This window comes from Takifugu rubripes, chromosome 12, assembly GCF_901000725.2.
Source record: "Takifugu rubripes chromosome 12, fTakRub1.2, whole genome shotgun sequence".
NCBI classification, from domain to species: domain Eukaryota; kingdom Metazoa; phylum Chordata; class Actinopteri; order Tetraodontiformes; family Tetraodontidae; genus Takifugu; species Takifugu rubripes.
Window position 1 is genome coordinate 5524633 of NC_042296.1, and position 60948 is coordinate 5585580.

At 47.6% G+C, this 60948-nt stretch overlaps 2 protein-coding genes across 9 annotated transcripts in view; both read right to left on the reverse strand.

Annotated features, from left to right (window-relative positions):
• The window catches only part of LOC101075161 (triple functional domain protein), a 39592-nt gene extending 8392 nt beyond the window's left edge, over positions 1–31200 (reverse strand). For 2 of the 4 annotated variants that reach the window (XM_029844706.1, XM_029844705.1), the window contains exons 1-41: positions 30873–31200; positions 23703–23753; positions 18240–18314; positions 17202–17316; positions 15861–16053; positions 14457–14561; positions 14190–14386; positions 13843–14095; positions 13033–13155; positions 12462–12653; positions 11338–11469; positions 10812–11042; positions 10003–10125; positions 9430–9621; positions 9083–9252; positions 8261–8435; positions 7988–8183; positions 7407–7573; positions 7183–7302; positions 6903–7094; positions 6675–6824; positions 6477–6591; positions 6135–6250; positions 5891–6013; positions 5598–5792; positions 5407–5522; positions 5230–5296; positions 5030–5139; positions 4886–4955; positions 4718–4807; positions 4538–4630; positions 4338–4449; positions 4065–4255; positions 3885–3986; positions 2982–3011; positions 2541–2683; positions 2350–2449; positions 2031–2274; positions 1838–1945; positions 1565–1758; positions 1321–1491 (exon numbers count right to left, since the gene is read on the reverse strand). In XM_029844706.1, the coding sequence (XP_029700566.1) occupies positions 1321–1491; positions 1565–1758; positions 1838–1945; positions 2031–2274; positions 2350–2449; positions 2541–2683; positions 2982–3011; positions 3885–3986; positions 4065–4255; positions 4338–4449; positions 4538–4630; positions 4718–4807; positions 4886–4955; positions 5030–5139; positions 5230–5296; positions 5407–5522; positions 5598–5792; positions 5891–6013; positions 6135–6250; positions 6477–6591; positions 6675–6824; positions 6903–7094; positions 7183–7302; positions 7407–7573; positions 7988–8183; positions 8261–8435; positions 9083–9252; positions 9430–9621; positions 10003–10125; positions 10812–11042; positions 11338–11469; positions 12462–12653; positions 13033–13155; positions 13843–14095; positions 14190–14386; positions 14457–14561; positions 15861–16053; positions 17202–17316; positions 18240–18314; positions 23703–23753; positions 30873–30945 (5715 nt within the window). In that variant the 5' untranslated portion in view covers positions 30946–31200. The remainder of the gene's footprint in view (positions 1–1320; positions 1492–1564; positions 1759–1837; positions 1946–2030; positions 2275–2349; positions 2450–2540; positions 2684–2981; positions 3012–3884; positions 3987–4064; positions 4256–4337; positions 4450–4537; positions 4631–4717; positions 4808–4885; positions 4956–5029; positions 5140–5229; positions 5297–5406; positions 5523–5597; positions 5793–5890; positions 6014–6134; positions 6251–6476; positions 6592–6674; positions 6825–6902; positions 7095–7182; positions 7303–7406; positions 7574–7987; positions 8184–8260; positions 8436–9082; positions 9253–9429; positions 9622–10002; positions 10126–10811; positions 11043–11337; positions 11470–12461; positions 12654–13032; positions 13156–13842; positions 14096–14189; positions 14387–14456; positions 14562–15860; positions 16054–17201; positions 17317–18239; positions 18315–23702; positions 23754–30872) is intronic. The other 2 variants (XM_029844707.1, XM_011609025.2) reach the window with 1 other exon arrangement.
• A 2575-nt stretch (positions 31201–33775) lies between these two features.
• On the reverse strand, positions 33776–58884 carry adcy2b (adenylate cyclase 2b (brain)). 5 transcript variants are annotated; one of them, XM_029845389.1, is made up of 26 exons: positions 58296–58880; positions 57883–58177; positions 52661–52858; positions 50220–50381; positions 49339–49488; positions 47784–47932; positions 46835–46946; positions 45583–45710; positions 44965–45123; positions 44254–44386; positions 42041–42217; positions 41927–41967; positions 41758–41838; positions 41364–41433; positions 41086–41183; positions 40359–40443; positions 39476–39616; positions 39257–39409; positions 38605–38789; positions 38004–38088; positions 36599–36757; positions 36059–36205; positions 35684–35791; positions 35377–35491; positions 35168–35292; positions 34946–35098 (listed from the first exon to the last, which is right to left on the reverse strand). In XM_029845389.1, the coding sequence occupies exons 2-26, from the start codon at positions 58138–58140 to the stop codon at positions 34946–34948; spliced, it is 3372 nt and encodes a 1123-aa protein (XP_029701249.1). In that variant the 5' UTR covers positions 58141–58177; positions 58296–58880. The 5 variants fall into 5 exon arrangements, with proteins under 5 accessions (XP_003969059.2, XP_029701249.1, XP_029701250.1 ...); XM_029845390.1 differs by having other exon boundaries at positions 57883–58182; XM_003969010.3 differs by having other exon boundaries at positions 33776–35098; positions 57883–58876.
• Between the last annotated feature and the right edge of the window lie 2064 nt (positions 58885–60948).

The window sequence follows — 60948 nt, forward strand, 5'->3', positions numbered from 1 at the left end:
CTGGGTGAGGCTGCGTGCCCTTCTGGCCTCGCCAGCATTTAGAGATGCCAATTACTCGCATGGGTAATGAGGTTAACGCACAGAGGGTAGAAGGGAGATGAGGACGAGTGGGCAGGGCACGTGAGAGGGGGTGGGGATAGGGGTGGAGGTTTGGAAATTTCACCAAGGTTAGGGGGGGGGTCATATTTAGATAATCCAGCAGGGAGCGAAGAGAGAACTTTGACCCATCTTTTTTTTTGTTTTGTTTTTTTAACACTGTTTTCCCACTGATGATTAGTGAGCTGGAGGAAAAAAACTCAAATACCAACAGACAGCAGAAATTCTTGTAAATGGTTCTTGAATCGTGTGGGAAAACGGTACAAATTGAGCTTTGGCTAGTGCTCAGCGATTTGCTGCGCGACTCTGGAGCTCTAAAAATGAGCGAAGCTCCGTAAAGTCGAACGATAGAAGTTCAGGAGAGAAGAGAGAGGGAAGGAATATTACAAAACAGAAAATAAAGAAGCCGCTAGCTTTAGGTGCGTTTCATCATAAGCTGTTGTAGAAATCAAAGGGAAAAGGCTTTAGAGAGCTGCATTTAACGCTGAGAAGGGAAATTGAGGCTTGAAGAACTGACTGAGGTAAGAGACGGAGGGGGAGAGCGGGGCATTTCATATGGAAAGGTATGGAAACTGAGACAAAGCAAAGACAGGACATAAATCAAGGTAATGCTACAGCATGGCAAACAGCAAACGATACAACCAGGAAACAAAAGAGAAACAGAAATTAGTGTCAGAGGAGTCTCCGCTTGGGTCAGCAGGGAGACGCGAGTCTCTTAGTTCCACTGCTTTAGAAGAGAATATGATGCAAGATGCCAAGATAAAGAAATATGCAGAAGAAAACTGAGGAAATCACTCAAAACTGTCAGGAAATGCACTTTTTACCACAAAGGTCGGGGACTGAAATGAGCAAAACAATCTATAAGAACTAAAAATCATGAGGGAAAATGAAAATATAATACTTATTTAAATTGTTCTGTTGTGTCTCAGTAAATATACTTGTTCACTGGAGCCTTATGCGTCCTTGGTCTGTGACCAAAGGATTTCACTCTGAGATATGAAGGAAGCACTGAACATGCTACCTAATTCACACTATAATTGCAACATTTGTCTTTTCTCCTTTGATGAATGTCCAGAAAAACAGAACATTTTCTATCCAGATAATATTTAGGAGTAAATAAATAGACAAGTTTTATATTGATTTTTCCAGCTGCACTTTGGTAACTTTCTTGGACTGTGACGCCTCCTGCAGCCAACAACCACCACCTCCACCCCTCCTCCTCACCTTGTCATCCTGTGACTCTGGCTGCAGGAGGCTGTGCTGCTGGATGGCCATAGGCGGAGGCAGAGGCACAGAGTCTGCGCCCTCCTCGCCCTCCTCCTCTCCACAGCTCTGCATGCCCGACGAACTGGACTTCGACAGAGTGCCACTGGACAGGCCCTCGTTTCGGACCCTCTGCAATGCAAAGGTGGAGAGTAAAAGATTAACGGCAGAACTCTTGACCGACAGTGGAAAATGTTGCACCCACCTCCTCAACCGTCTCATCCTGAGGCGTAGCGGCGCTGTCGTCCGAGTCTTTTTGGGACACCATGGTCATCTCCCCGCTCTTCCTCACCTCTCGGTTCTTTTTGTGCTTGGGGGCGAGTTTCTTCACGTGGCCGTCCGCCTTGCCGCTGCTTAGCCGACGCACCGGGCTGGTGAGCCACTTCCGTAAAGTGTTACCTATGACAGAAGTAAGAGGCGGAGGTTATAACAAGAGACTGAACAACTCTAACTTTGAGATGGACGTGGGTGGTTTTACCTGGTCGCTTAGGCCCTGGAGAAGTGTGGGAGCTGAGACCGTGACCTGGCTGCAGGGTGGCCGATGACCCTGGCATGATGGAGTCATTGCTGCACACTGACAAGGTGTCTGCCAAAGAAGGTTATGAACATCACCATAACGGCGGCTGTAAAGAAGAAGAAAACCCCCCCAAATCATCAGTTTTCGGCCGTACCTTTGTGGTTGAAGATGCCCTCCATCTCCATGGAGGACCTGGAGTGGGCAATGCAGAGCATGGCACAGGGAACCAGACCCTCCAGGGCAGGTGACCGGTCTGTGGTCCTCACAAGGCACCAGTCCGGCCTCTCGTGGCATCGCTCCAGGACCTCCACTGTCTGGCCGCGCCGCACCGTCAGCTCGTTGCTGTTGCTGGCCATGAAGTCGTGTATCACGACAGTCAGCTCGCAGCCACCGGAGAGCTGAAGAAGAAAAAGATATCTTTGGTCATGGAGAGCTGAGAGGAACAGACGTCTTTAAACATGCGTGTGTACCACCTTGTCGCTGTCCAGTGTGTTCTGTGAAGTCCGGGATGCCAGAGAAATGGTGTCTGGTTGGCTGCTCCCTTCGCCCTGACTGTCCAGGTCCTCTCTATCACTAAATGGAGGATATAGATGCAAACCCGGATCAGAACAAATCCTTTTGACCCTTTTTTCTTTAGATGTTCCCTTCATCGGTACATGCTCACCCTCTGCCTTTGTGGTGCTTGGATGTGGTTGGTTTGGGAATGTGAATGGGCTCTTTGAGTGCCCCCCTCAGGTGGATGGTGCGCTCCTGGATCACCTCTCGGATGTGCTTGATCCAGTCCTGCTTGTTCTCGATGCTCGACGCCTGTTATCGGTCAGTATTGGAGGTTACAATGCAGCAAGAGAGAAACACTTAATATTTTTTTTACTTCACACAAGTCTGAGTTAATTCTCCAATTTTCTTTTTTTGAGGGGGGGTGAAATCTCATTATGGACCTTGAATAATCAGTAATTAATTGTATTCTTCTCCCAAATTGTGTATTTGCCTGCCTACTACATTTTTATGATAAATAGTTAAAATTACAAGTTGAAGCTGTTGTAAGCGTGTGTGTTCAGACTGATGAGATGTGACTGAGGGCTGTGTTCTGTGAGTTGGTACTCACCATGGCTCCGTGTTTGGATCCCTGACTTAGCTTTGAGTTTAAAATATAAGATAGAGAATTTCACTGTTTGATCTCAGAAGCTGTACAGGATTTTCTGTGGTTTGTTTTGAAGCCACATAATGGTTTGACACGAACATACAACACTGATATTGTGCCTCAATGACAAACTGCAGCCAATTCATTTGTGTAGCACGCCGTCATGATGTTGTGTGTGCGTGCAGACACGTATTTAGTAATGAAACACACTTGGTTTGCGATGTACAGAGCACATAAATGTTCCTCAGCAGTTAGTTTGTCCACATGTATTATACAGAGAGCATTTGTTTTTGGCTTCATGCTGTTCCAACAACTGACATTTCAGGTAATCCGGTGTGTTAAATCCGGGGGCTGAAGGTAATTAAATAAACGGTTACAAAATCGTCAGAAGTTTTCTGGTAGAGAAGCTGACTTCTCGTCACTTTGAATCAGGCCGGGCGAGTGTGGGCGTGATAGGGTTGAATCAGTGTCAGCGGCGTTGGTGGAAGCATTTCAGCCCACAGAGAGAAACAGAATTCAACAACCAACAGAAAACACAGCCCCAGATATGCAGAAGCCCCTGTGTTTGCTACCAGAGGCAGCCACAGACAGACAGAGCAGAAATCCAAGAGGGCAGCCGAGGCCCCCTGAAAGCTGCTCATGCACTCAAGCAAAATGACAAGGACAAGGATGGGTGAAGAGAGTGCGACCGATTTCACATTTCCTGCTTAATCACGTGTGTTAGGCGACATCCAACATGCACATTTAGACTCTACAGATCAATGCTTCAATTTCTCAAGTGTTTCATCATTCTGCATGGGAAATATAACATCGGTCGCGCCCTAGACGAGATGAGATGACAGGAGATGCAGATGGTAGGTTTTTCACCTTGAGGACAATCTTGTTGTCCGATGTGGGCGTGCGTCCCACCCACAGAGCAAACTTACAGGGGTCGCCCTCAACGTGCTCTGTCACGCCCAACTCTGACGTCTGAGAACAAGGAAGGAAAATGTCAGGATATGCTGAGACGGGTTCTCGGCTGAGGTATTCTTGGTTCCGAGCACTTACGAAGAGTTTGCTCTTGTAGATATATTTGCTCCTGCCGTTGGAGTCTTTCACCTCCTTGCTGAATATGAGAGACATCTCAAAAAGGAAGAGGTGGCGCTCTCGGCCCTTGCGGATGAGAGTCTTCGGGTCCCAAACCTGAAACGACTCTTGAAGGATGAGCTCACCCTGGGACTCGATGTTTTCATCAAAACCTGGCGAAAAACACAAGAGTCAGCAGTGATACTCAAAGGTATATGGCAGATTTTTAACCGATCAGTGGATAGTGCTCATCACCTTCCAGCATTGAGAGATGCATGGCATCATTGGCTCTCTTGGGAACACTGAGCATCACCTCCAGGCCATCCTTGATTTCCCCTTTCCCTTCTTCGCAGCAGGTCAGCAGCTCCTGAAACAGACAAACCCACAGAAACTGTGAGGAGAAAGACGACCTGAGCCTGGACAACACAGTGGCAAGAGCTGGTTTGGGATTTCACCTTAAGCAGGAGCTGATATTTGGTGATTCTCTGCACGGGTTTGATCAAATAGGAGGAGATGGAGTTGGCCAGCCGGTGCCTCTGTTGGATCTCCTGCACGTGGAAAGATCAGGCTTGTGATCAGATGTTGACCAACGAGGATTGCACAGTTTGATTTTAGTGTTCATGGACAATACTCACGTCAAAGTAGTTGCCAGCATGCTCCAGAATGAGCTGGGTGGAATCTGGTTTGTTCTTACAGTAGTTCACATACATCTGGAATTTATCCGCCTAGACAAATAGAGACAGATGGTCAAAGACGGTGAAAAAGAGATGCCAGATGCCCACTACAGTCCAAATCCAACATACCCATGTGACAAAACAATGTCCAACATCTTCTGGCAGCTGCTCATATTTTTCCAACTCTTTCAGGAAGATGCTACAGAGAGAAACATCAGGTCAGGATCAGGTTCTCCATCACCAGGTTCTACATTATTCCTGACAGCTTCTTACTTGTGGTGGAATTCGTAGAGGTCCTGCATGTTTCCGAAGATGATGTGCTCCTTGTTGATGACCCCTGGTGGGATCTCCTCAACGCCGCTGGTCATCTCCCACAGATACGTCTGCACAGAGAGAAGTTGGCAAACCAAGGACTCATTAATGGGGGCTCTTTTCTTCCCTTTTTATCAAGTCACAACAACTCCCACACTTACATCCATGCACTCCCTCAGGTCTCGCACGTACGCCTTCTCTGTTTGAATCAGCTCTGCCATGATGAATCTGGAGACGCACACGGAACACAGGAAAATCAGACACACATCTATTGATTCTATACATCCTGGAACTACTCAAATTTTAGAATTTTGAGTGACACGGAAGTGAAAGCATACTCTTTTCTGCGTGCCGACTTGCGCTTCTCTTCATTTAATTCATGAGCGGCGTCCCGTAGCTTGACCTCGGACCCTGGAACTGTGGCAGGGATGATGTCCAGCTGGAGGTCTTTACTCTGCAACAGGAAAGTTTAAAACATTGACAAAGTGACCGAAAGCAAAGTGTATCCATCGTTTGGTTGGGCACTCACGGCCTTATTAGAGTCTGAGGAGATCCCCAAAGCCTTCTCCAGGCTGCAGCGGTACTTGTCCATGCGCAGCGAGAAGTCTCTGTAGCGTTTGTCTACCGCCGTCACCCACTTTTTGATCTCTCCGGCGTGACTGTGGCCTTTCTCGCAGAAGCCATCAGCAAGCTGGATTAGGAGCTTTACACGCTCTTTAGTTTGCTGAAGGAGAGAAGACAGTTGGATGCATGCAAACAGTACATTCATGTGTGTGTGTGTGTGTGTGTGTGTGTGTGTGTGTGTGTGTGTCAGAAACCAACCTTGGCTGTGATGTGGAAGTCCTCGTGCTCCTTGAGCAGCTCTTGGGTGTGGTGAATGCTGGAACCAGTGGAAGTGTGTGTGGACAGATAAAACTCCCCAGTGTCATGAATCCACTCCAGAGCCTGAAAACACACCAAAAAAGACAGGGAATCATAACATGTGACAACAGTGTTTGTGTTATTGTACATTCTACATAGTGAAGACCAGAATAAGCGTTTCAGGAAAGAAAGCTGGTGAATCTACCTGTTTGGCACTCCGTTCAAACACCACATACTGCTGACACTGGTCCAGGCGGCGTTTCCTCAACGTCCAGAAGTGGAGAACACGATTTTCTCTCTGGAGCAGCTCATTGAGGATGTCTAAATAAAACAAAAGGATATAAAGAAAGCGAAACTTCACCACATATATTGTTTATTTCTAACTCATTCTGGTGACGTATTTTAGCAGTGATCAACCAAACACATCTGGTCTAAATCGTACACTCCTTCTACAAGCTCTCACAATCTGTTCGACCAGCTGATATCTTGCATGCTAGTTTTAGTCGTTGTGGTTTGGTTACTATTTAATTTATATTTAGACACTCACTTTTAACCTGTTGTTCTGGTGCTTTGACGTGGCTCAGCATTCCAGGCATGTTGACGCTGTTCCTGTGCATGTACTTGAGGAAGACGTCAGCATTTCTCCTGGCCAGAGTGCACGCCTGAAGGGAATACACACAGGTCAGGAAGACCCAGAAAGTTTCCATGTTTTTGTCTTGACCATGTCGACATTATGATTATATACCTTTAGGAAGGCTTCCTTCTGCTCCAGGTGTTTACTGATCATGGGGGACACGTGGTCTGTTTCACAGTTGGGTCCCAGTTTGTCAGCTCCACCGCACCAGTCCTCTTCTCTTTTATACTCCTGTTCCAGGCTCTCCAGCACACTGCAGACCTGTGAGCATGGACACACTCATCACCTGTGCTGAGCTTTATAAAGACGCAACAGAGTCAACGCTACGGTTTCTTTTACCTGCTCGGAGGTCTTGTAGAAGGCCACTGATGCGTTGACTAGCTTGAGCCGGTCCTCCATTTTCAGCATGAGCTGCTGCCAGTGAGAGGCCACGTTTTCTGCACACTCTCTGATGAGGTCCATGTCGTAGTGGTTGGCCTGCAACAGAGCCTCTGCCTTCTGCTGGACCTGCAGGGCACTCTGGTGGGTTTTCTGCCAAGAGGTGAGCCGAATGACAACAATGGACAGTGAGTAAAATGCAAATTTAAAGTCCTGGCAGGTAAAGGGAACTAAAAGTCACCTCAATGGCATGTTGGAACTGCTCGTGTTCTCTCTGCAGCTGTTCGGCTTCCTGTAAGGAGCTGGCTGTTATTAAACCAGCGTTTAGCATCGATTCACCATTACGAATCCAACCCAGAACCTAGGAAAGTCAAAATTACACAAAATGAATGATTGCAAAAAGACAAATTACAGCTTCATTCCATTGCCTGCAGGTGGCGCCTTTTCTAAAACTGTGTAACTCACCTGCTTGACTTCTGCCTGCAGGTGTCTCAGCTGGACGCACTGCTCCAGGTGCCTGCGGTGCTGCTCGGCTGCCAGGTCCAGTTCTTGCTGCTTCTCATGGAGAAACTCCAGCAAGTCCTGCACCCTTGTTGCCATGTCAACATCCCGGTCACACAGCAGCTCTACGCCTGGAGGCAAAACACACATTAGCTTCAGATAAACATGTCAGGCTGCGTGAACAGCTGATGCAGTTCAGTCTGCTAAGGCTAGAAAATCATTTTAAAATCTTCTTTTTAAAATCACATCTGTGGAGATTTTCATGTTTCATTGCAAAATGATGCAACTGCTCTACGTGCAGTTATGAGAGCACCTATTAGCGTGTGAGATCACAGGTGAGTTATTATGGTAAGTGAGTGGGTGCCTCTTATTTCAAACACTGACCGTTCTGACCCGCGACACCTACACAGCATCAATCATCAGCCAAAACAGACAGAAATCTGCCCAGCAACAGTAAACATGAACTGCAAACTTTTTAAAATGCATCAAATTGGCGCTAGTGTCAACATTAGGAAATGACAAATCAGACAAGCAAGTAAACTCACCTGAGGCTTGGACTTCATTGACATACTGCAGCAGCTCCTGTCCCTGGTGGATCACGTCGAAGGTGAGGTTATTCATGGTCAGGGCCTTATCGGCGTGGTGTTGCAGCCTCTGCTCTGCCAACGTCAGGTCCTCCGTGTCAAATTCGTTCATCTGTCCGGTCAGCTCCTCATTCCAAGACTCCAGGTCAGAGATGATCTGAGCCAGGAAGACGGAAGATTTCAGACTTTGATTTTTGCAATCCCGCACAAAGTCTAGAACACATGCAGACTCACATCGATAGCATCCCTCTCAAAGATACGGAGCTGCAGGAACAGCTCGAGTTTGATCTTCCTCTCCTGGAAAAGTTCTTCCATCTGAGCCTGGGCCTCGTCCAGCTGCTGCAGGACACTCTCGATGTGGTTGATGGAACTGTTATGGGGGGTCTTGTTGCTGGAGATGGCCGAGTCCCTGAAACACACGCTCAGAACTTTCACCCAAAGACAAGCAAACCTAAAAGCCACAATCATCTGAAGCATCAGGGCCATCGCTAAAAATTGGGCCTCTTTGGAGGCTGAAATAAAGTTCTACTTCTTCAATTACAGTCACGGCCATCTGCAGCTCCACCTCTCTCACACATTTGCTAAAGGTGAGTTCCAGCTTTCTCTCAGGGTGGGGGAGAGCTCTTTAAATGTCTGAATAATTGTGTTGCAGACTTATGTAAGAATTCACTGCGGAGTAAAAGGACCAGAGAGAAAAGGATGGAGAGAACAAAGGAGGTGGAGGAAGATGAACCAGAACATTCTCTGTATGAAAATAAAGTCAGAGAATGATGATCAGCTGCATCCATCGCCAAGATCCTTCCTCATAATGCATTTTCTTTAGCCATTTTACAATGATATACAAATGTTTTTAAATTATTTTGCTAAGATTTTAACTTCTTTAACAGGAACAGGTGACATTAGTTTACCAGCTCTCGTGGTATCGTCAAGCTGCAGCTTACAGGAAGTGGAAAATTGAGGTCACCTAGGTTTATTTTAGTTTACTTTCCTTATCACATGTAATAATCTTAACAGGTCTCTCTTGTTTCAACAATGGTTATTTCTGTAGGTCCCTACCTGAGCTGCTGGATGAGATCCTCGCCCTCCTTGATCACATTGACGGTGACCTGCAGGGTGGTCTGCTGCTGCTGGCCGAAGCGCTTGATGAGGTCCTGCACGGCTTCCACCGACTCAGCGTAGACATCATCCAGCAGCTCCTTCTGCAGCTCCTCCAGCCATGTCCACAGCTACATCAGGACAATTCAGACATACAAGGGTGTTTATTACAAGAATGAAAGCAGATTAATGATGATGACAGTGCATAAAAAATACACACAAATTAAAGCATGTCCTTGATTCCTCCAGTAACTTTCCATCCTGCTAATCTCTAAACCACCACTGTCATCCTCAGTCACCGCGCCTACCTCTTTCACATGTGTGTGGAAGGCGACAGACATGTCCAGCAGGACTTTGCGCTGCTCCACACGACGAACAAAATCTTGGATTCTGTCTTCAAGCTGGTGGGCGGCCTGGTAGATCTCCTCTGGGTCGCACTCTCCCGTTTGAGCCAGCTGCTCAGCCGCCTCCAGCAGCTTGTCTGCATTGGTGTAAGTGTTCTGCGCGAGTAGAAAGAAGGGTCAAACCAGGAAGAATTCTGAACAAGAGCGGAAAATGACAGACGATAAACTCAAGGCTTTGACACTGATAAGAAGCAGCGATAATGCACTGAGATGACTGGTTAGTGAGCAATGAAAGAGGAAGCAAGATAGGGTGGAGGAGAAAGCTCTAAACATGGCCCAAACATGAAAAATCAAAGGTCAATTAGCGTTAGCAGCAACAAAGATTGATAAACAAGCTTAATTATGTTAGATAAAGTTAGCTGCCGTTTTTCTTTCCTAAAAGGTCAAAGTGACCAAAGAAAATGACTTGGATAAATAACAGAGGACAATAAAAATTATTGCACTCATTCGCCTACTATACTAGTAACAAAAGGCTACCTGTGCCACTTCCTCAAAATCTTCGTGGCGTTTCTGTAGTGCACGGGCTCGGTGGAGAGACTTCCCCACACCTGTGTGTTTGCTCAGAAAAGCCTCGCCGTGGTTTTCAATCCAGTCCAGCACCTGAGAACAGAGACCGCAAATCCTCAGTCAGGCAGACGTTAGGGGCTCAGCCTGCCACAAGGGGGCACTGTGAGGTGGCTGATGGGCCGTGTACTCGGAAGGCCACAACCGAAAATTCAATGGAAGAAATTCAATGGAAAATGAGGAATATTATTGGAAGCCTTGCACCGAGCATTTCCCTTTCACAGTCTGTGCCCTCATGCTCTGTGTCCTTCGAGGACTTAATGGCTGAGCCTCATCTGCACAGCCAATGACCCACTTCGGTTGCCATGGCAACAGTTGCCATGCCAACCCATTCAGCAGCATTCATTTTATTTGGAGAGCGGTATACCGGTATTAAATGCCTTATTTTAAACCTTCATTCTGATTAAAAAAAACAAACAAACAAACAAGAAAACACACACACTTAAAACGTTTCTTTCCACTGGAAGACGTGATGAGCGTAGATGTGAGGCCTCAGCATCTAGCCCAAAACCATTTTGATAGGAAACATGGCTGCTGTTGGGATCAAACCCCACTATTAAGAGCGCATTTATTCTAACCAGTGAGGTACCCTGTTATTTTTAAATTACAGTCCAACCATCTCACTTAAAACTGAAAAAAGGTTGTTTTTTTTAAACATGAAATTTGTTATGAAGGCGAATAAACCTGCACAAAAACAGACACACAGGTTTTGGTCTCGATACCTGTTGAACATCTTGCTGAAAGACACAGAGCTGAAGGCGCTGGTGCAGGCGCACTTTCCGGTGCTGCCAGATGTTTTCCAGCTGTCTCTGGTGATGCAGCACCTCGTGGATGATATCCAGGACGTGGTGCACCGCCTTGGAGTAATTCGCCGATGCCGTCAGTGACTCTGCGCTGCCTGGGGTCAAAGGTCGCTGCAATTTGTCCAAGAGCGCTTTACCATCTTGGCTCACCTGGAAAACAAATAAGCATTCGTCATTTTAAAAATGTAAATCTCACTTTACCGCGAAGGGGGATGGGCTTGATTTGCATTTCAGTCAGAAGATGAAATAAAATCTGCCTACAAATAATGCAGAGGAAACAGAAGTGGGAGGTGAGTTTATGAGCTCAACGATGCAAACAGTGACGCCTCAAATGCATCCAGGCTTTATGCTACGTTAAATTAAAACAATCCATCTACTGGTCCTATGATGCTCATTTTATTTCTGCTTTCAGATTACAATATATGAAGTCAAGGCGTGGCGTTACCTCAGAGTAGGTCGCCGTGATGTGCTCATACAAGCCCTGGTGGTGATGGATGCCATCCTCAAGGTCCTGTAGCTCCGAGGGCAGATCCACCTCGCCGCATGCTTTACACCACGAGTCCACGTTGCTCATGTACTGCAGGGGAGAGTCATGTACTGACATTTACATGGCGCACAACGAGGATATAAGACTTTTTCACGAGACACAGCACGAGGCAGCGCTGCTACAGTGCATCCATGTGTGCCCTACAGATGTCACATGCTAGTCAGAGGGCACAACTGCTCCAGGAGCACCTGCTTAAAAATGCAAAGCTTTTTCTGTTGTTATGAGCCCTTGAATCCTTTTGGATTCTTATCTACAGCTGAGCCTGCAGTTAATTGGCCTGTAGTGACTTCCAGAATCCAATTGTTCCTCCATTTGGGATCAGAATAATCCAGCTAACCTCTCAGGGGGGAAAATTTCTAATGCTATTTCAGCTAACAAACATAAATGTCAAAGTTCCAGGTTTCCCAGCCGGGAATCTCCTTGTGTTGTTACGGGCTATAAATCATTCCACAGTGGCTACACTAACGAGCCCAGACAGAAAGAAGGGCAGATCATAAATACTTTACTTTCTGCATTGTTCATGTAAATCTATGGTAATGTGATGCGTATTTTAGGCTTTATGGGTTTAACGAAGTCTAATGAGCATTTATCGACTCAGAATTTGTGTTCATTTGTTGTTTGCTTCCATTTAAAATGAAAAGGTCGACACTTCAGCTGCTTTCAAAAGAACACTGAGGCAAAACTTACAGTAGCGTTACGTAATGTGTTCAATAAGCATTGCCAAGATGCACATTTACCATTATTAACAATTCAGATTCATCAGTCTGGCCAACTTTAAATGGAAGGTATTGCTGAAAAAACGCATAAATTAGAGATATTCCTTTTTGATCAAGTTTAAAAAGCCAACAGCATAAAAAGAGGCTTTTGAAATAATAACAGGCATAAAACTGATGGATATATTTTTCACTATCATGGGACAATTTTATAATTCAAACAAATAATCAGTTCTAAAATTACTCAGCAGAAACCAACAGTTATTAGTATGTTCCTAAAGGTCTGTCCTTAATAATTTCTCCTCTCACCTGGTCGCATTTCTGATGAAAACTGGCAGACATCTCCAACAGGGTGCTGCGCTCGTCCAACGCTGCAGCAAAGGCTTTCCACTCCTTCTCCAGCTGGCCTGAGATCTGCTTGATCTGCTGGGAGGCGTAGTGCCCCGACTCCAGCAGCCGGTTGCCCACCGACATGATGCGGTTGATGTTCACGTACACGTTCTGCAGGGCGAGAACAGAATAAGTGTGTGGATAAAGTAGGCACCAAATGAGATGAAGGGAGTTGATGAAACTGGAGGAGAATTAAGAGTTGAGGAATAAGAGACGATATCGATATGTAGCATGACTCCTCTGGATGCTGTTGACCACATTATCACCCTCTCTATAGTTTCATAATGGTTACATAAGGCCATCTGAGAATGAATAAAATGATCCAATACCTGCTTACAGCCCTGCAAAGATGCACAACATGCCCAAGTAATCTTCAAACCACTCCAACGTTATGCTAGCAGTTGACACTAACTGCAGAAGCTATAGGAAGATACACCAACGATACTCCGAGTGGGTGGAAGAGCTTTCCCCCCTCCGCTGAGAGCCTTACCATGCAGTTCATGGCAAAGTGGTTATGCTGGGTTTGCAGCTCCATGGCGTGGGGGTGGTTGTTGCCAATTTCTGTGTAGCCTGCCAGGAACAAACCCTTGTTGTGCATGATCCAGTCAAACATCTGAAGCACAGGGAATGACAGAACAGCCACCGTCAGCCAGCCCGCACACAAAAACAAGCTCTGGGTTCATTGTTAACACTGAAAGAGGAGTCAGTCGCTGGGGGTAGACCTGAATGTGTCAGTGCAGCAGTGTGTGGGGGGGGGGCAGCTGTCATGGTTTCAGGACACAATACAGAAGAGCGGACTGCCTCGGTTCAAGAGTGTCCTCTCAGGCTCTAGGAGAGAACAACTTGTGGCCTATGGTGTCCTAGCAACAAGCTCCGACCACTGCAGCATTTCCAAGACTGCAGCTCTCGCTCTCTGCTGCAACTGTTGTTTAATTTGATTCACTCATACTTGGAAAGAGTCCCTACCTGTCTCTTTCTATCTGTCAGTGAGGCCGTCAACACCTGAGCTGTCAGGTTGGCCTCCTGCCTCCATGAGCTGTTCTCCATTTCCTATTTGCTAGTGAAGAGTAAGGCCATTTAGATTCAGCTACGACTTAGTTGCGAAATAAAGTTTAAGCTGTTGTTTAGAGCCAGGAATCCATGAGCTGGAGGCAACATCAATCAATTGCATTGTGTGAGTGTAATTACGTTTTTATTTGTATTGGCAGTTTTGGACCCTGCGGCGATCATTAACAGTGGATATGGATTCCCGTTATGTCACCTTTCCCGCCATCAACACCAAATGCATTCGGCCACAGACCTTTTCAGCGTCCTGTTCAAACAAGCGGAGCTGGAAGCACTGGTCCAGCTGTAGCTTGCGGACATGCCAGGCCTGGTGGAGGTGCTGCCGTGTGGAGTGCAGCTTGTCCAGCAGCTGGGTGATCCGTGGCACCAGGCCCTGGGTGTCTGCGTTACACATCCCCCCGCTGCTGCTGCTGCTGCCACTGCCGCCGCTGCTGCCTCCGCCATTGCGGTTGGAAAAGGACTCGTTGCTTTGTATCCGTTGTAGCAACCTGAAGGTGTAACAAACGGAACACATGGTCCTCAGATTCCGTCATTTTTGTTGTGAACATCTGTTTGCCTTGGGAGTGCCCTGTGTCTGCTCACCTCTGTCCCTCGGTATCCAGTTCCTCAATTGGGGCTTTTATGACCTTCTTCTTCAGTGTGGCGTGTTCTTCAATCATCCGCCTGGCTCCATCTAGATCCTGTGGAAAGTCCTTCCTAGAGACAGTTTCCTGCATCTCCTCTAGTCGGGTCAACATCTGTGTGGCGTGACCGGAAAACTCCTCAAATGCCACGCGTACCTTTATTTAAAAAAAAAAAAGAGATGGTGATGACCACTTTGTTTAACGTCAACAGAAGTGGGGGTCTTACCTCTATCCACTCTTCATGGTTGTAGTCTAGGCTGCCGTCAAAGTCTGCCGTCAGCTGGGAGGGGTCGACGACCTTTGTCAGGCCCTCTAGTGACACCATGGTGGTCTACAAAGCAAAAGTGGAGCAAAAGCAGTGGAAAGAAAAAGAGGGATTGAACAGGCTTTAGAGGGATTTGGATTAAATTCCGTCAATTAAGTGCGAAATACTTTTAATCTCTACTCGCCTTTGACTTCACTTGTTAGAGCAAATCCTTATATTTGACGGTACGAATGTGATTTTTAGCACAAGACATTTAATTAATCGCTTAATACATCAGTAACTCGATGTAAGCTCATTTTATCCTATTCAAAAGTGTCCCTTTAGCTTGGCTGTAGAAATTCCACTACTCATTTCCACACTAAAAATCCCCCAGAATTACAGTAGCCTTACACACACGCGCATGCACACACATTTCTTTTTCATTCCTTGAGAAGTGCTTATTACAATATCATTTTCAAATACACAGCAAGGAAAAGCCTCCTTTTTGTTTTAGTGCATGTGTGTTTCTGCTGAGCCACCCCCACGCAACACCCCCACACACATGGCCTAAGATGGATGAGGACAGAACGATAGCAAGATTCTGTGTGGGAAAAAAAAAAAGAGGCAGAAACACCATCGACCTCCGTTAGAAATGCAATAGAGCTGGTAAACTTAAGGACAAACGGTGGGTAGGTGGTGATTAATGTCCTCCACGCACCCACAGGAAAACTTGCGCATAACAGAAATGGATACATCTGTGCATTATAGACCCCATAGCATCTCCGATCATTGCACATGTGACCCGCCAGCACGTCACTGCAAAAACTTGACCCGAGGCACCGGTCTATTCTACTTCCCAACCAATCGATATGCTGTTATCAGAAGACAGTGCACTCGCACACAGCTAATCATTGGAAACAAACCGCATAGAACATGAACAATACGGCATGTTTAAAGTTTTATTATTGAGGATTGACGCTGAATAGCATTGCTCAAAAGCTGCAGGGTCAGCAGATGATGCTTCTCCCCTGCTGGTCGACAGTTAGCTGGTGGTCTGAGCACCGCGAGCAGAGCAGGATAATGAAACATGCCTGCGACAAGCAGCTCCTTAGTACATGTTCGGTGACGATAAATTCAATGATTGCATCTCCCCCCCAACATTTCATACCCACGCTGCATCAAAATGGAATTTAGAAAAAGCCTGTTTTATCTGTGCTCTCCAAATCTGTTACAACACACAGCGGCTAGGTCTCAGTAAGAAGAGCATTACATAATAATGTTAGTGTGGTGGTAACAAGTATGCAGGACGGCAGCCTCAGATCAAAATTGCATTTACTTCTCATCCTAAAAACGCTCAATTCATTGTATAGATTTGGTGTTTCCTACCTCAAATTCAAACTTGGAGCTGCCGAAGTTGGTCCTCTGCTTCTGCCAAAAGTTGTCAGGTTTAATAATGAGGGCGACGTGGATACAGGATGGAAACGACTCCTGCAGGATCTTCAAAAGAGGTTTGATGCTGTCCCACTTGGAGCCGCGCATATCCACGATGACGGTGAAGCCATGTTTACACACCTCCTCGCTGGGATGGATGGGGGTCAGCGTGAGTAGGACGAATTAAAAGATGAGGGGAGGGAGGGCGAGAGAGGAGAGCGGGTATAATTGGGAGAGAAAGAGGGAGACGGCAGGCGTGGGAAAGGATGAGAGGGATGGAGAGAAGAGAAAGAGCACACACGATGGTTCAAAAGAGGAAAGGAAAATGACGCATTTTCTATACTGTGAGAAATCTGTGCGGCCAGCACACGCACCCACCCCCGCAAACCAACACCCACACAGAAACCTGCGACGAATGAGTCAGAAACGAATGCATAATTACACAAACACAATTCAGGACATTTGTGTATCAGCAACCTTATCAGCCACGGATGCTCGCTCGGCTCCCACACACATGAAATCTACCTCCGTTCATTTAGATTTAAATTTAGAAAACATGCTGCCTTTCCCTTTTTTCCCCCTAACTGCTGTGAATAACAGCGCAGCATCTGTTTAAAAAAAAAAAATCCCTCTGGAACAGCCTGTCAAAATAGAACATCTCAGCTAGAACATGTCTAACTTACCAGAGGATACAGAGAAGCAAAGCAACAAAAAGTTGTGAAAATGTGACATTTTTAACTCGATCTTATCAGCGTTGACCTGGATGGAGGCGAGCAAAGATGGAGGGAATGAATCAGCAGAAGTAAGATGGACAGAAAGACAGATGTTTTACCTTCCAGACGGGGAGCTGCTCGTCCACACGGCTGCTGCTGCACTGCCTCGGCTACTGCGACAATTTGTTTTGCTTTCACACACAGGCGCTCACACCTCCTCACACATGCGCTCTCCGTATCTGCCAGTTTTAATCCTCCCCCCTTCTGTCCGCTGATCCCTCCCTCCCTCCTTTCATCATCTGTTGTCTGCTATACATCCCTCTCTTAGATCAGGCTTTCCCCTCTCTGCCTCAGCGTCTCCTCACGTCTCTCGAATTGATTTTTTAAGGCAGCGGCGAACTAACCGCTCCTGAATTATTCCGCGTCACGTGTGCGTCTCGACTCCCTCACGTGTCTCCTCGCCGAGTCCGCTGCTCACTCTGGCTGTTTGTTTTCAAGAGCTGATTCTCCCCTCTCGTTGGGGATAACGCTAAGCAAAGATGCACGGCACAGAAAAACAGAGCAAAGGTGATGAAAGTGCAACCTGGGGATGCCAGCCAGGTAGGCGATCAGCCTCCTCAGGTCGTCCGATCGTATTCTGTCATGGTTGCTGCGTGATGGGAACGTTAACACCGGACCGCCGCGTCGGTCTCTGCCACCTGAGGCAACACACAACAGTCACATTAGCACGGGTAATTTCATACATGGTTTACTGTAACATCAATAGTATTCTGCTTTCAGAGAGAGTGGCTCTGGTCACGTGGGAGCGCGACGCTGCTCGCAGCTGACAAGTGAGCGAGCGGGTTGCGCTTTGCCTGTAGGATCGACCCGGGCTGCTCAAACGCTCACGTGGCAGGCAGACAAACATCAGTGGGGACGAACATGGCCGACTTACTAAGGGAGCAGATTGGGATAATAGGCTTAGCTCATTTAGCCTGGTTTTTGCCAGCGGTCCCTCCTCGACCCCCACCCTCATTTCAAAGCCAATTACGCCACAAGTGAGCTCTGCGGGACGCAGGAGCCGAGAGTAAGGCAACCTCCGGGCAACGACTCACTGTGTCACTGTGTTCTGACTCATCCTCCTCAGTGTGTTTCAGCCTGCGACCCCTGGTCGCATGACTAGAGACAAGGCGGGCTAACACGCGCTCGACACATAAACATAAACACATAAAGGAACAAGGAAACTGTTGGCGAGAAATCAGTCCCGTTTGAGTTATGTGTCCTAAACAAACAGGCCAACAAGTCTACTGCAGAGCTTTGAAAACAGCATCACAGGTTAGATCATCTCAGTGGGCAGTTTTTTTTTGTTTTTTTTTTACATAGGGAGCTCCACGTGTTCTGCAAGAGAACTTCACTCAACAGCTGTTGTCGGTAGCAACTAACCAATAGGTGTCCGTCTATGTGTGTGTTAATGAATGTGTGTGTGAAGAAAGGACAAAGGTTAAGTGTAGGGGCCTCGGTCTAAGGCAGAGAACAGAGAGAGAGAGAGCACCATAGTGGGCAATTAACCTCCTGAGAGAGGCCATCTGGGGGTATGACCTCAATTTAACACAGTACTAGAGCAGGATAAACACAAACTTACCTGACAAAAAGGCAACTTTTTCTTTTAGGATGGGAAGCACTTCCATCGCTCTCATCTCCTCATTTCTCCTGAAACCTGGAGTAAGAGAGAAGAATGGAAGATTGAGTGAGGGAGGACTGTGTAGGGGAAAAGAAGCAGGTGTGGACCACAAAGAGCCAAAGCTTTTTACACACAGAAGCTCCTTCAGCAGATAACAGACTCCCCGATGTGTTTTCTAACCCCTTTTCCTGGAATAAATATGCTAATTACGTAGTTATCACAGCAGTTGGCACGTAAACCCTGCAGCGGTGATTCGAACTATAAATGAACAGCCTATAACTATGGAGCTGAACCTGGGGGGGTGATGGAGCCTCTCAGATCACTCTGTAAGAAGTGACTGAATGGCTGTCAGGGATAATATATGGAACTTCTATACATAGACAGTCGAGTGATCGAACGCACACCTCCACACACACACACACGGATTCCAGAATAGATTTTGTCCTCTTGGCAGCTCAGAGGTGTGGACGATGACAGATGACACAGAAGAGTCATTTCATCGCATATGAGGATCATTCTGTTTCCTGCTAGTCCCTCTTCTTGACATTCCCATTATTCAGTTCTTCGGTGGCTAACCACAGCTAGAACCCTTTGATTCTTAATTCATTATTATTAGCCATCAGAAGCGTTCCTGGTGGACGGGGTGGACATTTAAAAACTCTATAAATGGTGCTCAGGGACATCTTAAGTGACAATGTTTTCATGAGTACGGTAATCACAAACGACAACAAAAACTGCATATTCTTGCAGTTTGGATGATGGAATCAAGCAGAAACCTTCCGATTTGCCCGGTCTCTCCGGCAACAGTCAGAGACCTGCTCGGCATCTAAAGCAAACGCCAACGGATGCGCTAACGCCATCAATATGAACAAAGCCGACTCTGGCAGTGGTGTTTTTACACAGCATCACAGGCAGCATCGATTCGACTCCGGTTTGTGTCTCTGTCAGATGATCTCCCGACCAGTAACCTGATCTCCACAACCCTTGGAGGAGCTGAAACTGGTTGGGTGCGTTCTGCAGCTTAGAGCAACAAAAGACAAAGTGAAAAAGGTACAAAGGGATAAAACCTCTCATCCAATTCATTTATATCACAATTAATACGTTATGCGGTATATTTGATTCCACGTTTAGATTCATATAGCCTAAGATTCTCAATACAAGCCCTTAAAGATGCTGAATGTTCATCCTTACAACTGTAGAGATAATTTTAGATCTGGTGAAATAATTAGACCCAAATGTATCATTAGCCTGGATTACGTAATGAATGAAAGAGAAACTGAATGCGCTCTCTCTCTGTTAAGCTTTCTATTATTATGATGTCATCTGCACACACACATGCTTGCCCCTGCAGTGTCGACGCACTACTCTCAGCACGTAGTCATATTTGTGCTAATGCTAATTAGATAGTAATTCGGTTTCTGCCTCGGAGGATACCGATGAAAACAGGGATGGTGGCAGTTTTTAGTCTTCCTTTCCTGCTCTCGTTTGAACCCAGTCAACTAGGTTCTTCAGGCACGCTCCAGTAGAGACAGAGCTAAAGAAAGTTAAAGACGATGTCACCTTATTCTTTAAACATAGTAAATGCCTCAATTTAGACTGTAGCAAATTTTGAATTGTAAATATATGCATTTTTGGTGGTAGAATTATTGCAATAGCCTCTCATACTGATGTAAATGGCTAATGGAGCAAATCAAGCAGGAGCTTGCTTGGGTGGATTCATCTTCTGAGGGTGTCGAGCATGAAAACACCCGGGGTGAATGTGAGAGAGCACCAACAGTGGGGATGTTGTTGCTCGTGTGAATCCACTACTGTACGCTCCAAACCAACGGTCGCTACAGCAGGGTCCTAAACCTGTCGGCCTTTTGCCTTCTGTACAAACTGACATGTAAAAGGACTAAACAGTTCTTTGCTTCCCAGACAAGAAAAATCAAGCAAATGGGAGACAGTCTCCTCTTCACAAAACCAACAGTAGCATTAAATACCCGGGAGGATGCTCCCTGGAGATGGAGAACACTGCTAAATGTAGACCTCCAGGTCACAAAACAACAGACCACGATGATTTAAAAAAAAATAATTAAAAAACAGTTACGGGAGGGACGAGGGGACGGTGAACGTCGTGGCATAGGCGTGATTTCCTCCCCACATCAGTGTCGTACCTGTCAGCCTGATGAGGGCAGAGCCCGTCTGGGCATACTGCCACTTGTGACTGCTGGCCCAGCATGTCATTTCAACGCTTCTTCCACAGATTCTGACAAAACAAAATCCCCAAACTCCTGCAGATTTGGCTTTGTTTGCCGGCGGTGACTCAGAGAACGCCGCTACAGTCAGCTAATGATAGAGCGACGGGCCGATGTGCTGAAGTCGGAGCAGCTGACGCTAATCCTAAAATTCATGGGGAGAGACGTTCCGATACAGCACGCAACGGAAAAGAGGTTCGCCTACGGGAAAAGCTGGCACTAATATTTCCAGAAGAAACCCAAACACCAGCGCGGTGTGTTTCGGTGCTGCGCCAAGCTCGTGTTGCTAATCTGCCCGTCCAAATGACAGGCAGGTTCCTGGAGGTAATCCTCCATGTGTAGGAGGGACAATTACAATATGCAGGCAAAGCATTTAGATGGCTTGATAAGCTGCTTAGAACCAAGGAGGATGCCAGGGAAACCCTGAAGGAGACAGTGATGGACAGCTCACACATCTGTATGGACGCACCGGCGTAAAACACACAGGATTAGAGGTCTGATCTCACACCAGCCACTTACATTCGAACCTAATGGAGCCACATTTGATCCGACAAGGATTACCGATGTTCAGCGACACGAAAGCAGGCCGACGGGTGTCCAAACTTTCTCTGGTATGTCCCGTTTGACACGAACGCACGGTTACTAAATGAAACCAGCGCCACTCCCGGTGCCTCCCGGGTCACTGGTGGTTTGGGAAGTGGGTGGTGAAATGCAGTAACCTGTGATAAGGTTACACCCCTCAGAGGAAAAGGCCAAGGGATGAGAGGGAAATACCAGATGTGTCACTCACCCATCACTTTAGGGTCAGAACTGCAACTGGGTCGCGTGGGTGGGTCAGAATTTGTCAACACTCGGCGGGCCCTTTAGAGTCGCGCGGGGGGCCTCTCGCAGGTCAAGTGGGCATTAGGAAGTCTGACGCAACAAAGCCGTTTGTTCCACAACACGAGTACAAGATGGCCCCTGAGAGACTGACAAATAGCTCAGGGAGGAGGACGTGTTTGTGTGTTTTAAAAAAAAACACACACCAGAGAGAGAGAGAGGGAATGCAACAGCTGCCTGGATCAGAACAGATGGGACGGGTGGTGCAGCCAGTCAGCAGAGGGAGGGGAAAAATCTACATGCCACAAAAAAAGCACAAGCACTCGCAGCATCTTCCAAATCTAATTAAAATGCAGTTACGTACAGGCGTAATCTCTTAATGCACCCCCCCCCACCCCACCCCACCCCCACAGCAACAGACTTGCTGCGTCTCCTCTAAACCAGCTGCTCCGGGTCGAGCGAAACCAGAACCGGGAGCATGTGTGCACCCCTGCAACACCGCGGTCTTCCCACATTTGCGGCATGCCTGGCATTCCTGGCCGAGGGATGTGGGGGAATAGCAGGGATTCCTCGCAGCTGAGGGAGAGGATAGGAATAGGGCGCCCATGACCCGGACGCCTGACCCACATGGAGATCACAAATACGGGCCGGAATAAACACAGTGGGCCACGCAGCTCTATTACCCCCCCCCCCCCCCCCCTCCATTTTATTGACAAAACTGTGGGAAACTCTGGATAATATGATTTTGTCACTTTATATTTAATCATCACTTTTTTCCCGTGACATTTGCCATTATTTCAGAGGCATTACCCAGAATGCAACAGGCCTAGAACAGGAAAAAACAACTAATCCCGCACATTAAAGTATACAGAGGTTAGCTAAGACTGCCAATCGGCAGCAAGCTAGCACAATTCTGTGTTCAGAACATTTAAAAACAACACTTAAAGGAGCGAGATGGTTTCTGCACGCCAAGACTATAAAACCAGGGTATGTTAAACCAGCCTGACAAGACAAGCTAGGTGTTTATTTCCAGAGCGTTCCACTCACTCTTTACGTTCTGCCCCATTTTCCTCTTACGGTCCCTGAATATGATTTTCGGCTTAGGAAAGAGAGCGGTGGAGAGTGCATCATCTTTCTGTTCCTGCTGCTTTTCTCTGCTCTCTCCTCTGTCCAGACCTCTAATAGCAGGGTAGGCTACCCAAGCGAGAGACGGGCCAGGGTTACCCCAGCGACCCGAGCACAGCGGGGAAGAAGGGGAGGAAAAGGAGGAAGGACAGAAAGAAGCGAGGGAGAGAAAAGACTACTTGTTATTGGTGCCAAGAGTTCATTTGCCCCAAAAGTTCATTTGTCCGAGTGTTTGAATGACAGAGCTCTGAGAAAGAACCAGAATTTTTTTTAAAAAAACCCAAAACAAAACAAATACTGCTGTAAAAGAATTTTAAAGAGGTGATTTTATTTTAAAAAATGTTTGTAGAAAATTTATGTTCCGAGTTTTAATGCACAAAACTGACCAATTGGAAATGATGAGTTGACGCTAAAATTAAGCACAAATGCGCCCTCTGGAGGCAACTGATGCAACTGAACATTGGTGATGTCCAGACATTTAGCACTGAAGTGAGCAACGTTTGCCCCATATGAATGGAAATAAAATAAATATACACAATTGCAGCCCCCTCCTGCTTACAGGGCATTCTAGTCTCCAGCACATCTGTCGTGGTCCAAAGGCATTAACGTTATATAACAGCACTCCCTCCCCTGACGTTCTTCAGCTGCCCAGTCATACCAGTGACTAAAGATACCAGGGCCAGCAGATGGACGCGCCTAATTCCCTTCAAAATAGCCCCTGAAATTACTGACAAGTAACAGAAGGCTTGAGAAAAAACACTCGATTGTTAAGATGTGACAGCACTGGAGGGGCTTTCAGCGCCTTTCTGCGGGAACTGCCGTGGTCTCCATAAAGGCCCCCGGGCATCAGAGCAACCTGCCAACTCGCTGCCCTCATTTAGACGGAGGGTTGGAGGATTTTACAGGACTGAGCGTCATTAAGAGAGCAGGCAGACTGTGAGAACAGCCAGTATGAATCCTCCTTAAACCGGGGAAACGACAATCCAAAATCTTTCTCCATCATCATTCCAGGCCCTTGTCTTGTCTCAAAGGCTGGAGCTAGAACCTGCAGCAGCGGGGAGTAATCCTGTTAAATAAGGTAATAACCAGACAGGAACAGAGCTCTCATGCCACCACTGTCACAGCAGGGACGCTGAAATATTAAAAGTGGGACTGTAATTGCTCCGGTGATTAAACCGTTATCTCAAAACGCAGACATAACAAAAACACTGCGTTAAAAGAGGTGTGTAGGGGTGTGTTTCACCTGCTATCTGACTTGATCCATCCCCTTTCGCCTCTTTAGGGAGGGCTCCATCTGTAGATACAAAAGCATAAACACATATCAGCAACATGGAAACAGAAACAATGTTGCTAAGCAACCTGTGTCTCAAGACGTTTCGAGGTAGCCTTAACCCCCCCCCCCCCCAAATCAAACCAAAACAAAAGAAATCAACCTTCAAATCCACTTTAAAGAGTACTGTAGCATCAGCTAATGCCAGCGCTAATGCTAAGAGGTTAAAACATATTTGCGCGTCCTTGGTAAATATAAGCTAAAATGGCTCAATGCTGGCAGGACGCAAGCGAAAGAGAATCCATCTGCACAGCCGGAGGTTACCGTGGTGATAAAGAATGTTCCCGTACTGGCTAACAGTTGATGGACCGCTCGGCGTTATGGCGACAGGGCTAAGCTAAAAAAACGCCATCTCCGTCGTGGAGGAGTTGGCGAGTTTGCTACGGAAGAGAGCAGTTTTGACGCTCAAATGGAGCCGGATGACGTGCCGGGGTTGTGCTGTATTGACGCTCACAGGGGTCGCCGTCCCGCCAGACTCATGACCGAGGCCCGATCGAAACAATTGGTCTATTGATCCGCGCGGCGGTGGGGGGGTGGGCTGCCGGTGTGACCGAGGAGAGGATGGCGTCATGTGCCGTCAACATGTAAACAGGCTGGATAGTGAACTGGCTGACTCAGTGACACACGCTCCCTCTGTTCTGACTCATGTTGGAGCTTCCTGTTTCGCCATGAGGCTGCAGATGGAAGCTAGCCTTCAGCAGAGGGTGCAAACATCAATAGGCTTTCATAGATTCATTCCACTTTAGCTCCAAAGGTCTGACTTGGCAGCGCTCTGCTGGTGGCAATTACCATTAGCGAATGTAAAGAACGGCCTGCCTACATGAGCCAACATGAGGCAACACACCTGCCAGAAGCCGGGAGGGGGGTTTCAGTGTATAGGAAAAAGCTTTCGACTGTTCGCGCGCCGTGGGAGGTTTCCCTCCCAAGTCACGTACCTGGAGGATGAAAAAACGAGGGGGAGAAAGAAGGGGAGAGGAAGACTAAACACCCACATACGCCGCTTCACATAGCTGCAATGCCAAGAATGCCGACACTCGTCGCCTGGACAACAAATCTAACCTATGAGGAGTGTTTGACTGCAAGTTAATGAAATGTAAACAATAAAACACACACGGAGTCATGAATGAAGGCTTTCCTCTCAGATGTAGCCAGTAATCCATCCACCCATGCAGCCAACTGTGTTGCTGCTAGCAGTAGCGCTACGCACCAGTAAACATTAGCGGAGCTCTCATTACAGTAACACACCGAAACTCTTATTTCTCTAAAAGTGAGCTGAGGTACAGTGAACTTACCTGAACCTCTGCTCAACACAGGATCTACTGTACCCGTCACTGAGATGCCCCCCCCCCCCACACACACACACACACTTCAGTGTACAGGACCACCCTTTCTCGGGCCCCCGGCTTCTCGGCAGCTAACACTCATCGTTTGACTCACGCACAGAAGGGAAAGACCCCCTTTCATTTAAAAATACCTTTTGTCCATCTCACGCCGGCGTACTCGAGGTTGTGAGGCGCAAAAACAACGAGCGGGGCGCTGCTGTCAACGCCTCCTTGAGGGTGGATGTGCACGGAGGAGGGGGCTTTTGAGTCAAAGTCAGATTTCGCGAGGGGGATCGGCCATATTTGTTTATTTATCCCGGCGACCTCCCACAGTGATTTTCAGGAAAAAGGACAACGTTTAAAAGGAAAAGAGGCCAACAAATCAGGCAAACTCTTCAGAGATGAGAGGAGCGGCGATCTGAAGGGGTCGTGCTGCCGCTAACTAGCTCGCTATGCTAATAGTATTAAACAAGCTAAGATTCGACACCAAACCAGTGATCTCCAGAAGTGACGCTGCCCACAATCCCTCATCAGATAATGAGAATGGAACAACAACCACAACCTTTACACTTCCCCCTCCATCTCATCTCAGTTCCTAATAACCTAGCGGGCCACGGGCGACAGTGTGCGTGCGTGTGTGTGTGCGTGTGTGTGTGTGTGCGTGTGTGTTGAGGGCTTCGGCAGGAAGAGAAAGTGAGTCAGATGAGGAGGGTGACAATGAGGCAGCAGTTTTGAATTCACTGGAGATGTAGAGTAAAATGGAGAACAATGGTCTTTGAGGACTTGTCCTAGTTTGCTTCACTCTCTCTCACTGTCTCTCTCCCTCTCTCTCTCACTGTCTCTCTCCCTCTCTCTCTCACTGTCTCTCTCCCTCTCTCTCTCACTGTCTCTCTCCCTCTCTCTCACTCCCTCTCTCCCTCCCTCTAAATAGGTTCAGGGACAGTTCTGTCAAATCGTTCACGCTGATCCTAATCAAGGATACAGCTCATTCAATCCCTGCTCCGACCTTTCATTCTTCAGCAAACACCCCGAGCTTCGCTGTTGTTCTCTCTCCCCATGTTCCAAGGTCTCTCTCCCCCTCTCTCTCCTCCTTTTGCACCTGCTGTAAACACTCTCGGCCACTTATGACACAATAAAACTCCCTCAGGCTGCCATCGCCATCTCTTTCCTCTCCTTGCCCACTTGGCACCAGGTTTTCCGGACAGATCACGCACCGCCCGTCCCTCACGCCGGACAAATTAGTGCCGGAGAGACGACGGAAAAGTGGGCTGAGCGTCCGACAAACGCTCCAACTCGCCGCTCTGTTGACGACGCCCGTTATAATGGCGCTCTCGAACGCCCCATCGGAGCGTAAATACCTTCCTCTCCACTTATTTCCGTGCTCTGGCGAACGTCCACTGTTTGGTTACCCGTGCATGTGGGAAGATGTCTCCCGTTTCCTCCGAGGTGCCGTCACGCTCCCACCACGGGAATCCCGGGAATCCCCAAATTAGATTAGGTCAGGGCGAGTAATCCCGTGAACTCTGACCTCCAGCAGGTAAAACCATCAAAGCCGACGCGCCCGCGTAGGCGACAGCAACTTGCACGTCTCTGCAAACGTTCCTCACGCAACGCTGGGTATTCACACGTGCGCCGACCTCATTTGAGCCGTTTCTCATGACCTCACTCCGGCCAGACGAGGCCGGGGTCGCTCCAGCGGCGCCGGTCCCACCTCGCCGCTCGGATGTTGCGTTCCCACACGTGGAACACAAAGGCGGCTCCGACGGCGAGGGTCCCTCCCTCTGAAACGCAATCTCGTGGTTGTTTTTGTTCCGTCGCCGTCGAAGAGTGACATCATAACCGCTCCGGGCAAGGAACGACACCGGCGCCGCCGCTCGCTGCGCCTACACCGAGACGAGGTCAGGTGGCTCAATTCTTGGCTCGTTTGCGATTTCTTGTGCGAATGGCTGCTAACCGGTCGGCGGCGCTGCTCGCCACGCCCGCCGTGCGGGGCTCAGCGCCTAAAACCAGACAGGAAACGATTTTCTCGAGACATACCGAGCATTCACGCCGCCCCAGTTTCGGTCACGTGACGAGGTGATTTATTAGATAAACTCTGGCGAATTTCCAGGACGCCGTGTTGCTGGTGGCGCTGGAACCAAAACTGCAAAGTAGATCAGATAACACCCAGTATCGGGCCCGAACGCGTCGGCGGGCCGCCGCTTACGTCTGCAGCAACAGTTTCTGGACTGGATCGATGGCACCAGCGGGACTGAAGCTGCCAGTTAATAATGCTGACGGGACACAGGAAGCTCCGCAGCCAGAGAGTCCATCAGCAGCTCACACAGGTGGGCGGAGCCGGTTCACCGGCACACGGGTGGGCGGAGCCGGTTCGCCGGCACACGGGTGGGCGGAGCCGGTTCACCGGCACACGGGTGGGCGGAGCCGGTTCGCTGGCACACGGGTGGGCGGGGCCGGTTCACCGGCACACGGGTGGGCGGGGCCGGTTCACCGGCACAGAGGTGGGCGGGGCCGGTTCACACAGTTGCAAATTCAAACACAGGGCAGGAAGAGGAGCGAAAAATGTTCAGAATCTGCCCCAAAAACAAGAATACTGGGGGCAGGCTTAATCTCCATTAACTGCTGGAGATGACATCATTGGGTGTGTGTGTGGGGTGGGGTGGGGGGGTGGGGTGGGGTAAGATGCTCAGGAGTTAAAGCAGACATGACGAGGAAGGAGAAGAAATCTGCTGCTGCAGATCTGCTCCGTCTCTGCTTTAAGCCTGAAGGAAACCTTTACTGGAGGAGCTCTATCAGCCTCCATCTCCTGGATCAATACCCATTAGACACGAGTGTGTGTGTGTGTGTGTGTGGGGTGGGGTGGGGGGGGACATACAGGCTGCATCTAGGATGAATGGGGCTGAGTCATTAATGCATGCTCTGGATCATATTTCTATCTCCTGCTTGTCCGGTTCACTAAAAGCGTGCGCACGCACCCACACACACACACACACACACCCCCACAGACCACCCCTGTGACTGGCACCCGAACGTTCATTCAGAATCGGCCCCTAAAGTCCGGACTGCAGCTAAGCACCGTCAGCCCTCCCAGGTTAGGAGCCGGGTCAGTCTAAAGGGCTCCAGAACCAACGGGACGGGACAGGAGGGGTTGGGAACGGGACAGCAAATGCAGGAGAAACAGGCAAAGTTCGAGGGGGGGGGGGGGTTAGCCTGTGGCAAGACACTAAAAACTTTGCGTGTCAAAACAAGACTCCCAGGTCTGCCAGGAGGACGTTCCCAGGAACAAAGAGAGGCCGACACTCGAGCCTTCAATCCAGGAGGTGGATCGGTGTCGCTCGTCGCCCGGCTCTGCGTTCCACACGCGTGTGTGTTCGCCATGAGAACCAGCTGTCTGAGCCCGAAGCCCCATCACAAACGCACACACACACACACCAACACACCTCATAATCAGCGTTAAGTACAGCTCTCACACGGTGTGTGTGTCGTATGTGGAGCACCCAAAAACACGCGCTCCGACTCTCATCTTCATAAAAACAGCAAATGAAGCTGCTTTTCCGCACAGTTTGGGCGGGAATACTCGGAGCAGCGGCCATCCAAGCCTGGAGATGTCCAGTTAGCGCCGTGGTTGCTGCACTAATCTCACCTCTCCACGGGCTTAAAGGTCGCCTAAAGCCTCTTAAAACCAGCCCAGGTTCCGAGTCACCCAGGAGAGGGAAGCGGGATTGGACAGTTAAGCACCAAGAATCCCCAAACTGTTAGATACACCGCAAATAATCCCAATTTCCAACCCGCCAAAGCTGTTCACCTCGGTCAAAACACGTCGCAACGTGACCCGGAAGGTCCAAAAAAGAAAAGGAAAGAGGAAGCGGGTCTCACTCGTCCGAACGATGAAGGAACTAGGGTGAAGAATAGATGACGATAAAACAGTAAAGTTAAACAACAGCTGAGGAACTTGAGCTGATAGCTGGAGGCATATGGTGCATAAATATTTTAATAACGGGGCCAGGAAGCAGCGGCGCTCCAGCTGTGCACCATCAACAAAAACACACAAGCCTCAGCGCTCTCCAGAAGAGGAAGCCATCACATCGGCTCAATACCCACACCGAAACTTCCCTGTGTGCTTATTAGCTCGCTAGACACAAAACCACAGGAGCCAGGGGCTGGATGTCAATGCGCTGCATTCTGCTGCGTGTTTACACCCCAAATCTCAGTTTTAACCACAACCACCCCACAGCCCCTGACTTGTCTTCACAACAGCGTGCAATTTATTGTTTAAGTACCAGGAGCTTATGCAATGAGTTTAAGACTGGTGCGGAAAGGGAGATGTGGCTTTACTGGACACGGGGCTGCTGAAGCTGGATGCAGACACTGGGCTGAACTGGAGCTTATCTCCAATAAGTGGACGTCATAAACACTCCAGCGATGCAAGGTGCAAGAGCCACAAGGGCCAGACACGTATCCCTGGATGAATATCTAATTCGGATGAATAAATGCAACTTCTGGCCACGTAAAGTCCTGCTGCCCCCCCCTCCTGATGTCAGTTTATGAGCCTTTGTTGCAGCCTATGGATTATCTGTAGGCCCGTGTTGTGACTGCTGGTTAATTAGCCTACTTGGCTAAAGCATTCTGCTGCTTTTATCAGTGGAAATTGTGCAAATGCTACTTCGTTGAGTTAGGAGATACCTGTCCGCGTATTCCGGGTAATAACAACCACTGATAGATGAGGGTATTGGCAACAAACAACCTTCTCGGCCTTAATATTACTGAACTAGCTTAACCTGTGCACACCCAGGCTGTGTGCCACGCCATGTATTGTTTACATAGCCTCCACAGTTGTGCTTTTTTTGTAGATAGTACAAAGAAAGGCAGCTAAACGACAAAAAAAATAGTAGCAAATTTAACGCCGAGTCACCTTAAACTTGGTCTCGGTACATATATCGAGAAGCTAGGAAGATACACGCCAGGTTTGACAACTCTAATGGAAGCTAGCGATGCTAAGCTAGCTGGCTTTGACTAGCTATCGATTCATCAAACCAGGTCCAAGATTCAATAGCTTTCTGGCTAACACTTGGAACTGGGTTAACGCATTATCGGACAGCCCTGACCCGCTTTATTCCGGGAAAAATGGCACATTATCACTTAAAATGTGCCGGGATATATCATGAAACCCAGCTTTAACTGTATATAGTTTTTAAATGTTATATATGTTTTAAATGTTATAAAAATAAAGCACTTTCGCCTAAGTCCACTGGGCTTTGTGCAAAGCAAGTACATGTGGTTCCCCTGGTTTCAGACTCTTTTGGATCAATTTGTTTCACACATTATGACATTCACATGTCCTGTGACGGTGACATTAAAACCCAGTTTATGCGGCGCTAGTGAGGAGGGAAAAGGCAATAATATTCATGCACATGTATGCTAGTTAGCCGAGGCAGCGATAGCTGTCTGATGATGGAACCCTGCAAATTAGCTCTCCTGCTAAGGTTGCCTGGCTACAATCTAGGTTCCTTAACTGATGTAGTCGTTGAACAAAATGTATCCAGTCACCTCATTTCCGGAGATTCATCACAATATTTGTGATTTCCGTCTGTCGTATAATTTAACTGTAACGATAGTTAGAACATTTATCGGCGAAACCCTCCTGTATCCTTCACTAGGAGCCCCACAAACATTCATGAGTGACGGGAGCAATGTCACTTAACCGGGGGGGCAGCTATCGCTGGAGCGCAGCCCGACCCCGCTCACCCATTTTCGGGCTTACCTGTCTTAAAGAACGCCGCTACGTCGCCGGCGTCCTTCGTCGTCGTCTCCTCCGCTCCTTCCCCGGAGCTCATGGCTGCCAAAACCCGAACCTTGAGCTCAACGCCTCGCGTAAGGAAAACCGAAAAATGGCCACAAAGGTGTCAAAAAAAAACCCACTTTTATCCCGACAAAAGCGCCATAGCGGCCGGTTAGGGTGACTGGGCGACACTAGCAGAGCCACCTGCGAGCCTCCATCTTGGGGTAGCGACGCTGAGAGAGCCGGGGGCCACCGGGTTCCTCCTCGGAGTGGAGCCGAGGGGAGAGTGAGTGCGTGCGGCGGGCGGGAGGGGCCGGGTCGCTGCTCGGTGAGACTCCGTCAGCGTTCGGAAATGAGCAGACGGTGGGTCATCAAACACCGACGGCTGGTCACCGAGTCCACGCATGCTCGTCTGTCCGAATATGGGACATTTATGAGCGGTGAGCAATGGAAACTATTATGTTACAAGAAAAGCAGCAGAATGACAACTTTTAGAGCATTTGTGCACACACCCCCCCCCCCTCCCCAATCCAATAAACCGGCTTATTAGACGGATTTTTGTGATGATTCACTTGAAAAGTCGAATATTTTACAAAAACAGAGCGAGGAACAGATGATATTACTCTTTTTCTGCAGTTTGGGGTCTGAACTGTTCCACTGATGCCATCTGCTGCTGCATAAAGGCCATAAAATTAGGATTCTGTCCAAGTAGAACAGTGTGCCTGGTTTGTTCCCGTTTTATCTTGTCTTTAAACTTTGCAAAAACGAGATGAATCGTGAAAATCACACCTAATTTGGAAGAACAGGTTGAAAACACAGTTTTCACCATCGCGTTTTGCGCAGGTCAGCTTGTTTTAGACATGCTTTCCATCATAGAAAATAACTCACCTTGTTGAAAAGGATGACGCACATACAGCACCTAATGGTTAAAAACATGTTTTGTAATCTGTTTTAATGTGTGGGATTTTGAAGTCACATTCAGCCATAATTATTTAATGTCAACTACAAATTTTACGTAAATGAACACTGGCATGAACACTGTTATTTTGTCAAAATTTGTTTTGTTGAGCTAAACTACTACTACTACCAATAATATTAATAATTATATCCCGTTAAAATAACCAATTTTAGTCTATCTTATGTATTCTACAAATTAAAATAGATGTTCTACTACTCCATGTGACCAGTAGAGGGAGATGTGATATCAGTAATAAACCATTTTTTCCCCAATAAACTTTGTTTTGACTGTCTTGTTTCAGATCAACTAGAAGTTTTACGACCTTTAACCTGTTTAAAGGGTGTTCTAGTTTACAGTGAGATTTGCTTCTTCCTCCTCCACGCCACTTTAAATACTATGAAACATCGAAATCTGTGACATTTAACGCCGCTTTAATAAAACACCGTCTGTAAAATACTGGGGGCACCGCTCTTATCTGCCTTTAATAACACGGGGCCACTGAATAACTGAGTCCTGCCTTCAGGTGGTTTCATCCCCACGGTGACTCCTGCCAAGCAGCAATATCCATCCCTCTGAAATGTCAGTAGTAATTACTGCTGCCGCAGTATTAAAGAAAGCAGGTGCCGATCACGTCCCTCCTCTCACACACCCTAAAGCTCTTTCTGGCCACTGTTGCTGGAAACATCTGCAACATGGGGCCACTTTCTTTTCTTCCCAGACCGACAGCAGGTTCGATAAAAAAAATCAAAAAAAAATCAGCTGCGATCCGGACAAAATGTTTTACGCAAAATATCAAATAAATAATGAAATCCGCTATATTCGTTAACCTTACGTAATATTAATCGGACTCAATCAATAATACATCTACAGAGTTAGATTTTGTGGTATTTTACCTTACGTGATTCTCACATTTGACCTTTTATTTTTCCAAGTACCGGTACGTAAACACACCACAGACAAATCAGCGTCGGGATCTCGCCGTATCCTAGCAACCACCTACGCCTGCGATGGAGTTGTCGCCGTGGAGAGCGAATCCCAGACCTCCTCGACCCCCTACTACCTACTGCAGTCAGCAATTTTCGGACAAGTTTAAACACATGCAGACTAAACTGGTCTGAGACTCTATATTGACCCCTTGGGGTGAGTGAATGGTGTGTGTCCTGTCCCGGTGTCCTCATGGTGGCCTGTCCCGGCGACCTGTCCCGCTTTGTTCCTGACAGCCAAACAGAAGGTTACCAAAGTAACCTGTGCAGCGTCTGACTTAATTTAAAACCTTTTTTGTTACTGTGGCAGAAGAAAAAGAGGATTAAGAGGAGAAAAAGGAGGAGGAGAAAAAAGAAGAAGAGCATTGACATTCAGTAATGGGGATAAATACTGTTTGGGCTCCTTGAATGGTAGCTTTAGAACATTCCAAATCCACTCTTTTATTATTCAAACATTAACTTTGCTGAAGTGGTAGCTGTCATAAAAGCCAAACTCTTCATTCGGGGAGACTTTGTTGCGCATTTTAAACAGTTACTCACATGAAGGGGAAAAAAAGCCTGAATGGATTTTATTTATTAATTTATTTGCGACTGTCGCCCACATGGTCATGTTAGTGTAAATAACACCTTCTCCCGCTGATTCTGGAACGGTTCAGACTTTACGAGCTATAAATAGGCAAAACGGCAGAGAAATTTAATCTAGGCCAGCGAGTGTTTTGAATTCAGAAGCATTTCTCAGCCCGTTAACAGCTTTCTTTCTTTTTTTTTTTTAAATCACGTGGTGGCAAAACTCTGTCTTCAACTTTACATTATTGGTTTATGTCTCCCTCTGAAGCCGTTTCATCAGTATGAAGAACTGTTCAGGTCAGGAAAAGGAGCACACAGTGAGTTTATGGCACACACACACACAGTTACCTGAGTGGATGACTGATTCCTGCTCAAGATGAATATTTCTGTTATTTATTTTCCCACACTGTTGTTATAACCACACCACTCCCGTTGAAGAGTTACCAGGGCAACAGCTAAGCTTTGGTTATAACTGTGTGTCAAGTCCATAACCAGTTAACATACTGGAAATCGAAATTTGTGGTCCCAGAAGTTCAGTCTTGTACTAGAAAGGTGTCAAATCCAACAACATCCTCGGTGACCGGTGGCCCCTCCTCAGGAGAACTCCAGAACGGTTCCTGTTTGCTCCTCTTCAGAACACAAACTCAAAATTCTCTCTGAAACGGTTCTTGCAATTGTTGTTGTTGGTAATAACATATTTAGAGAGACACTTTTAACAAGATTAAAGGATGACAAGGGAGAGATGAAGGTACTTTTTAGCTTGTGCAGGACGGGTTGAGCGCCCCCTACTGGAAGATTTGTTTAACACCCACACCAATTGAGTTTACATCAATTTAAAAAAGAAACAACAAGTTTCCTGTTCCTTTTATATTCATTATCAAAATGCAGACTTACACTATCTATAAACAAATATTTAATGAATAACAAAATGGCGGCAGTGAACAGTTACACACATTACTCTGTCGTTTTCAAAAGACAAACTTCTACATTCCTATTGAATCCTGAGTCCACCTACACCATAGTGGGACACAAACACAGCTCTAAAGCTATAAATACGATTCACAGGTTTTTGGCAAACTACCCATCGCGCTAGCGGCTTGTTGGCATCAGCTGCTCTATATGACAATAAACTATTGTAACATCCATTTCCAACAAAATGGAAAAGAAAACTGGCCTGCAGATATAAAAACAGCTTGACAGGCAGCTCAGTTTGCTGGAGTTTAAGGCTCCGAAGCACTGCAACGCCGGCATGGCTAATTAGCTCCACACCACAACTATTGTACGGATGGGTGACAGGGGTCCTTGAGAGCCGCACTAATTTAACAAGCCTCCATTCAGTCAGGCACTCGTTTAGACAGCCAAGAGGCTCCTTGGAGGCGCAGTCCTTGGAACAACAATGCAGCGAAGGACCATTTTAGCGACTAAAAGGACAGGGTGGTTCTTCACAGTCATTTATCCATTGTTCTGCTGGCTTCTGGTAATGGATTTAAGACAGAGGGCACGATGACGCTTGATCCTCAAGTGTCAGCGTTCGTCCAACGGTGACATCAAGGCATCACGGTCCCTTGTGATAGAGATCGGGTCATCTCTGTGTGAACAAAGTAGGTCTTAAGCTCCCCTTTGCCTTTCACGTTGATGATGCCGCGACACGAGCACAGGTACCCGAGGGAAGTTAAGATTCGACTTGTCTCCTCTGTCACCTGTGGAGAAATCCACATCAGTGCACCTACCGAGAGTCAACGCCGTGCCCCTGTATCTTTATTACACACCTGTATTTTCCCCAACACCCCGGTGGTCTCCATTCGGCTGGCCACGTTCACGCTGTTGCCCCAGATGTCGTACTGGGGCTTCTGTGCGCCGATCACACCCGCGATCACTGGCCCATGGTTTATCCCTGACAGGAAGTGGCAGATCACACCTCACTCTCAATAAAAGTCAGAGTCGGCTGCTTTAACTCGCAAATACCGAATGTTCTCACCAATCCTGAGCCTGAAGTCGTTGAAGGAGTGCTTGTTGATGACGTCAAGCTTCCCCACGAGTGCGAAAGCGAACTCCACCATCGTGCCAATGTGCATGTACTGTCTGTCATGTTCCTGAGGGACGTGCAGAAATGAGCCCCATCCGACCCACGTGCTCACCTTGTTATTAACTTTACAGTTGTTATAACTAAATGGTGTGGCTGAGAATGGATTTATTGTAAAAAATAAAGTGTGAGGAATGAAAAGTGTTCATCGACATGCCTCTTGTTGCAAAAATACCCCTTAAACCCCCACCCAAAGGTCTACCTGAGCACAGTCTGGTCCAGGGGTCACGTTGAGCCCAGTCGCGGCCATATAGGTGCTGCCGATGGTCTTGATCTTCTCCACCCCGCTGAATTTAGGTTTGGACAGCAGCTGAGGGCAAATGAAACAAATGCCGTTAAACTGAAGAGACAGAATGCTCAATTTCAGGACCCAAATAATTTAATGTATGATAATGACAAGTGTCAAATATATAACGACTTGTTTGATGAGGATATGAGGATATGCTTGTTGTTTAGTAAAGTAATGATACTTAAAGATTTCACGTGATTACAGAACTGTGCGTGATTTATGATTTGATGATTTAACAAAATCCAGCAGGGATTTATTGGGTTAAAACAGTGAAATGATCTCAGCTACCTCATCAAAGTCCGCTATGATCTCATTGAGCAGACGGAGACACTCCAGTCCTTCCTTATTGACATCGGACTCTGTGTAAAACTCTTTAAAATCCGGGATGGAGGCGAACATCACACACACCGACTCATAGGACTGGTGATAAAGGTCCTGATAACAAACAACAGGGAGATAACAGCAGGGCGCGTTGTAGCGAAGGAAAGCAAAGGTCTGCGGTTTCGGAAGAACTAGAGAAGATCTATGAACTGAACGGTGACACTGAGTCTAAAAATACATACGACGAAAGTTTAATCATCTCTGCGAGGGGGTCACTGCAGCAGGGAAAAAGTAATTGGATTCAGAGAGTGAAACAGATGTAAGAATAGAGGAAATGAGGGTAGAGAGTGCAACCAAAGGTTTACAGCACTGGAGAGGGTTACAGAGATGAGCAGTGAGTGGAAAGTATGCTCGGGAAACAGGCGGAACCGTGCGTGGGGGTGACGTCATGCATCAGCAGACAGTCGACGGGCCATAGACAGACAAAGAAAAATCGCTGGAATGCACCTCGTTCTTCCAGTTGCGGCCCAGAAAGTGCTCGGCCACGTGGGCGGGTAAGACGTTTTCCAGCAGGACCCGGTTGAGGTTCTCCATGGTTTCGATCTCCTCGCACTCCCTCTTGAACTTGTCCCGCCACAGGAAGTCCAACCGACAGTAATACTCATTCTGTTACAGGAGGACACAGAGTAAAGGGTCAGTCACAGAGAGCTGAGGTGTTCAGGACGCAACCTATAGCCCTGTGCATTAAAACTATATATACAGGGCTTTAAAAACACACATCAGTGTCTTGAAATCTATCCCAAATGTGCAGGGATCCAGGGGTGGTCATGTGACCACGCCATTATGTTGGCATGTATTCCCTCTGGGCTGCCGCTACCTGTGCGTGCATATTGATGGGAGCGCTATATTCCGTGCATGTGCTTTGCTTCCTACGTGATGAATGTGTGCGATTAATATCATTGCCCTAGAGATTACCAAAGCCATGCCATGGGTTAAGCAGCGCAGCCTCTCACATTCTGTGCTGTATTGTCGAAAAGCTGAGGTGGAAAGAGAAATAAACGCGTCCATTCGGAGCATTTGTGCGGTGCATAAATTGTGCACTTCAACTTTGAGCACTTGTTTGGAGAGGGAGGGGAGCAGAAATTGGGCCGGAGGAAACACGGCTCATTCAGATGCTGTTTTAAAAAAAACAAACAGTACAGAAGCCTCCGGAATTCATCTCAGGTTTGTTCCTCAGGGAACGTTAGCGGCGGCCTGTTTTTCCTAAAACGGTTTCTCCCCCCCGTGCATTTCTTAAAATGCGGCCGCCAAGGTCAAAGATAGGTTGCCCGTAAATATAGCAGGATGAACTGGTGTAAGATGGAGTCTTCCAACTGTGCGGCTCACTCTGCCAAAGGCCTGTGACGATAATTGATAAATTAATTTCCACCCATCAGCGTCGGGGCGAAGATTCGATGAGACTGTAATAAGAGCGCAGCTGACAGTAACAATATGACAGTAACAAGTTTACTGCTGCTGTTATGTTTCAAGAACACCTCCCCCCGGCCTCCCTTCACTTGGTAATGACCCAGAATGAGACTGATAGCAGAGCCCCACTTCCACCAGCAGATTCTCCTGGGGGAGTGTTCTGTCCCCAACATCTGCTTTGGGGCTCAGATGATGAATGGGAGCCCCCTAAAAACAGAAAAGGCACCAGATCTGTGTCAGTGGGGATGAAGAGGGGAGGGTGGACAGAGAAGAGACGGAGGAGGCGCCCCAGCTGACGAAGATGACCCGGTTCTACTGTAGAGTGCCTCAGCCACCCAACCAAGCTTACACTGATGTTCAAAAGAATATACAGTATTATTTTTGTAGGATGGGAGAAAACATGGTGTAAAATAAAATATGCCGCAGTACAAAGGCTGCCACCGACCTGTCGGGCCAGTACCAGCAGAGTGATGAAGAAGATGAAGAGATTCACCGAGCCCATCGTCTTCAGATCCTTCAGCACTCCGGGTCTGCGTGGAGAAAGGCGAGATCACGCAGACGCAGTCAGAGAACTAATTTATTCTGGTTTTACCGTCCAGGATGATTTTAAATGTGGAAAGTTTTTCTTTTACAGCCTCATTTGGGCCTTAATGCAGAGTTGGTCGTGCTGAGCTATTTTTCAAGGTAATATAGTGTGAATTGGTGCGTCCTGCCTGGAAACAAACTTGAAATTAAGCGGAACTATTCTCACGTCCAGCACTTTGCCGACGGAACAGAAATACCAAGATAAAAAACATTTTTTTTCTTTTTTCTTCAGGCGCTGCAGAATTTTTTCACATAATGGGATTTTTTGCCCCTTTTCCCCAACACTTGCTGTCAGTCACAGGCATTGAATGAATTCAGCTCCACTCTGAGGCGTCTAGCTCTGCCACTCCATTGGCCTCCCCTCAGCAGCACCGCCTCAGCAGCGCCCGTCACACAGGCTCTGCCTACCTCGGGTCCGCGGCCTTGACCTTAATTCAAACTAGCAACCGTTGTGCAGGTACCTGTCCAGCGCCTCCGCGGGGTAGAGCGCTTTGCTGAAGTCGTCCAGCAACGAGGAGTGTGTGTAGAGGATGATGACGTTGTAAATCACCACGGCGACCAGCATCACCACCATCTTCAGCTCGTAGTTGATCCTCAGGAACACTGAGCACGACACCAGGCCCAATATACAGCAGTAGATGAAGTACTGGAGATGATGAACAGTGTACAGAACAATTAAATACCCTTATCCGAGTGTTCTACTTAGTATAACTATTTAAATAAAATCCCCAAAGACCAATATTGGAACTTCTCATAACCCCTCGACCTATGCAAATATTCATGTTCAAATACATTAATTGCCAGGAAATCACTGGCAAGTGTATTTAATGAGATACTTTGGCGGTTTTAATAAGTAATTTAAATAATTTTCAATAACTGGCGTCACTATTTTATTCATGTATGAGCTCTGGGCTCGTTGGAGCCCTGCTGTGTCTTTGAGCTTCATGAATTCTTAAACACAGCACATCTGTTATTCATTAATGTCTAAAATAAAATTTGGATCCTGTTGAGGATACTTCGTTCAGCTGTATTGATGCAAAGCCTCACAATTAACCGGGTTTCGTGGGTTTACGAGTGTTTATATGACACATAGGTATTCATTTCTGCACTCACGGGCAGGTAAAACTTGATTTCTGCCGTGTTTTCATCCTCGTAGTCCAACAGGCTGGCGTTCGTTAGATTCGTAGGGGGAGTAGATATCAGGACTTCAGGTGGGAACGCTGTCAGGACCTCGGTCGTAGATCCTCCGGGATCCTCCACGAAAAACTAGCAAACAAAAACCAGATTTTTAACAGCTCCGGGCAACAGCCTTATTTTTGACTTCCTCCTCACCATATTTAGGACCGCCATCACCAATATGAGGGCCGTGGTCGTCATGGTGAGGACCAGCCGCAGCCAGGGGTTATTGGTGACTATAATGGGGGAAGACGTAGGGAACCAGGCGAGGGGGCAAAAGGACCTTTTCCATCCCTGCTGAGGATGCAACATTGCAGAATGAGACAGGAAAAGGAGAAAGGAGGGGGAAGAAAATGCACATAATGATGCTATAAAAAACAGAGATGGACCTAATTGGTGTATAAATATGATGTACGGTTGAGAGTTCAAGGGATGGGGAAGGTTTATCGGTAACTCTTTATCACTGTGTCACACCTATTGGTACATAAAACATTCTCAGGAGGCCATAAAATGGCTCTTAGGAAGGAAATCAGTTATTGATTACCCAGTAAACCCTTGCGACATGTGTCTGCCAGTGGCAGAAAGCAGAGGGATGATGAAGGATGGAAGGAAGATGCTCTCTAAACCTCATCTGTCTTTGTGAAACAACCAAACTCTGATGAGGTGCGCCGCAGCTCTGTGTTCCAGTGGTGTGCACCCGGAGCCTAATCACCTATAATGACTGCATTTACTCTTTGCTGTGACCATCCTTCTGTGTTCCACCTCCGTTATCTGATGTCCCCTGTGCTTCAGTAAATTGATATATGAACTCTCGTTGTCATGTTGTGAAGAAAGGCCAGAACACAACATGTGTTCTGCTCTGTATATATTGTTACTAACACAATAAATATACTGTAAAATCCACAGCCTGAGATTCTTTTCAGTCACACCTCCCTGTATGGAAAATAAAGTACTCACTCGGGGACCCCTGGTTACTTATTTATATGATACGTGTGAGATCTCGTCTTACTGTCTACCTGACGAATCCAATGAAACCCACCAGAATGTGATCGACGAAGCAAAGGAGCAGGATCAGAGCCAGCAGAATGAATGCCAGGCCAAAGGAGATCCCTAGCACAGCAGTTCTACAACACACACACACACACACACACACACACACACACACACACACACACACACACACACACACACACAAAAGGAAGCATGTCAATCTTCTCACCACGTTGGCCCTCTGCCACGCAAGGCAATAAATGTAATGAACGCTCAAATGTATTCGACCGGTAATCTCTTTACATTAAGCCAGCATAACTATGCATTGTGGGCTGGGGAGGGGGGGGGGGGGGCTGCTTCATAATGCAGTTTGCTCATTTCACACAAAAACGCAGCGCGGAGGGTTGAATTTTTTGCCGATGTCACGTCTAAACGAAAGCTGCGACGGAGGAACGACACAAAAAGGGAGAGGGACGTGTTTTAGATAATCAATGTCCTCTCAGATGCTGAATTACACCTTTGCCTCCCAGAGGCAGCAAATTAGCATAATTGCACCCCAGAGACAGCGCACGCTGATCATAGACGCGCAACCCCGTTCGATCGTCTCTCTTGGCGTTCTTGCCTTTCGCGACCCGCCACCTACTTAACGCCACCGCGGCCCCATTGACGAGCCAGCTGGTGTCAAGTGCTTTTTGCAGGTCGCTGTGCAGGTAGAGCGCTCCGAGAGTAGAGGTGCTCCACAGTCTAAATGTGGTCGTGATTGGGTGCAGACTTACTTGGGCAAGACGAGGACCTGCACGATGAATATGCAGCAGAATATGAGGCAGGCGCAGGTGACGTAGTACTTGAATGCCGGGAGCGTTGTTGATCTGTACTGTTGGGGAAAAAGAGGAGAAGCTGGTGAAAGGCTGCAAGAGTTTGAGGTTGTGACGTGACTATAGGCGATCTATACGGCTGTGAGGACTTCCTAATGACTCCTGTCTGACAGCTATACAGTCCCATTGATTCACGACCCAAAACAATGCGATTTAGTGATTTGTATGCGCTGGCTTACCTCTTTTTCCAGCGCTTTGTTGTGAAAGAACAATGAGATCCTCTGGATGTCCTCTGATTTAAGCCACTGTCTAAGTGCAGGAGAGGGAAAGCAAAGAACTAGTCAAATCTGGTGTCTGACCACAATTTTGTATGTCGAAAGTGAAAGAAATGCAGCTTATTCATGTGCAAATTGTAGCTATACAGTGCTGCTGGAATATATGTGTTTCCATTGAGTTAATTGATGCAATTGATGTGTCCATCAAATCACAAAACCAGTTGCCTGGCAGCAAGTTTTTAAATAGATGGAAGGAAAATCTCGAGAAGAAAATTGCCTTTTGATGCAAAACGGCGTTCTGAAACATGAATTTAAAGTTTTAACAGCTTGGGATGGAAGAGTTTAGGGCCAGACTCACTTCTGGGAGTTGATGCCATCAATGGTGCGAATCATCCGCTCATTGAGTTCCTCCTCAAACCTCCTCCTTTGCGATTTGGACCTGAAGCGGAGAGGCAGCGGAGGACAGACGCACGTGGGTCAGTGCGAAGAGACGCTGAATCTGCAGCCACCGCAGCGTCCAAACTCACCTCTCTCTCCTCTGGAAGTGGTACTGACCCATTGGCACATCCTTGGAAAGGCAACAGATCATTCAGAAACCTGCCTGGCCGTGCAGGTGTGTGTTCTCTTTGCGTTACACTGACCGTGGTGTTGATCTTGCCATTATCGGTGGTCATGCTGTCCCGATGGTGCAGGTTGGCGAAAGGCTTGGCGGCACCCCAGGACTCCAGGTAGCGGGTCATTCGGACCGACGCCCTCATCTTCCCGCTGTCCAGAGACGGCCGAGAGCGCAAACACAGCAGAGGGCTGTGCCTCTCTGTCTGGAAAGACAATAATAGAGCAAAACTAAGGACAATAATTTATGTATTCACACGACAACAGTGAACCAGGTGTTGAGTTCCAGTAAGAGACCGCTGAGTTTCTAAATCTTTGATTTTTGGTGCTAAACCCACTCTCTAAATCAGAGTGATTTAACGTCCATCTCAGCTCAATTTAGCTGGAAACATCAACCTCGCAATAACTGAAAGTACCATTATTATTTACAAAGGCTGTACAATTTATCATAAAGTAGTTAAAAGCTCAGAATGTCTGAGCGATAAATCCAAGTGCAGGAGGCTGCACCTACTTAATAAAGTATGTGACAAGAAAACATAATGATGAAGCACTCTGGTGCCGCAGAGATGCTCTGGGCCTAAGAAGACATGTTTTTTTTGTCCGCAGAGCTTTGAATAGTCACGTTTGTCAACATAAATATTGTGGCCGTCTTCAAACGCATCATCAAGATTCACTGTATTAAAGCAGCAGAAAACCACAGTCACTATTCCAGATGTCTTAAACTTTGCTTTGGGAAACTTTGTGGGGAAAACAAAGGGACACGAGTCTGTCGCACGTGTTCAGCGGCTGATAATCGACCGACCGAAAGCGCCGCGCCCTGCACAGACGTGGTCAGCGACGCCGGTGTTGGTTTCCCGTCGCCCCCCTTGAGTCTGACAGTTGACACTCAGCGATAATGACAGTGGACGTGGCGCCTCCTGTGACCCGAGCTCCACGTTTGGCCTTTATGGACGCGGGGCATTGTTGAAAATGTCACTGAGCACCTGCAGCCTTTTCCAAAACATCTGATCAAAAACAAGAAATAAAGGATATGGATCCGTATCTCCGCACCTCTGCAGCCTCCATCCGGAGCTAAACGCACCCTGTGTTTGTTTTTAACAAGTACAAAAGGATGAACCCCATATTCTCCACTTTTGATGCGACACTGTCTAAGGCAAAGGTGTTTAATCTCAAAAGGATCCCAATTTAATCACCTAGATGTTCATTTCACATCTACAGTAAGAATGTTGGTTTGGTTAATTACACCGGAGTTGTACAGAGCAAAAGTAAATTAGGTCCCTCTATTCAATGTAGCTCAGCCTTCGTGAATGGAAAGGAGGGAAAACAACAACTACAACAACAGAAAAGGATCCTTGCAGATCATTTCCCTGCTGAAAGCATTGTGGTCGCGGCATGAATTTACCGTATTTTCCTGCAAGATTCAGAAACGGAGCCACTAATCCTTGACCTCGGAGGAGAGAACTGCAAAGGCGGAGAGAAGCCAAACAAAACAGGGCTGTTTTGGAGGAATCAACGTTGAAAATAACGCTGAAAATCTGGCCGTAATTCTTCTGAGCAGAGATGCTCCCGAGACCCTCGAGCGCCCCCGAAGTGCAAGCGAACGCTGAACGCGCAGGACGCCTGGGGGAGGTTTCAGGAAGGTCTTATGGCAGATATTTTCAGAGATGGATGCATCTTAGCCAAGCGATGGAGAGGATTACAGGGAAGCAGAGGATGGTTAAGGATGATTTTAGGTTTCCCGAGGCAAGAAAAACACTGACTGGCTCCCGATGCCATCCTACTTAGAGATGCTCATAAAAGAGGCAGATGTTTTTAACATCCTTTACCGGCTGCTCGTGTCCCCGTTTGACCAGGCGTTAAGGTGGTTCTGCAGACTGACCAAACGCTGGGAGAACCTGTTGACACGGATGGAACTGTTGAGCTGCCTATTCCAGGCAGAAGGAGTGGGATATGCTGTTATTTGCTTATTTTTTTATTTATTTGAAACCTGACCTGCCCACTGAAAGACTGCTAAATCAGTGCTGCTGAAAATATGTTGCACTGCATCATTATCTAAAACAGGACATGTCCAAAACATATTCTATTGTGAGCAGTTTCTGCTGCGGTGGTGCGGCTGTTTCAAGGAGGATATTAAAAATCTTCCCACAGCTACAATTGGGATCCCCCCCCCACCACCACCACCACCAGGGAACCAACCCAGTTCCCAGTGAGGGACTTGTTGGGTTGTAAAATCTTGCCTCACCTTAGGGTTAACGACCAGGAAGGTGACCACCCTGTGTTCTTTCAGGTAGCTGTCTCGGCTCTGTCCGTCTCCAGGCTCCACCTTATAGGAGCCGTTCAGATGTTCCAGCGTCACTGAGGAGATGTGGACCCTCCTGGAGGGACAAAGAGAGGATGGAGAGGTTCCTAAATTGCCATCACACGGGCCGGAAACAGATGGGATTCCTTTCATTTGGCTACAGCATTTCAGCAGGCCGAAGTGGAGACAAACCATTAGCAGCCCACTGAGAGAATGCGGGGAGCTTATTTTCAGTGAAGCACACACGTAATGACCTGCCAATTTCTCCTTATTTGCCGCAGCGATAGAACGGCAGACCCGAAGGCTGCATAACAGCCGCGGAGGTAATGGGTCAAAGGAGCTTTCTGGAATCTGGCCTGACCACAGAACTGCCCGGGCCACTGTAACGATGCAGAAAATGAGTCCAGCTCCAGCTCACAGCTCAGCACGATAATCGGAAAACCTTTATCGCCACGTTACCGCGGCGTTATAAAATGGGGAAATTAACACCAAGCGGACCTGAATCTGGAGGTAAAGGCACTGTCGGGACTCACTGGTGTCTGATTTACAGCTTGCAAATGAGAACTTAATTTAATGTTAAATGCTGAGCGAGCAGGCGGCGCTAGTCAACTACGACAGTGCACTTCCTGCCAGGTTTGCAGGACGCAGCCGTACCCGGGAACGCCTCCCGCCTCCATGTGGTTGGCCAGCGTCACGTCGTGCGACCACACGTCGTACTGCCACTTGCGAAGGCCGATCACGCCGCACAGGACGTTGCCGGAATGGACACCGACACGCATGTTGATGTCGACTCCGGTGGCGTCCCGGACCTTTCTGTGGGGGGGGGGCACACAGTAGAGGGTTGATTTACAAGGGGCGCTTGGTCATTTTGGAATATTTTAATAGTGCACCGTCATCCATCGTTAGCTTGTTTTTGAAGAGACACTCGCTAAAGCACAGAGTGAGAAGAACACAACAACAGACGGCTTCTCATCGTCTACTTGCGATTAAAGGTCAGCGGTGGCAAGTAAACATATCACTCTATGAAACGGATGTGTGTACATCACAGTGTGTGAGTTTCACACATGGGAGACATGGCGAGAGAGAGAGAGAGAGAGAGAGAGAGAGAGAGAGAGAGAGAGAGAGAGAGAGAGAGAGAGGCTAAAAGAGAGAATTCAGTTCAGTTTGTCCACTTCATCTGTGTGCCAGGTGTGTGTGCGTGTGTGTGTGTGTGTGTGTGTGTGTGTGTTTGAACTAAGCGAAGGAAAAGAAACATCTCTGGTATTCTTTTACTTGATAGCCTCACACATATCCAATCCCATCTTCACACAGTTCCTGGCGTGGTGGGGCAGGGACTCCGGCAGACCAGACACGCAGTAGTAACAATCTCCCAGGATCTTGATGCGCATGCACTCGTTTTCCTTAACGAGGAGGTCAGAAAATAGAAAAGGGGTGAGTGTACATTTGTCCTGAAGCGCCAACATGTTCTGGTACGTGATCTCACCTCCTCACACAGCCACATCCATGAAACCCAAAATCATACACCCACGCAGCTAACGCATTAGTTCTTTTCCCTCTTGTGGGATGTGCAGCGGCTCTTTGCCACGTTGGTTTATGTAACGGCGGCTCCGTCAGGCGGAAGGGCAGAGCTGCCGGGCGAAAAAGCCGAGAGAGGGTGACTCAACTGTTTACACCTGCAGCGGAGGACCCACGGGACCAGGAGACCGGCCCACACTGCGAAACCCGCAGCTGTAAACGAGAACAGCGCTCTGGGAAGGTGCGGAACCAAGGCCGGCACTGGCCACGGGGCACGCCATGCCATTATTTAAAGGCCAGGCATCATATGATAGACAGCAGAACAGAGGCTCGGCACATTGGCTTGGTTATTTCTTGGTCATTCTCTAATATCTGAAGTTTCTATTGGAGAAAATGCGACAGGTTTTGTCATCGCATCAACTTGATGTTTTTCTCTGATATTTGACTCCCTGAAAACCTGCATGTCACGCAAAATGTGCCAAATTCTTTAATATATCATAAAAAAATCCACTTTTTCTGAGGTAATACTGCTACATGTAAATTTACAGTTTGTACATGGCACATACGTATGCACTATTTACACATTTATTAGAAAACAGATATATTATTATTAAAAAAATGCATTAATTAGTGACTTGTAACAAGGCCCATGGTCTTTATTACTATGTTAAATAGAGTAAAGTCTAAACCTGAGGACTGAATAAAGAACTAAGGGCAAGAACAGGGGTGGTGGTAGCTCAGTGTGTCGGGATCTGGGCTGAGAAGTGGAAGGTTCGAGCCCCAGTGCAGACAAAACATGGAAGGTGTTCTGGTAGTAGGGGTAGGTGCAGGAACACCTTCAGAGCACTGCCGAGGTCCCTTTGAGCAAGGTCCCGAACCCACATATGCCACTGCAATGAAGTGGCGACTCATCCTGCCTTCGCCTATACGTGCCCCCTCCCCGTGCCCCCCAAGGGGTTTAAAGCGGCTAAAGAGACGAGGCACAAGAACAAATGTTTCATGGAGTTACCTTTGCGATCTGGTCAAACTTCCCGAAGAGTTCGTTCAGCGTGTGGACCAGTTCACCGGGAGAGCAGTCGCTGGCCAGCCTGGTGAATCCCACAATGTCGGCGTACAGAATACTGCACAGGAGCAGAGCAGAGCCTCGTCATGCATCAAATCCTCATGCAGAAGGTGAGACTTGGTTAAATCGCTTCAATCCAATTTTGAAAACATTCTTTCTGTGCGTCTCTTAATGGTTAACAGACACTTAAATAGCAATGAGATGCAGCAATTTTCCTTAAATCCGAGGTGGAATCTGGGGCAGAGCTGGTGCAGATTTGCCAAACGTCTTCGTGAATAACTTTCAAGTCATTTTTGCCGCGCTCGTTACTGCCGGAGCTCCCAGGGGGAAACACGAAGCCACCTTTTCATAGATGTCAGGTCTTTTATTATCGGGAATTTGCCCTCTTTGCTCGAACCCACTGAGTGAGAATTTATTACTGGAAAGATAATAGGAAGATTTATGCACGCAGACACACACATGCGCGCACACACACACACCTGGGACCTGTGCAAGATCGCATGAATATTGTTTTCCCTGCGAAGCGTCGGCCTGATTACTAACAGGTTTTTAAAGAGCTTCTCGAGGTTAGCTGGGATTTGTGAGCCCTACAAAGGTGGAGAACGCCATCAGCAGTAGAGGACGTGGACTCCTCTGCGCTTGGCGAAATGACCTCGGAGCGCAATCGAGGCGGATTAACTCTGAATTGAGTTGAATGAAGCACTGGAAAAAGAATGGGAGTATGCAGAGAGTATAGACAAAGAGGAGACGACGAGAAAAGCACTCGAGCAATCCAAACGCGACAGCGGGTAGAGAGGACGGCGGGAAAAAATGGGGGCGATAAAACACCGAGGTGAGAGGAGAAAATAACCTTAATTATGCTGGAGTGTGGCTAACGGGGGATAATGCAGCCTACCTGACATTGGTGTGTCGCTGCACGTACAGGTTGTGGAAGTTGTTGGTGCTCTCGGTTCGACCAAAGTTGGGGCCCTGCAGCCTCTGGATGATCTCGGCCTTCATCACCCGGGCTATGTGAGCCGGCAGTAAGGACAGCAGCAGACGCTCCTGGACAAAAGGACGCGCTTTTATGTCTCTGGGTGCAGGTTTTGCATCAAGCTATTGACTCTTTGCAGCAGCGACTTGATTTCAGATGCAGCCGGTGACAGGCTGACGCGCATTCCCTCCAGACCGCTTCACACAACACGTGTTTTTGGGTAATGGAGTCAGTTGTCAGGGAGCACGAAAAGAGAAGGGGGAAGTGGGAAGGTAACGAAGGTCATCAGCTGCGTTGTCGATTTTTACAGGCTGTAATTTATCACCGCATTCAGATTTAGAATGAAGGCTTGTTTGAGGTAGTTTTGGCGCATGTGTGTGTTTGTGTGAGTGCATATCAGACTGAGCGGATGGCGGCCCGAGGGGGTGTGACTCATAAATGCGACTGACAGCAGAGAGGGTCATTACATTGTTCACACACCGCGGGCTCATTTCCTAAAACACGGCTGCAAATTAAGTAGAGGCAAGAGTAGGGGGCTAAAAATAGACTCCCCCCCTCCAACCACCACCACCACCACCACCTGCATTCAGGGTTTTTCACGCTGGGGGAAACATGAACAGCTCTCAGCCTGCAGAAACGTAGCTTTGCTAAACACTAACTAAAGGGTTTTCTTTTTTTTCAGCTGTGGAGAAAAATACACCACCGAATACATCACAACACACAAGCAGAGCCCTACAATTACTGCAGAGATGGCTATTAATTTTTAATTTCATGTGTCATTTCCTTGGTTGTGTAGATCGCTAATGCCAGGTTAGATGCTAATGTCAAGCAAATGTCACCGCATGTCTCTTGACACAGCTGACTGACCGTCTGCACACCGTTGACAAAACTGCAAATATTCTCATAATTACACTAAACAGAACCATTCGGAGATGGAGTAGCTGTGCTGAGCAAACAGATGGAGTGGTTACGATGTTTTAAATGGTTGCAAAGAACAATACACTCAGCAGCGAAAGGCGAAAAATAGAAAGAACGCAATCCTTGACATTTGACGGCTCATTGATCCTCAATTTAATCTACTGGTAATTCACAGATTCATTATGACGAGCTCTGTTATGTCAAAGAAACTGATTTGCCTTTCATATGCTCCTAATTGTAAGTAATTTAATTATGGGATGAACTATTAATACAAGGTTTTTCATTATCCTGGTAGTGACTAATGATCGCATGGACGTGAGCAGCTTTGGGGAACGCTGATGTTCTGGTTGCTCGAACTAATCATGAACCATTTTTGCCATTATTAATGAAAACCAAAACTGTTTCTTAGAACTGCGGGTCCCGGGGGGGGAGAAGTCGTCAGCCCATCACAGGTTAACGCATATTAACTCACACACATCTCTTTAATTATTTTGCATACAAATAGACTAGCCGGTAGCCAACAAGTGGATAAGCTTATACACTTTTCTGGGGTGTGTACCTGTTGGTGCTTCTCAAACTCCAGTTTAATGGGGGACTTGATGCAGTTGCAGGTGTCTTGGTAGGTCTGCTTCAGCGCCAGGTCCATGAGGTGTTTGTGGTACGCTCCTGCCAGGTTCCCACAGATGAAGATGATGACGTTTGCAAAGATCTGCCACAAAAGCGCCGCCCATACATTCGCACAAAGGGGGGAGACACAATAAAAAATGTCATGAGGTTCCTGATAGCCTATAGACGCAGTGTTTATTCAACATACGTCCTTCCCTGTGTGCAGTGCAACCTTGTAAAAACAGGGCACAGCGCACTCTTAACGCCACCATGTCAACCTCTAGCTCTTTAAAATGCAGCGCTGTTTATCAGTAGGTTGTCCTTGATGCTCTGTCTGTAGGCAGCAATGCACATTTTATTGGAAACCTCAGCTACGCCCACCGTTATCTGCCGTCACATATTTATACATTCCTGAATGCCAGTATTCTCCAGGCCTGTGCTGCTGTTTGCCGTCTCCATAAAAGTAATTTTTTGTTCTTTTATTTAATGAGTCGTTGCTGCTCTGATTGATGCTACGACAGAGTTTAAAGAGCAGGTTTATTAAGACATAAAAATGCCGTTTATCTGCCTCTCGAGGATTTGCCGAATGTGTTGTCTCACGGCGACAGGACGGGTTCACCCTTTTCCAACCAAGTCCTCGTTAAAACGTCACACTTCGTCATCGATCGCGTCTGGACGCGGCGATTTAGTCGACTGGGGTCAAAACGGGAAGTCCGAGTGCGAAGCAGAGTCGCGCCGCCTGTAACTGCTGTACAAGAGGATGTTGTGCAAACTGTCGATTGCACCACCCAGGCGTTGAGGGGTGTGCTAAGAGTCGGCGGCCGTGCCACTCACCTGCCACACTAGCGGCTCCAACTCCGTGACTTTGGCGGCCAGAAAGACGCTGAGCGTGACGGTGTGCGACGTGCAGGTGACGGCGCTGGCGATGATGGCTCCTCTCATAGAGAAGGGCAGCATGGTGTAGACAACAAACACAATAAACAGGAAGAAAGACACCTGGAAACAGACACACAGTAAACAAGAGGTCAACAGCGCGTTCTGGGGAAGAAAATGGTGCGGTTGTTTAGTGGATGCTTCCTGTGTCTCATTCATCAAAAGCTCCCAGGCTGACCTCCAGTCTGCTGTCTGCTTGCACAAACGTGCACGTGCGTGCGTTTCCCAGGCACTGCTCATTGATAAGTGGAAGCTGACCTCCTGCTTCATCCGTCCCCACTTCCTCCTCTGTCAAGTCCAACCCTTCCTGTTATGGTGGCGACCAGCACGGATCAGAGTCACTTTCAGCTGGGACGGGGATGACCTCTGACCTTCCTGCCTGTCTGTTTATTTCCCTATCTTTCAGGTTCAGAGAGCTGGCGCGCAAACCGGAATCCAGAACGACAGGTTGGGGGGAAAAATGCGAGCTTGGAAAAGTTCTGCTCAAAAACAAACAGGATAGCTAAACTATTTTAGCTCTAGAACGTGTTGTCGGAGGCTCATTTAGCTTAAGATGGGGTCTAAACCGCAACAATGGGAACCACCGGTGACTTAAGTGTACATTCACTGGCTGAATGAAATTCCCCAGGCATGAAAATGCAATCTGTATTCTCTCGCAAACATAGAAATGGTCACCGGGGTCCTGGGGATTCTAAACCCATAAGCTGCAGAGGAAAACAGCAGACAAAAAAATGTTCTTTCAGCAAAGCTGGCAGATTTGGCTGCTGAGCTTCTGGTGACAATTGCCTACGGCCCAGGGTGCTCCAGTATGCTGCCTGCAGCCGCAGATAAAGGTTATTGTGCCTTGCATATTTACTGGTTAGATGCTTCAATCGAGGAGCAGTGTGGATTTGACACGGACGAGCTGAAGCCTCGGTGAATGTGAGCGAACGATTGGCCGACGGATAGATCCCCAAAGGTTTCAATTCCCGCCCCGACGTGGAACTAATGGCGAGTCGTGCGGCCTGAGCAGGAAACTCCGAGCTGGTCAGCGGGAATTGAGACTGGCAGTCAATTTCAGCGGCGTGACGTGTTCCTCTGGGTCACGCGGGCAGCCAGAAGCACTCCATCTCTGCAGCGCTCCTGCCTGAATCCTAACACCCTCAATCACCTCCAGAGAGAGTGGGGCAGGGGGCGGGGGGAGGGGGGGGGCGGCTTCCTGCATCACCTCATTGAAGTTTCTTCCATGGCTCCTTTTCTCTCTTTTTGTCCCGAGTACTCGGCTCCGCCGCTGCATTATTTCAGCGTCGGCAACAGCGTCCGTGGCTTGCTGCTGCATCCTTTTTTTTTATTGTTTTCACAGACATAGCTGCATAGCTGTTTAGCTGCATCCTGATTCCAGGGCAGCAGGTGCGGGAGCCTTCTTCAATCTGCTGTGGACTTGTGGGAAATTAAATAAAGGCCAGGCAAACAGGGTGACGCAGCCCGGCGGTGGGAGGAAGGGCCTTAACTGACAGCGGATGATGTTGGCCCTCGCACACGGAGACAGAGGATGAGCATCAGGCAAAAAATAGAGCCGAGCTGAGAGCCCCCCGTTCCTGCACCTTCACTCTTATGGGCTGACTGCTCCATCAGACACGCTGTTCTCCTGGTAATCACAATCAATCCAGCCCACTGAGAGCAAGCTCCTGTTCCTGCTGTTTTCCTTTCAGCGTGTTTCTCAGATTTCTGCCGCTACAACCTACTTCCTGTCTCTCGGATAGATGCAGCCCTCACAGGTGGCAGAGGTAAAAATATCTCCGTAGGGGAGGAAGGGAATGGAAGGACTGAATAGGATGGGCCGGTGGAAATTTGGGCACGACGGGCTGAGCCCAGGAGGGTTGTGGCGCTCTCGACATATGAGGAGGAGGCAGGTGCAAAAGATTGGGGAGAGAAAATGGAATTTGATGAATGGAGGGCGACAGCAGAGCTCGTATGAGAAAATAGGATTCCCGAGACAGAGAGGGAGCGAAGGAGCCTGGCGCTGAAAACTAATGTGTCTGTCTGCTGATCTGCTCACCTCCAGCTCTCATCAGGCCTCATTAACACTTGTCACAAGTCATATTAATTTTGAGTGCATGCTTGTGCACGCACGCACGTACAGTGACGTGCCCTATCGATTAAAGATACATAAAGCTCTGGGGTTTTTTCGGCGTGGTAAGAAGCACATTTTGTCTTAGTCTGTATGTTTAAAAATAAAAATCTAGCTGGGTGAAAGGTGGACGGAGCTTATGGTGAAACGTCCAATTGATGACATACTTACCCAAGTAAAAAAAGGTATATGTACTCATTAAAAACATGCATACACGGTATAATATATCTACCTGGTCCCAGGGGCTGAGTCTTCCTCCTGAGAACATAAACAGGTAACCCATGGTGACCAGACAAGCCCATATAAGGAGTGAAAAGAGGCGGAGCATCCGCTTGAAGACCGACTCGATGCAGACCAGGATGAAGATGGACAGGAAGAGGAAGAGGGCAGTGGGAACCGTGACCAAGAACGTCAGATGTTCCTCAGTGTTCTGGAGAGAGAGAGAGAGCGAGAGAGAGAGAGAGAGAGAGACTGGTTTGTTCAGGTTGAGAGTCAGCTACAACCTCTAACAGACAGACAGCACAAGAGCTTTGTCAAGGAAAACTCATGATCCCGTTTCCTCTCCCATGATGTACTGCAGCCATTATTGTTTGTTTTATGGAGCCATGAAAAAGAGGTGCGAGGACACAAGTGTCAGAGGTGCTCTGCTCAATTAAGGGGGCCGTTGTGTGAACGGGACCTCCCTGCTGACACGTGGAAGACCGCGGCTTCACTTATGTACAACGGTGGGAGGAATCAACCAGCGATCCATCTTCATTCATGTCATCTGTACAAACACATACAGTATTGTGTGTATTACTGTAGAGGACCCCATTAGGAGAGACAGACACACACACAGATGAAGGGACCACAGCAGGCTGACGGGCCTAAGCCCGGGGAATGCGCAACTGAATCACAAAGTCAGCATTTAAAAGCTTTTATCTTACACACACACACACACACACACACACACACACACACACACACACACACAGACACACACACACAAATAGGCACGCACCCACTCTCTCTCACACCCTTTGTTTTCAACCGGAACCCACATCAGGGCCTGTAGCCTTGTTTGATGTTCCCAGTGTGCATTCATCTCCTAAACTACGACATACACACTAAAGTGCAGCATAGCGTGCATGTCTCACATGGTAAGATACTGTCACTGCCACACTGTGAATAACCCATTATGAACCTCGTTTAGGTGCATTTATTTTCTTGGAATGCTGGAGCCTGTCACTTCATTTAGAGGAATACAGCCTGAAGAGCTCAGAGTTGGTCACACACACACACACACACACAGACACAACATTCACACACACGGTCACACCTGGGGACAGTTAGGGGTCTATAATCAACCTAAAGGTCATGATTCTGGGTTGTGGATGGAATCTGCTGTACCCAGTCTAAACTTCTTGGATTCTACAATATTAAAAGCTGTTGTTACGTAAGGTAACACTCACACAGTCGCTAGCGCATTGTACGGTCCTTTCTGAGCATTTGGGGGCTTCTGTACCTTGCTCAAGGGCACCTCAGCAGTTCTTTGTATGTGTCCTGGCATGGACTACCAGCAAATCTTAACTTTTAGGGTCTTGAACCAGTAACCCTTCTCTTCTCAGCTGAGTCCCCTACAGACTGAACCACCGCCCATAGGATGTTTTTACCTAAATCATGAGGTGGCTCCTTTAAATCTTGCCAGTAAACTGATTTAAAGGTGCAGTTTATGGTTCATCCTTATCTTAATTGTGATGCATATTTCATTTAAAGACATAAATCTGGCTGTGGTTTTAAAGATTCCCTCCTATCTCGATGGTATTATCTGTTTCACACCGACTGGTGTAGATAGCACCACAAAGCACAGACTATCTCACATGGTTGTCACAGTTTCTCCCTCCCCTTGTTAAAAAATTGGCTGTTTAAAGTAATTTTCCTCCTTCTCGCCACCGCTGCATCAAACTTCTGTGACAGGATTAAAAATCTGCTGTGAAATGGGGATATTTGTAGCATTATCGGTTGAGATTTGCATTTATTCGGTGACCTTTAAGATAAATAGGAAAGGAAAATGCCTTTTATTGATGTTTCAATTATAGATCACCATCATCTTTTAAAGGAGACCGCTGACCACATGCTAATGGACGCGGACCCACAAAGCGCATTATTAAGTTATTCTGCTCCAGCAATTGAAATTACTACATTAGCAAAGCCCCTGTGGTAAGATAACACCTGTTTTTTTCAGCCAAATGAACACCAGTGTGGGCAGATAAATGTGTTTGACTCTCTTAACATGTTTTTATGTAACCAAATGGGAAGTTGACATGCCGTCCGCCTCGATTTTCTGGCCGAACCGACGGTTTAGTGACTCGAGTGGCCTGTTGAAAAGCAGCAGAAGCTCTTTGGCCAGAGCGAATGGAGGAAGAGAGCTTTTTTTCCCCCCTCTTGGCACCGTGCTGGTGTAGCAGCGGAGGTAGCGTGAGTCAGGGTCTGGAGAAAGCGTCCCTTGGGAACCGGCTGCTGACGCCAAGTCAGGTATACACGGCCGTCCTGGAGCCCAGACCGAATCCCAATGAAGGCGTGATCGCTACTGCTACACAGCAAACTGCAGAGCGGACGCGAGACCACCGCCGGTCTCTTGCACCGTTTGCATACGTAGCAAGTTCACACAAAGACGAGTGCGCGCAGGTTACCAAGAGGGGGAGATTCGCTCTTTCACTGCCTCGGTGTATCCAGAGGTACATCTGCACTTTGCACAGTTCTGATTGTAGGCAGTCTAATCCCATTAAACCCTCTTTTTGAAAGCATTTAAAGCCATTTCCCTCGACATGGCACAAAGAAAGGGAGTTGTACCCGCCTGCCATAATATACTGCATTGTCATCATTGTTATCCCGAACAATTATTTCTTTTTTTAGTCCCGTCTGGCTTATCCAGCTAGTATATTGGATGGAGGGGGGTGGGGGGTGGGTGGGAGAACTGTTGGAAAGAGCAGGAACTGAGCTGGCAATCTGATTATTGAGTGAAATGCCACAAAAACTCCAAATATGCCAGAATTTAAGATATATTTGAGGTTGTCTGCTTTTTTTTTTTAACAAATAAAACCCTGTTGTCTCTGAGGTCGGCGGTGAATTGGTGGACGCTGTAATAAAACAGGTCAAAGGTGGCGACAGATCCACTAAGAGGTCATTCTCTCCAGACTCAGTGCCTCCAACAGCAATTACAGACCAATTTGTTCACTAATATAATTCAATCGGGCCTCCAGTCAGATAACGCCACTGAAATGCCACTTATCGAACCTACAACCAATGTCCCCATGTTGGGCGATAAAAACAAATACTCCCATCCAGAAAATCGAGTTTGGATCGAGGATTGATAACCATCTCCTCAAAAGATGCCGGCACTAACTGGGACTCGACACGGTGGATTTCCTGTAAAACTCACACCAATTCCCGCCTCTATGCTGATGACGTACGGCTCTTCATGCAACTCGTTGATCAATTTCCTATAAATAACTGAACATCAACTGCGATCAGAACGGAGCTCAGGACTTCTCGTCCTTCACTTTTTTAAATCCAACAACAAAACAGTAATTTCCTGTATGCGCACACACACAAAAGAGAGGCTAAAGATCGTAGCGATGACATCAGCCTCTCACCAAATCTCTTTAAACCCCTGATAATAAACATGACAATAACCAGCCGTGTCACCTCTGACGTCGTGGTGTCACGCCTCAGCCAGCGCGGCTCAGGGGAAAGGCTGAACCGGTGACGTCACCGCGCCAATTACGTTTCATTTTCCGACCTTGCTGATGCTAAGTAACGCATTGATTATCCATTATTCCGCAAACATCCTGCGTCTGCCGCCCGGCATGTATCAGACAGTCAACGGGCTGGAACCCAATTACGTGTTAATATCAACGAGTGGTCTGAAAACGCGGAGAAAGTGGGCACAAATGATGGAGTGAAATGAGAGCTGGAGTCAGTAAATGGAAACGCACCCATGGAATCGATGAGAAACGGTAAGTGATTAAAATGATGGGAGCTTTATGGCAAATGTAGATTTCCGGTGCAACATTAGCAGGTACATTGGTCTCTTAAACTATCAATGAATACACACACACACACACACACACACACACACACACACACACACACACACACACACACACACACACATCATACCAACAAGTAGAATCATATATACAAAAACGCAGATAAACCTTAAAAGGAAATGAGACATTTCCTCACACACAGCACACACACACACACATTTAAAAAATGAGCACTCATGCCAACACACACACGTGCGCGCGCAGCACGATATGGGCGGGGGACAGTCGGCCCGCTCCAGCCCTGATTCGAGGGGAAAGATAAAGCCGCGCAATCATTTTGGGAGCCGTAGCGCTGCTTTGGTTGACTTTCTGACGGCTCGCTGATAACGCCAGAACACTTACAACAACATCCTCCCCCTCCCTGCGCCGCCCAGCCTCTAGCCTCCATCTCAACCTCTATTTATTCCTGTCATTCTTCTTCTCCAGGCAGTAATAATTTCTCAGGCTTTGGTGAAAAGCCACCAACGGGAGTCAGGTGTGGGATTTTTATTCGAACCTAATGGGAACGTTTAACCGGTCCAGGGCCGTGAATGGCAGGAAACTCTTATGGGAAACTGTAGCTGACCTGACAAACAACATGGACACGCGGCAAAGAAAGGAGAGGGTTTAATCGACCTCCTGGGGGCAATAAGGTTTATTGATTTGCCTCAAATAGAAGTAAAGCGATTGATTTAGGTGGAGCTTCACGGTGAACAACCCTGTTATGAAGTTTAATTGAACATTGCTGGGAGTTCTGTGACGGCAACCCGAAGCGCACTGAGCAGGCGGGGTGATAGCTACTCTAAAACACAGCCGGGAGGGATGGGGGGGGGGGGGGGGTCGCAGCACGCCGATGCTGGGAGGAAAGCGACGTAAATCGACAGATGATGTAGAGCTCCGGAGCAAAACAATAATTTAGAAACAACAGCAGCCACAACAGTGAGTGGGCTCCCTTTTGTGCAGCTATTTCATAAGACCACAAAAACAGCACTTGAGGAAACAATAGTCTGCGTGGCGTTGGAGTGGTTTTAGCCAAAAACAACACTTTTTAACTCGACAAAAGCACTGACGCGCGCAAGCGGGAGCTGAACTCTCATCCCGCTCTCGAACCACTCGGCAGAGCCGGTGCTGTGGTTAAAAGTGTCGCTCGACGGCCACTTGTGCACACACGTATTCACACATGTGCTTTTTTCACGTTTATACAGGACCTTAATCCACTTCACACCTTAATCCACTTCATTCAGCACATTTTGTTTTTGCTGTTTTGATGAATGTTGCACAGTTACTTTTTTTTGCAGCCCTCTACAGGGAAAAATTCCCTCAGTGGGTATAAAATATCTGCCTCGGCCATGATCTCTACCTCTGGACATGCTCCTTCACTCACCAGACCCGAGGCAAAGAACACGGCCAGCAGCGCCAGGCAGGTTCCCATGACGATCAGCAGCAGGAACACGATCAGTGGATGCTGCTGGCTCATCCTGTAGTAGGACTCGTACAGCCAGTCCTGGGGCTTCTCGCCCTCCGCCTCGCCCTGGAAACTGGGGAAGCCGTCCCCCAGGCCGTCGGGCCCCTCCGTGCACTCCCCGCCATCGTTCTTCTCCAGCAGGTACCGTCCACGTGTCCACAGTGCCTCCTGCCACATAGGGAGCTGCCGTTGGAAGGGTGGCCCTGCTCCGCGGCTGTGCTGAACAGGTGTGCACAAAAGCAACAAGAGATGAGGGGCCCCTTCACCCTCCTGCCTCATAAACTTCACTCCTCCTCCAGCGCCTCCTCTCGTTCAGCAAAAAGTTTGATCACCTTTGTAGGACGGACGCCGAGTGAGATGATCTCAACTTCGCAGCCGCACCGGTCCGCCAAGCATCCTCTGCCGCTGTCCAGTCATGACGGGCTGGAAACCCAACTCCCCTCCACCTGTTCCTCCAGTCAGATGAGGACTTGCTGCCTTCCCGCCTGCTCCTGTCTCTCTTTCCTCCTGTCTCTCTTGTCTCTCTTTCCTCTTGTCTCTCTTGTCTCTCTTTCCTCTTGTCTCTCTTTCCTCCTGTCTCTCTTTCCTCTTTCCTCTTGTCTCTCTCTGCAGACTCTTAGCGCTCTGAACCGCGGCTGCAACGAGTCAACATGTTACTCTGCTGAGGTGCAGATCAGGACTGAGGGAGAGAGAGAGAATGCGTGTGACTGGGAGGGAAAGGCGAGAGGAAAAGGGGGTGTGGTGGGGAGGACTGTGCATGTGCGTGCGTGCGCCTGTCAGACTGAGTGGAAATGTGAGAATGGTGATGTGTGAGAGTAGTTAATGTGAGGAGAACTGTTGTATGACTCAAGATTCTGTGTGCGTGTGTGTGCAAGTATGGTAGAGAGAGAAAGAGAGTGAAGGAGAGAGAGGGAGTACAGTAAAATGAGAAGCTTAGAAATGTACAAAAGAGAAAAACAGAGTGTGAAGTTGGCAGTAAAACAGGAAAGACTGTCAGCGTGTGCGTGGTTTTGTGGTTCTGTGTGTGTGTGTGTGTGTGAGATGGGTTGCAACAGCTGTAGTTAAGCAAGAAGAGCAACACGGTGTGTAAAAAAAAAAGACAACTAAATGCCATCCAGCTGCCAGGGAAGAGATAAAGAAATGAAGGAGGAAGCCACACAGAATTGGGGGGAACAATCGTGAGGAAGAGGAAGATGACAGGAAGGATAAATCTTCAGGGGACACAGAGAGTGGGAGGAAGAATGAAAGTTTGCACATGAGGCACGGTCGACCTATGATGACGAAACCTCCTTCCAGCCTTCCCTTTTTGACTCTCTCTCTTTCAACATGCTACATGTGATGTTCAAGGTCCACGCCGCCTCAAAGGTGTCAAACCGCTCGGCACGCCAATGGCCGACGCGGGCTGCGCTGCCCCTGAAAATCTGATCCTGTACGCGGAGCTGAAGGTCAGCGGGTAAACAACAGCCGCACTAGCTTCCCAGAATCCCAGAACTTCAGAAGAGAAGCAGCCCACGCGGACAAGACCGACCATTCAGAGCCAACTGGCAACGGGGCACAGATGCAGCTGGGTCAAATGTATCGCTCACTCGTCCGTTAAAGATCTAGCCTGCAGGATTTGGCACCTACTAGTGGTGGGATTACAGATTGCAGCAATTGAATATCTGTTCCCAACCTTCTTGGTTCTCTAGAGTCCAGGAGGGTACCTGAGGGGGATCTCCCAGAGAGCCCAGAGACAAAAAAGTTAATCCTGGCACCAACACGCTGCCCCCTACTGCTTGAAATGGGCATGTGACACAATGGTTTTATAGTGAACATTTAAGAACTTTTCATTCGTAATGTGCACAGACTGACACTTTTGCACTGCTATTTCAAGGAAAAGTGGACTTAGCATTAAAAGAAAAAAATTATACTTCAGCACACAAAGGACATTAGTACAATACACCCACAATTTTTGACTAGTAGATTATAGAGGCTTTATTTTTTATTTTTTCCTCCTCTTTCTTCCCTTCAACAGTGACGTAAGGTACATTTTAAGATGAACCCCAGTTATGCAAAATTGTTGAGTTCTTTCATCGAGACTTAGCCATTTTCCAAAATCATGCCTGAATTTCATACTGCATCTTGTCACAGGGCACCTGCTCCGACCCGTATTTACTTGCAATTTTAAAAGAACCCCGGAAGCCCGGTCGCGCTGACACAATCAAATATCCCGGAGGTTTCAGTGGGATGAGGTGAGATTTAACGCCAAATTTCAGAGGCAGGGCAGAGAGAGTGCCGGGGGCCAATTACCACCACCTGTAATTATTGTAATGATCATAATGGCGCCTACATTATCACGACCTCCAGCACGGATCCACTTCCTGTGTCAGGCACACAGAAATGATGAGAGTGTGAGAGGAAAGGATCCAAAACCTCTGCAGAGCAGCAATAAACGCTTACTTGTCTTGATTAAAACGCTGTCAGGGCTGATTGCTTATTGATCCTGATCGAGTCGCATTAAAGATTCATTTGGAAAACATATGACTGGTGTTACTGAGAAGGAAAACAATCAGTGCTGATTTGGCTTTGGTTTATTTAAGGGACAATTGAAAAGCAAATGTTCTGTTCCACGATTGCCAGTAGATGGCTGTGTCTGGCCCCGGTGACAGTTTATCAGACACCCAAACATCTCAGATGAAATCTCCATGGAAACCCACCATCCCTTTCCTGCAGCCGCGAGCTCATTCGCATCTGGATGGAATTCAAATCCAGATATTGTCAGAGAAATTGAAGACGGGTTGATGTGACGGCGTTCTCATTAAACTGGTCCTGAACAGCTAATCAAAACACCACAATGGCGGATCTGACTCCAGATCAGCTGGATGCCGCTCACAGGACTTTTTATTGTATTTACAGGCTTTACCTCCACTTTTCTATGCAGATGGGAGGAAATTAAAAGGTTTCTGATGCTGAAAAAGAAGAGATTTGATTTAGAAATGTTATTAA

Excerpts from the sequence above, each read along its gene's own strand:
- adcy2b (XM_003969010.3), bottom strand. The coding sequence starts at position 58,242 with ATGAGGCAGGAGGGTGAAGGGGCCCCTCATCTCTTGTTGCTTTTGTGC. Across the intron at positions 41,968-42,040 it reads ATGGCAAGATCAACACCACG|GATGTGCCAATGGGTCAGTA; the intron begins GTCAGTGTAACG and ends TGCCTTTCCAAG. Across the intron at positions 38,790-39,256 it reads AAATCAAGTTTTACCTGCCC|TACTTCATCTACTGCTGTAT; the intron begins GTGAGTGCAGAA and ends CATCATCTCCAG.